This window comes from Sarcophilus harrisii, chromosome 3, assembly GCF_902635505.1.
Source record: "Sarcophilus harrisii chromosome 3, mSarHar1.11, whole genome shotgun sequence".
Taxonomy (NCBI): domain Eukaryota; kingdom Metazoa; phylum Chordata; class Mammalia; order Dasyuromorphia; family Dasyuridae; genus Sarcophilus; species Sarcophilus harrisii.
In genome coordinates, this window is record NC_045428.1 from 200387495 (window position 1) to 200459583 (window position 72089).

Genomic DNA, 72089 nt, shown 5'->3' on the forward strand with positions numbered 1-72089 from the left:
TCGAGTCACCTCTAACCTGCTCTCTATGATTCTTAAATTTTCAGCATTTACACCTCAAAAAGCTACAAATCATGGCTTGATTTGTTTTATTGACTGTCTAAACTTTTTTTTTTCTTTTTGCTGAGGCATTTGGGGTTAAATGACTTCCCCAGGGTCATACAACTGGAAGTATTAAGTGTCTGAGATCAGATGAACTCAGGTCCTCCTGGTTTCAGAGCTGGTGCTCTACCCATTACACCAACTAGCTGCCTCTTGACTGTCTAAACTTAAGTGATAAAGAAAAATCTTAATGTGAATTAAATTTAAAAATGTGTCCTGAGTATGTTTCCCGTCCCCCCTCCCCATGGAAAACTAGTTATTAGACATTTTCCAACATACCATTCTACACTATTAACATGTAGAGAATCAAATTCTGAAACAAAAAATTATGCTTTTACTATGTATGGAGAGTACTCCATTGTATGAATCCAAATTTTAATGAGGTATAGTTATGTAAATCCAAAGTAGTTCCTCTTTCAAAGGCTTGTGTTCTTTAGAGGCCTTGACTGTCACTCCTTCTGAATCTGCTTCTGATGCCTTTCTGAGCCCACGGCTGAATAGCCAACCACCTAATAGAATTCTGCCTTAGCCAAGTGTCTAAGATTCTGAAATAGAATGATGAAAAAAAAAAAAATAATGGTTGCCATCCTCCAAATCTCCTTAGGAGTCTTTCTTCTACTTAAATAGTGACTGAAAACAATTCTGTCTTATCTAAGTGTCTAATAAGTTTCTTGAGAAGAGGTCTTGAAAAAGTTATTTGTTAAATATATAATTATTTTCTATATACTAGCATATACTTGATCATCTATACATATATTTGTTATATCTTTATATATATTTGTTATAATCTATACATATATTTATTTTATAACTTAATGCTCTTTTTTTTTTCATTCCTCTAATAAGACAGAGAAGGAATGTGAATATGTAAAGGTATAAAAGGGGGACCATGAAACTGTGACATGAATCATTGGTCCATTAGGCCCTTCTCTCAGGCCTGCAGCTGAAATATCTTCTATCGGTTGTCTCCCCTTATTAGCATTTGAGATCCTTGATGCCAGAGAACTGTCTATTTTTTCCTAGTCCCAGATCTCTGCACAGTGCTTGGCACATAATAAGTGCTTAATTAGTCCTTTTCTTTCATTCTTCCACACATACGTTTAGAATTAGTCATAGCTATCTATGGTAATGATTTACTTTGCCCTGTCTACAACCCTAGTCTATCTCAGGACATGAAACAAGGACTCCTCTGATTTTTTTTTTTTTTGTACAGTTGTTTCTTGTAAGCTCTTTTATCCAAGAGGTTATTTGAGTAACATCCCAGGATTCAACCAGTGTACCAATAAAGAAAACAAAAAGGGAATAGATAGCACAGCCAATTCCTTTAAGAATTGTGATCTCTTGTTTATGGGAAGGAAGATGGAACCACAAATAGCCACACCTTTGTTGCCTGCATTTGCAAAGCTAAAAGCAGCTCCCTTTTGATTTCTACAAGTTTAGTTTTTAATCAGACTTTCTGGAAAAGTCAGGCCCAAAGGCTGAATCCAAGAAAAAGAAATAATGAGGAATGAGAAGAGATTAATCTAATGTCCTTTTGCTTGTTAAGCCATGTTCTTTTTAAAGATTCCTAATGAAATATTTGAACACATAGGATGAAGATGTCCGGTAACAAAAGTGGAAAGAGACTGAACCGTGAGAATCCAGAGAACTGATTGTCATTTGAGCCCCATACTAGCAGTGTGACATGGCTTTAGACGGTTGCCTTCATTTCTGATCCTTAATTTCCTCCTTTGTAAAATGAGGTAATGACACATTTCTGCTTTGGATATTACAAGGGTGGTTATAAGGATCAAATAAATTAATACATGTAAAACTGTAAACTAAGGCTGCCTATGTGAAAAGTCAGTTATTATTATTATTATTATTATTAATTGTAATTAATTGTACAATTAATTAATTGTAGATTAATTGCCAATTTACTTGCTAATGCGGGAATTGTATCATGGCACACATACATACACACACAGAGTAAAAATAAGGACAGAATTAGAACAGAAATTGTTCTAAAAATTAGAACAGAATTTGCTATTTCATCTGAGACAAAAAAAAAGTAAAGGATAGCAATCATGATCTCAGATAAAGCAAAAATAAAAATAGACCTAATTAAAAGAGATAATCAAAGAAACTACATTTTGCTAAAACATACCATAGACAAATAATATCAATATAAAACATATATGTACCCAAAAATATAACATACAAATACTTAAGGGAAGACTTAAATGTGTTACAAGAGGAAATAGACAGTAAAACTATACTTGGAGAACCTCAACTTTTTTCCCCTCAAAACTAGACAAATCTAACCATAACATAAACAAGAAAGGAGTTAAATATATGAATAGAATTATAGAAGTTAAATATAACAGAAATCTGGAAAAAGCTGAGTGGAAATAGAAAGGAATAGACCGTTTTCTCAGCTATAAATGGCACCTTCATAAAAGTTGACAATATATTAGAACATAAAAACCTCACAACCTAATGAAGAAAAGCATATATATTACATGCATTCTTTTCAGACCATAATGCAATAAAAATGACATTTAATAAAGGATCATGAAAAACAAAGATTAAAAATTAATTGGGAACTAATCCAATCCTATAGAATGCATGGGTCAAAGAATGAATCATAGAAACAATAATTTCATTAAAAAGAATAACAATGAGATAACATATCAAAATTTATAAGATAGAACCAAAGTAATACTTAAGAGGAATTTTAAGTCTCTAAATGCTTATATCAATGAAACAAAGAAAAGATCAATGAATTGGGCATGTAACTTTAAAAAGTAGAAAAAAATTAAAAATCTCCAATTAAACACCAAATTGGAAGTCCTAAAAAAATTAAAGGAGAGATGAATTAAATCCAAAATAAGAAAACCATTGAACTAATGCAAAACTACTTGCTGGTTTTATGAAAATAAAGAAAAAGCAACAATAAAATACATAAAGCATGGATTGATTTGATTTTTAAAAAAAGAAAGAAAACCAAATTACAAGTATCAAAAATAAAAAAGGCAAATTTACCAGTGAAGATGAAATTAAAACAATTATTAGGAACTATTTAACCCAATTATGTCCCAATAAACAAATTTAAGCGAAATGGATGAATATTTATTAAAAATTAGCCAGATTAACAGAAGAGAAAATAGTTATTGAAGCTCTTTATGTCTCAGTTTCTTCTTATATAAAATGGGAAAACTAATATCACTAACCTCAGGATACTTTGGAGAATACAATTTGATATTTTGAAAGAGTTTGCAAAGTTTAAATAACCCTGCCTTAGTAAAAAAAAATTGAATAAGCCATAAATGATCACCTTAGGACAAAATCTCCAGGATCAGATGAATTCACAAGTTGTTCTAAATCACTATTGATCAGAGAAATGCAAATTAAGACAACTCTGAGGTACCACCATACTTCTCAAATTGGCTAAGATGACAGGGAAAGATAATGACTAATGTTGAAGGGGATGTGGGAAAACTGGGACACTGATACATTGTTCATGGAATTGTGAATACATCCAGCCATTCTGAAGAGCAATTTGGAACTATACTCAAAAAGTTACCAAACTGGGCTTATATTCCAAAGAGATCTTAAAGAAGGGAAAGAGACCTGTATGTGCAAGAATATTTGTGGCAGCCATGGAAACTGAGTAGATGCCCATCAATTGGAGAATGGTTGGGTAAATTGTGTTATATGAATGTTATGGAATATTATTGCTCTGTAAGAAATGACCAGCAGGATGAATACAGAGAGGCTTGGAGAGACTTACATGAACTGATGCTAAGTGAAATGAGCAGAACCAGGAGATCATTATACATGGCAACAAAACTATACGACGATCAATTCTGATGGACATGGCTCTCTCCATCATTGAGATGATTCAAACCAGTTCCACTTGTTCAGTATAAAGAGAGCCATCTTCACCCAGAGAGAGAACTGTGGGAACTGAGTATGGAACACAACATAGTATTCTCACTCTCTCTGTTATTTGCTTGCATTTTGTTTTCTTTCCTAGGTTTTCTTTTTCTTCCTTCTTGATCTGATTTTTCTTGTGCAGCAAGATAACTGTATAAATATGTATAGATATATTGGATTTGATATGTATTTTAACATAGTTAACATATATTGGACTACTTGCCCGTTAGGGAAGAGTTGAGGGGGAGAAATTTGGAACAAAAGGTTTTGCAAGGGTCAATATTGGAAAAATTACCCATGCATATGCTTTGTAAATAAAAAGCTCTAATAAAAAAAAAAAAGCATATTTGACCATAATGATAACAAAAACAAGAATCAAAATATTCTTGTTCCACTCAGGGGCAGGCACATGGGCATTAATAAGAGAAAGGGTATTAAAATCAAGAAAGAGCTATCAATCTGTCAATCCTTTCCGTGTCCGGGCCGGGGGAGGTTTCCCATGTTGAGAAGGTAATCTGGAGAAGGAGTCTGTTCTGTCTGCTCTAAAGATATCATGAATCCCAAAAGACTGACCATTATATGTACTATAGCCTGAACTTAAAGATGAAAGAAAATGTGTTCAAGAATACTCAAAGAGAACATTCATAAATTGAAGGCAGACTAGGCTAGAAGAATCTCCTGATTGCTTGCTGGTCTAAGACTAAGGAAGCATGAAAGTATTGGCAAGAATTGATAAATGGTCAGAAGATATGAACAGACAATTTTCAGATGAAGAAATTAGAACCATTTCTAATCATACGAGAAGGTGCTCTAAATCACTATTGATCAGAGAAATGCAAATCAAGTCAATTCTGAGGTACCATCTCATACTTCTCAAATTGGCTAAGATGACAGGAAAAGATAATGATGAATATTGGAAGGGATGTGGGAAAACTGGGTCACTAATACATTGTTGGTGGAGTTGTGAACTGATCTAATTATTTTGGAGAGCAATATAGAACTGACATATACTCTGTGTTTCAGATAAATTTGTCTACTTGTAGTTTGTGTTTGTCTCCCAATACTATGCCTTTGCCCAAGCTGTCACTTTTGCCTGGAATATACTATGTCCTCACTTTTATATTCAAGAATCCTTGTCTTTCTTCAAGATTCAGTTCACCACTCTGCCTCAATATCTAATTCATTTGCAAGTCAAGACTGTTGATGTCATTTATCCCCAACAGCAGCTACCATTTCCTAAGAGACTTTTCTCTATCTCCTCCCTCACTTCTTCCACATCCAGATTACTTTATAGACGCTTTATTTGCATGTCTGTGTGCATATTACATTTCTGTTGAGAGTACTGATTGTTTCCTCTTTTATTAACAGTATTCAGTAAGTACTGTGCTTTTTACATCATTAATAATATTAATTATTGCCATCATTTTTATAACACTTCAAGATTTGCAAGTACTTTGTATGCTCTTTTTTTAAAGTTTATTACAATCCTGCTTTTAATCAGCCCCAACCATATGATTATCTTTACTATGATTGCAATCATTGTTTGAGCTGAACTTGATTTCATTCCCAAATGGGAATTTCCCAGTAGAAAAGCCATTTACAAATGCAGAGCATCTCAAAGTCTTAATGCAGTTTTAGATTTTAATGGTTGAAAACTACACTAAAGCATGCATAGAAGAAATGCAATAAACTTTTATTAAATATAATTTTATCATACTCATCATCAGGATTATTCTTCCCAATTCTGTTGGGTTCATAGGTTCTATTAACATACTTTCATTTGTGGAGAAGTGCCATTACCTGGCTTTGGTTAATGGTGGTTTCTAGGCATATCACCCAACCCTAGGGAGAAACCATCAGCCCTTTAGAAATCATCCCTGGAGGTTACAGTGCTCTCCAATCAACACATTTTTGGACAACGTGGGTGTGGTGACCTTGAAAAGTTCCTTCTCATACAATATCTCGTCATCATTGGAATATTGTTAGGAGCATTGATGTAATCCCTATGAAGAGAAGGAGTGTGGAGTGGAAGTGAAATCACAAAAAGATTTGCATGCTGGAAAACCTTGATTAAAAGTGAAAGACTTTCAGAGCAGATGGTTGGGGGACACAGCTGTTCACACACTGGGGGAGCTAATGCTTGGCCAGAGAAAGGAACTCACAGAATATGGACACATGGCTGGATGCTCCTTCAGCTGGTCTTACAAGATGGGGAAAGGATCCAGAGTGAGAAAGAAACAAAACCAGATTCACAGCAACTTTATAAGAAATTCAAGACCTAAGAAACTAGGAAAGGAAGAGATTACTCTTAATTCTTCTTCTCACTAGTATTTGAATGGTGGGGAGCTTCTCCATTTATTATAAACTCACAGACTATAGAATCAGAATTACTTATAGAATAGAATCACTTAGCATCAGAAGGTGTCTTTGGGATCAATTGTACCCTCCACCTCCATTTTACAAATGGATTTCAGAGAGGGTAAAAACCTCAAAACCATATAGATTACAGATACATGAAATCCTGGTCATTTGATTCAATGACAACCAGTCTTCTTTCCACTAAATTATATTTCCTTTTGAGAGATTTACAATAAGTTGAATAGCCCCTTTATTGAGAATTTGTGAGAGAAAATGCACAAAGTTTACACAGGTTGAAATATATTAATATTATCCTATAACACTGGAGGTAGTACCTTTCAATTAGATTGTGATGACATTTGATTTTTAGGGGTTATCCTAGAGAATGGCAAATCAGAGAGAATTTGGAAAAAAACAGAAGAATATTGATTTCTGATCCTTTTGCTCCCATACTGTATGATGGGAATAATGAGGATGTGACAACAGCCCTTCCCTTACCAACCTGGTTCCTTTCCATTTGGTCTGACTTTGGTCGCTTTGTAGCCTTCCATATGGATAAAGGCAAATGAAACTGGACAAATGGGGGTGGGGGAAAGAGGAGCAGTGGGGTAGGAAATCTAAAGACTGGGCAAGTAGGGATTTAAATGACTTCCTACCATCTCTTCATCTCTTATCTTCTAGGTATAACCACCCCTCCCTCCAAAGAAAATTAATTTTTTTTTGCCTTTAAAAAGAAAGGGACTCACTTTCATGATTATTATGTCAGTGGGCTTCTCATGAGGAGATGGATTATTGAAAAATTGTGTGCCATATTTGTGTGTGCCCCCTTTCTAGATGTTTTATCCTTTCTCCATCCTGACTACAAAGTCAATATATTTTTATTTTTCTTTTGTTTTTATTAAAGCTTTTTATTTTTAAAACATATGTATAGATAACTTTCAACATTCAGCCCTGCAAAATTTTGTGTTCCAAATTTTTCCCTCCCTTTCCCTTACCCTCTCCCCTAGATGGCAAGCAATCAATATATGTTAAACATTTGCAGTTCTTCTATATATATTTCCAGAGTTATCATGCTGCAAAGAAAAATCAGATCAAAAAGGGAAAAAAATGAGGAAGAAAACAAAATACAAACAAACAATAGCAAAAAAATGAAAATACTATGTTGCCATGCACATTGTCTCCATAATCCTTATTCTGGGTACAGATGGCACTTTCCCTCACATGATCATTGGAATTGGCCTGAATCACCTCATTGTTGAAGAGAGCCACATAGGTCAGAATTGATCATCATATAATCTTGCTGTTGCTATATACAATGATCTACTGACTCTGCTCATTTCACTTAACATCAGTTCATATAAGTCTCCCCAGGCCTCTCTACTGATCGTTTCCAGCCATTCCCCAACTAATGGACATCCACTCAATTTCCAGTTCTTTGCCACTATAAAAAAGGCTGCCATAAACATTTTTTGCACATGTGTGTCCTTTTCCCTTTAGTCAATCTATTTTTAGTCAATATACTTTTTGAGGTATCCACTATGGGGAAAAAATATTATTCAAGGCCTTGGAGGCAGGAGGAGGAGAGGGGAATTTAACTATTCTTGTAACTTTCCCTATCTGGTCTCATACCCAGGATCCTAACTACAGTTATGTGGAACTCCTCCCCCACCTCTTTTCCTGCATCCTTGAGACAGTGTTTCCAAAGTATTGTTAAAATAGCAAAAAGAATGGTTTTTGTGAGGCCATGGAGAACAAGTTAGAAGGGAGAATTTGGGAGGATTCTTGTATTCTTTACTGGGCAACTCAGATAAGCACCTTATTATCTGTAAATATAACCAAAGGAATAAAAATTTAAAGAAAATATGTTTCCAGGAAAATAATAAACCAGATGAAGAAATATTTTTTGCTTTTAGTCAGCATCAACCATGGGATTATCATTTCTATGATTGCTATCATTGTTTGAGCTGACCCCGATTTCATTCTCATATGGGAACTTCTATTGTAGAAATCCCATCCACAAATACTGAGTGTTTCATTCATTCATTAATGCCATTTTAAGTTTTGATAGTTGAAAACTACATTTAAGACTTTGGGGACATCTTGGAGAGATGGGGACTTGTAGGGTTAAGTGACTTGCCCATGATGACAGAGCTGCATGAGTCAGGAGCAGGATTTGAATTAAAGTCGTAGAATCATAGATTTGAATCTGAAAGGGACTTCTCAGAAGCTAAGGAAACTGGGGTCAAAGTGATTTGTTCATGGTCACTTCACTAATTGAAACCCAAATCTGGTCTTTGGGGACAAATCATATTACCTCTCTGACCCTAAGATTCTCTTCCTATAAAATGGGGACAGCCTGGAGTCAAGATTTCTTCCTGAGTTCAAATCTGGCTTCAGACACTTACTAACTGAGTAACCATGAGCAAGCCATTTAACCTTGTTTGTCATAGTTTCCTCATCTATCAAATGAGCTGGAGAAGGAAAAGGCTAATCACTGCAGTGTCTTTGCTAGGAAAATCCTGTGGGATCATGAAAAATCAAAACAACAATAACAAAAATAAGGCTAATAATACATATACTACCACCTCTTGGGATGGTGGGGCAAGTACAAATATGAAGCCAGATGCTGCCATCACGATCCCTTGCCTATGCAGATAGGCAATCTTTCCTTTCTTAAGGCCTACTTTTTCTATGACTCCCAGACACTCCCTCTGATAGAATAGATTAACCCTGAGCCACATCCAGTCCTGAACTGCTCTAATTACCAGTCTCTTAAATCCTCTTCATCCAGTCCATCTAATGGACTAAGAGCCTTCCTCTAAATCAGGGATTCTTACAGTGCTTTCTCTAGATGCTTCCAGGGGTTTTGACACAGTGTCAAAATCATTTCCATAATAAAACTAAGAAATTATTTGCTCATTAAATTTTGCCTTTTCCAACTACATATTTGTATGAGACTGTGTTTTCTTCATAGACTTCAACCCAAATCCACATTTTAATGGATTGAATGCAGAAACAGATAGGAGAATCCAGCTGTCATTTGTGAAGCCAGGTATTAAAAACATTTGCAAAAATATGTAAAACAGTCAGGAGAACCTGAGTGCAAATCTGCCCTTAGACACTTAACACTTCCTAATTGTGTGACCCTGGGGAGGGAGGGTTGAAGTAAAACAATCCCATTCTCGATAATCTTATTATTACTTTGGGGTTTTTTTTGTTTTTTTTTTTTCTTTTGGGGGCTTGTGGTTACTCTTTGGAGTAGGCGTACTTTTCTTACCGAACAATAATATTCCATAATATTCATATACCACAATTATTCAGCCATTTCTCCAATTGATGGGCATCCACTCAGTTTCCAGTTTCTGGCCACTACAAAGAGACCTGCCACAAACATTCTTGCACATACAGGTCCCTTTCCCTTCTTTCGTATCTCTTTGGGGTATAAGCCCAGTAGTAACACTGCTGTATCAAAGGGTATGCCCAGTTTGATAACTTTTTGAGCATAGTTCCAAATTGCTCTCTAGAATGGCTGGATGTATTCACAATTCCACCAACAATGTATTAGTGTCCCAGTTTTCCCACATCCCCTTCAACATTCTGCATTATCTTTCCCTGTCATTCTGGCCAATCTAACAGGTGTGTAGTGGTATCTCAGAGTTGTCTTAATTTGCATTTCTCTGATTAATAATGACTTGGAGCATCTTTTCATATGGCTAGAGCATATTGATATTTAAAGGTGAACCATTATTTTAGGGGAAAACATAACAGTCTTTAAAATTCCTGGACAAAACTTTCCAAATGAATTCTAGATTGCTTGTCTCCTCATATCCAAATTGATGCCAAAATTCACTGTCCGTTCTCTGTGTGGTGTCTCACTCATATCCTAATGGATATGGAGTAAGGAATTTATTTAACCATAAAAATTCATAAAGACCACTAGTTAAGGACAAGAGAATTGTAATTTGTTCAGATCATAGGTCCTTGAAATATTGAAATAAATATGGGTAGTGAGACTTTATTCCTACCCTCAAGGGGTTTATAATCTAACATTATTTTAGTATAAGCAGGAAAAGTCCCTGAGTGTAAAATTCTTTACATGTAAAAATCGGATTTAAGTGGCACAGTGGAGTGTGTCAGGTAGAATCAAATCTGGCCTCAGACACTTACTGTGTGACCTTGAGCAGATTATTGTTTACTTCACTAATTTTTTTTTGTTTTTACTGCCAAACCTAACTAGTGATTTAGTGATAGGCTACTTACTTTTTTAAAAGTTTGAAAAAAGACAAGTAAAGATTAGAAAGATTAAAACAAAAGTTATTTGTTCCCTTTTTTTTTTGGAAAGAAGGGAAGTTGATCAAGTTTTGATTTTGCTTTTCGTTAAATACTAATCCATCCATTTTCAGTATCTGTAATGTGGATGCTAAAAGGTCATTTTAAAAGTTTCAGTTCTAGTTTTTAAAAATAATCAAGGCTGTACAGAAGGTTTTAAAAAGCAATGAAGTAATAGCTGACAAAACATTTTTGGTGGATGTCTATCTGTGATTAACATAAGGGACACATGTCATATATAAATATATTTTTTATCATGTTTGTAAATTTCCATCTAGCTTTACTATTGCTCAGACTTGCAGTGGGATATATTCATGGAACAAGGAGATAATAGCTTACTTCTATGAGATCGAGTTTTCCATAAAGGTTACTAAAAGTTGAAACAACATGGTAAACAGGCAAGCCTCAACATATATCCTGAAAGGCCTTGCAATCCATTTAAGATATTGTCATAAGATTAGCCTGTTGAGCACAGAAGGCCATTACAAAAAGTCAATGAGGAGCAATTGGGGTTAAGTGACTTGCTCAAGGGCACATAGCTAGGAAGTGTCAAGTGTCTGGGATCAAATTTGAACTTAGGTCCGCCTGACTTCAGGGATGGTGCTCTATCCACTGGCCCCACCTAGCTGCCCCCTGTGCAAGCCTTTTAACCTAGCAAAAAAAAAAAGAAAGAAAAAAAAAATCAAAACAAAACAAAAAAACCCAACCCTACAAAAAAAAAGTCAGTGGGAAATTCCAATTTTGATTTGCCGTTCACACTCAGACAGAATTTCTTCAATTAGAAGAACACTTTTTACTCATTTTATTCTAAATAAGAAACCATAGTTCATGAAGTTTGAAATGGGGGAGTTTTCCACCCAAAGATTATTTTATTTATGATATTTATAATCCCAATGTCTAGGACAGTGACTGGCACGTAGTAGGTAGCTTTAAAAATGTTTGTTGATAAATTACACTTGGTTTTTTTTCCCCTCCATTCATTATGTCCCTTATTGGTAACTCTCAGCTGATAATAGTGTGACTCATAATCATACAAAATAAAACTCTTTAACCACTAGAACAACCTGTCTCTATAGGCGTTACCTTTTACTATTACTAGTTGTTGGAAACACAAGGATGACGTGAGTCAACAGACAGATGAGACTCCAGATTTCCAAATAAACAAATAAATTTCACTTTCAGGATTTTTTTTTTTTTTTTTTTGGTCTAAATACCAAGGCTCGTGGAAGTTGAAGAGCACTGATTGTCCGAGCAGAGAGCTGTTGCTGCCACCTCTAGGCTTATATTGGTAATGGCCAGTGAGTTAGAATCACTGATTTGAGGAGCTGCATCTTGTTAGCCTATAGTTAAAATTTGGAGGACAGAAAGGGTTTTCCTTGTGAATGTAACAGATGGATATAATAAAAGTATTAGGGAAAAAGTCTTCAATATTCCCTTTTATGTATCTGAAATCGACTTTAATTTTAAAATTTGAATTATAAAAAAATTAAATTTCTATTGAATTGAAAGCAATAGTCATGTTCAGGAAAGTATCATAATCTGAAATCACAGATCACATGAAATCCTAGACCTCAGTTTCCAAATATAGTATCTACCTTACAAGGTTGTTATAAGTATCAAACTTATTGAAGAAAAAAAAACATTATTTTTATTTTTAAAAATAAGATAATATTTGTAAGGAGAGTTGAGTTTGTTAGTATATAGTGCATCATGGTCAATATCAATATTATAAGAATGAGCAATTTTGAGAATTTTTATAAATAACAAAGAATGAAATTAAGCAAAATGGTTTTTTTTAAACTATAAAAATAAAGCACTTTGAAAGTTGTAAGAACTATGATCAATATAATGAATATTCATGATTTAAGGAGACTAAATAGGAACTGTGTCATTCATTACAGAGAAGTGATGGATTTAAAGTATAAGATGAGAAATATGTATTTTTATGTATAGTCACTGAAAAATTGTTTTTTTAGTATGTGTATTTGTTACCAAAAAACAGCTATGACAATATGAACATAATCCTATAAGAATATGGTGAAAAATTGGGGCAAAAATGAATTTATCAGCCATGAAGCAGAAAACCATGAGTTGGAAGAAAAAAATAGAATGAATCTGAGGATTCTATATGATATTGCCTGCCAGGCAACCAGGCCAGTAATATGAAACTAACATAAGAATTTCTAAATTTTTTAAAAAGCAAAAACAAAGAAGCCAAATTCCTTCTATTTACTAAGATTAAAAAACTTTTAAAAATCTTTTTAAAAAAAAATCTTTGAGGCTTCTGGAAGGAGACTTTAGCTTTTGGGGGCACTGACATTTGCTTATCAATATTAAAATTTGCTTAACTGTCTGGCGTACTTGTTGATTTTTCAGGAGAAATACAAGCAACTTCAATTTTTTCCCCATTCAACTATAATCACCTCACTTTCAGTGTTCCTGGTACCATCTTTTGTCTATAAGTCAACTTCTCAACTATAAAAGAAAAATTCTCTGAAAAACGCATTCTCAATGGCAGTTGTGTTGATGAGATGTGGGAAAAACCCCCATCAGGGCCAACAGAGTAGCAAAAATGAAGGCCTTCCTTAGCTCAGTGATAAATGGGATAGGGCAAAATAATTAGAGAATGAAGAGAAATGATTTCTCCATCTCCATGCCTTTAGAAAGCCTAGACCCATACTTGCCTCTTCCTCAAAGAATCCCTAGTTTTCTTCAAAGCTCAAATGTCCCCTTTTACAAGAGACCTTTCTTGATCTTACTAGCTGCTAATATCTTTCCTCCAATAAGTGTAAATATAAATAAATAAATAAAATAAATAAAAATAAAATATATTTTGTATATACTTGTATGTTTTTACCCTAACCTTGAGGGCAGAAACTATTTCATTTTTGCCTTTGTGTTCCTATGACCCTAGTACAGTGGCTTGTTGATTGATTGATTAATTGATTATTCTATCCCTAGATCCCTTAGGAGAGAAGCAGTCAGTTACTTTCTTAGAATCCCAACCTACTAGTGTCAGTGTGGGTTGGGTGAGTGAACCCAGAGAGGGAGCTGCACATATACTGCTATTAAATTTAATATTATAAGATTCAGCTTATTAGTCCAGTCTGGTAGGATCTTTTTAGATTCTGTTTGCCCATAGAAGTGCTTAATAAATGATGATTGACAGATTTATTAAGATCTTCCCAACATGTCTTTCACTATGTAAGTTATCCCTCCTAGCTTCATATCTGCAAATTTGATGAGGATGCCTCTGTATTTGAATACAAGTTATTGGTAAGTGTTGAACAGCACATGACCAAGGACAGAACTTTGAACTGTTCTATTATACTCCTCATTTTGAGTGGACACTAACCTATTTACAACTATGCTCTGGATCTGTTCATTTAGCTAGTTTAATATCCAACTAAGATAGCTAACCTTATCTCTCTCTTTTTTTTTTTTGTAAAGATAACATGATTGATTAAGAGTCACATCCAGAAAAGATAGGGTAGATACTAGGTATGGACCATGGATTATCTTTCTGCCCCTTTTATGGCTATATCTTGAATTAGCAAATTCTTTTTAATAGAATCAATATTAGTAAAAGGTTACCTGTATATACATTAATACACTATTGATGCTTATATTTACATTTTTTAAATGAATGTATAGTTTAGTATCTATCCCATCCTCTGACTATTAAAATTTTCCTTAGAAGAGGTGAACATAAATTCTTGATTACTTTTTAGAACTGTGACTGGCTGGATTTGTGTTATACAGATCAAAATATAGATCAGCACATTCTACATGCAAATGGGGAATTGATCTAGGGAGACCTAGACTATGAAGAGTATACTCTATCTACTGTTAGCTTCATAGTATAATCTGGGGAGTCTGGACCTGTAATGGAAGGGCTCTTTCTACTGCCAGATTCAGAATACATTTAGATTATTCTGTTTTCAGTCTGCTTACTTCATGGTCAAAGTGGGATTTTTTGGTTAACTGGTAAATAGACATTTAGTACATCTCTACTGGCCATCTTAAGTCCCTCCTTCAGGCTTAACTGGTTTTCCTGAAGAAGTTCGATGGGGAAGTAAAGAAGAGGGGAAAAAAAAGATTTCAGATCTTACTCTCAGGGGCCAAGATTTGGCCTTCTAATATAGACTTTTGTTCTTTGCCTCAGTGTTTTGTTCTTACTTTTAGGTAGAATGTTGGACTGGATTTTGATTTGACTTGCTTTCAAAAATTGGGAGATTAAGTCTCTAGAGTTGTGGGTGCTGGAATCTGTACCACATTTTATGGACAGCTGAGTCCATTGAGAAGTGAAATCCTTAGTTGGTTGACCCAATATAGCTGTGGATCAAAGGCAGCCAAGCAGGAGTAATGACATATACACTAGCTATGCTACATTTGGAAGTGAACTTCATGAAATAATCTAAAAAACCTAACATATAAGTCCACACCTGGATTTGAGCTCTGCTTTTTTGCAAGAATTATTTATGCCTTCACTTGGATCTTAAATTTAATTCTGACAGTTAGGTCTGTCAGTAGGTGTGCTAATTCTTTCTCTTCTAGCATTTATCCTCTTCACTTTTTAGATTTTGTGATGAACTAGAAAGGAAGTGCCTATGTGGGGATTTTCTAGTCTCCTGATATGATGATAACTTTTTGAGAGTTCTGAAACAGTAGTAACCAGGATTCAAAGTTGTAATTCATGTAGAAAATTGTTCATTGGGTGCATAACATACTTCAAAGAAAATTGTAAAATAGTTTATCTATATTGTACTTCTATTAAAAATTCCCTTAATTATAAATTTGTGGGTTTTTTGGCCATTAACTAGTCAGTCAGCTTAGAGGCTGAGTTAAATACTAGTCACAATAATTCAATCTGCATATAGTAGACTTTTTCTAGTAATAATTTTTAAGTTATAAATACACCATAAATGAACATATTTAGACAAAAACAAAAAAATTTTAGATGAAACTACAAACCTCCATTATTTAGAGTTTATTTTTGTTAGATCCCTATATTTAACAAAACAAGTACAAATATCCCAGTTGTTGCTAGGTTCCTTTCTGAATTTTAAAGTCTTCTCTGTGCAGTTTTCTGAATTGTGTTGCTATTTTAGTATTTGCATATTGATTGTCAGTGAGATATCCAAAGATAGAGATATAGTCATTGATATAAATGGAGATATAGATTGATTCTATTTTATTCACTCTACATCCTTTTATATCTTCCTTTTTATTTGAATTATCATCATTGTTTCTTATAGCACAATAATTATATTAATTCATTAATCAATCATTCAATGTTATAGAATGTTATTGTTCTCTAAGAAATGACTAACAGGATGATTTCAGAGAGGCCTGGAGAGACTTACTTGAACTGATGCTAAGTTAAATGAGCAGAACCAAGAGATCATTATACATGGCAACAACAAGATTATATGATGATCAATTCTGATAGAAGTGGTTCTCTTCAACAATGAGATGATTCAAACCAGTTCCAAATGTTGAGATGAAGAGAGCCATCTACACCCAGAAGGAGGACTGTGAGAACTGAGTGTAGTTCACAATATAGCATTTTTACTCTTTTTGTTGTTGTTTGCTTGCATTTTATTTTGCTTCTCTTTTTTCTTGTGCAGCACAATAGTTGTATAAATATGTATGCATACATTGGATTTATTATATATTTCTATCATGTTTAACATATATTGGACTACTTTCCATCTAGGGGAGGGTGTGGGGGAAAGGGGAGAAAATTAGAACACAGGGTTTTGCGATGGCTGATGCTGAAGAATTGTCCACACATATGTTTTGAAAAATAAAAAGTTTTAATCAATCATTTAATCAACACACTTATTAAATGCTTATATATATATATATATATATATATGAGCATTTTACTAAATGCTACAGATATAAAAACAAAAATAAAAATCTCTATCCCAAAGTAGTTTATGTTTATAAAACACATTTTTTGAGCCACTTATCAATTGTTGGTAATGGATCCACTAGATAAAATAATTTTGTAAATCATTGTATAACAGTAGATATTTTTAAAATAAAGTTTTCCTATTTATGGGTGTATATACCCTTGGTGAAAAATATTGGTGAATTTATGTTTTGCCAATTCACAAATTAAAATTCTTTTAATTTTGGGATCCATGATATAATTTTCCCACTGAATTAATGACTTTGAAGATATAAAGGGAACTAAAATTCCTCCCTCCCAAAAATGTTTCAGGAAACTCCCCATATAACTTAAATTATCCAGCTGTCCCAGAGGAATTATAATGGACTGTGACTATGAGGAAGAAATTGGGGTGCTTTTCTGAGCTTCTAGGCCCATAGGAGACATTAATACATGCGGGCGCTACCTTACTAGGGTGCTAAGAATGAAAGAACATCAGACAGTGCAATATTACCCTAAACCAACATGAAATAGGGAATAGAAATTTATTGTGAGATCCAAAGAGAAGCATATTCCTCATTCCTGTGTACAAGAAGAAACTTCAGAACCATAGCTAGCCAGGGCTCTGATATAGAAGACTAGGGACTCTAGAAGGAGGTGTTTAAAATACACTCAAGATTGAATGTAGTGCATTTAAAACCTAAAGCCCCAGTTCTGGCTTCATTTTGCCCATCAATAGTATGGGACATATGGATAGTGTGAGAACTTAGAATAATACCTAGGTACACCTACTACACACACAAGTTTCCTGAGCCAAAAAATCATACAGGTTCCTGGAAATATATAACAACAAGGATAACTTTATTTAAGGATTCTTTAATTATTTGTATAAAGTGAAGTATCAATCAGAGAAGTCTATGCTTGTCAAAATTGGTTGCCCCCAACAGGGAAAAAATTCAGCAGAACTCAAATTGAAACAAAAGGATGGCAATCCAATCTATGAATGACATTGTACTGATTATATCAAACCTTCGAATTCCTTTAGAAATGAAATCCAATATCAGCCTAATTATCTACCCAGGAAAAATCACCCATAGCATTTGTCTAATATGTATATGCATTTGAGTGTATATGTGTCCATCAGTATATATGTCTGTACACACTTATATGCACATTCATATATATACACATACACAGACATCCGCAAGATAGTTAGGTGATGCAGATGATGCAATGGATACAGTGCTGGGCTTGGAATCAGGAAGATGAGACTTCAAATTTTCAAATCTGGACTCAGACACACAAAGATTAAACTGGAGAACAGGCTGATTGCCTCTGAGAAGTCCTTTTAATAACTTCAGGATCTCCCTGAAACAAAGACCTTTTAAATATCAACCTTCTTCTAGTGAAGTCATAAGTACAGAAAACATGGGAATGGGATAGTGAGATGCTTTCTGTGTATAATCTACATGGTCCAAGAAGAGAATTATTATTTTTTTTCTTTTTTTTTCTTTTTTTATTTAATAGCCTTTTATTTACAGGATATATACATGGGTAACTTTACAGGATTAACAATTGCCAAACCTCTTGTTCCAATTTTTCACCTCTTACCCCCCCCACCCCCTCCCCTAAAATATAACTTAGATACACAATAAGTATACATGACCAAAACATTATTTTGCTGTACAAAAAGAATCAGACTCTGAAATATTGTACAATTAGCTTGTGAAGGAAATCAAAAAATGCATGTGTGCATAAATATAGGGATTGGGAATTCAATGTAATGGTTTTTAGTCATCTCCCAGAGTTCCAAGAAGAGAATTAAAGACCAGCTGATATGACTCAGTTTAAAGAGTATGTTTCTAAGGTAGAGAAAGTGCCTTTTTCAAGTTACCATAATTTTACCCAAAAAAATTCTAACCAGAGGAGTGCTGGAGTGAGTTCTACCAATTCTCAAGAAGATCATTATATTTTCAATGTGCATTTTTTACACTTTGGAAATTGACAGACTTCCTAAACTCAGGTTTGATTTATTTGTTGATTTCTAGAAAGAATTTAGAAAATGTTAATTCACATGAAGTTTAAAAATGTGCCATATAAACATTATTCTTCATCCCTCCCACCCTCTACCAAAAGCTGGTTGTTAAACATTCACTAGTGTACCAGTGCCCAAGACAATAAATTCCTTGGATTCTATATTCACTCAACAATCCCTTGTATCTAGATTCCACAATCCCTTCCAAAACTGACTTAATTTTTGTCATTTTTATCAATTTGCTGAGTATAAGGTAAAATCTTAGATTTTATTATACTTTTGATATAATCTGCATTTCTGTTTACTTTAATGGTTTGGAGCATGTTTGCATGTGGTTGCTTAGTTTTCAATTCTTTTGAAAATTATTTGTTCTTATTTATTGGGAAATGGCCTTTGATATTACATTTTTATGCCAATTTCCTGAATATCTTAGGCAGTAGACTTTTGCTGATGATATTTAGGGGAAATGTTTTGTCTTTTCTACAACTTCTACTTTTATTGATTTTATGCGGATTTTTTTGTTTAGATGTTTTTGTTTTTGTTTTTGTTTTGTCACATCTGACTTGTAATCCCATTTGGGTTTGTTTGTTTGTTTGGCAAAGCTTCTGGAATGATTTGCCATTTCTTTCTCCAGTTCATTTTACAGACAAGGAAACTGAGGCAAACAGAATTAAATGCCCTGAGCAAGTGCTCAGGGTAAGATAACTAGTAAATGTCTAAGGCAAGTTTTGAACTTAGACCACTGCCATTCTGTCCACTATACCACCTAGCTGCCCTATGTAGTGTGTAGGAAACATAAATTATTGAAGCTGCCTCTGCTGCCTATTTTTGTACAGCCCAAGAAATAGGAATGATTTTTACATTTTTTAAGAAAAATGTTTTGGTTTTTAAAATGTTAAGAACATTCTTAATTGCACATATTTAATCTATATTGGATACTTGCTCTCTAGGGGAGGAGCAAAGGAGGGAAGGAGAAAAATTTGGAACACAAGGTTATGCAAGAGTGAATGTTGAAAATTATCTTTGCATGTACTTTGAAAAATAAAAAGTTATTATTATTATTTTTAAAAAGAACATCCTTAGTTCATTCTTACTTTCACAGCTCAGTTACACCCCAGCAGGTGCTCTTAGGGCATTCCTCATCTCCTGACCATCCTCCCTCAATTTTGCCTTCCAGGAGGAGGAGGGGGAAGAGCAGTGATACCATCAGCACCACTTATGCAGCAACTTTGTCAACCCACTATGACAGGATTACAAAAGGCATTAGTTAAAACTAAAGAAGAAGGACAGGATACATCTGATTTGAGAATAGAAGCATACCCTGTGACTGAAGAGTTTGACTCTTCAGGTCAAACCAGGAGAAGATACATTCCTTTTAATCTGGAAATTATCAAGGACCTGAAAAAGGCTTGCACTCTTTATGAGTCTACATTATCTTATGTTAAGATGTTATTAGAGAATTTGGCTTTTGAAATTTTAACCCTTAATGATTGGAAATCGATAGCAAGGACATGTTTAGAACCTGGACAAAACTTGTTGTGGCTTTCTGATTATAGTGAACTCTGTAGAATAATTGTACTACTCAATTAATGGCCTTTAATAAGATTCTAGCCACAAGCACTGGGTAAGGAGTAAGGTTTTGTTCTGATTGTGCTGGGAGGTTCACCAACTCTATCACACTGTGTTCTTGATGAAGGACTGCTGTGGGTGCCTTTTGTGTAGCAAAAACTGATATTTTCAAGGGCTTCTGAGTAACTCTTTCAATCACATTGGAAAAAGCCAGTTCAACTTCTTTCAAAGCCTCTTGAGCTTCTTTTGTAAGCTGGCATGGTGAGTTGAAAGCACTGTCTCCCCTTAAAATGTCATATGATGGTTGTAATTGATAGGTAGTTAAGCCGAATACTGGACACATCCATTGGATATCTCCTATCAATTTCTAAAAGTCATTTAAAGTGTTCAGCTTCTCTGTTCTTAAAGGAAGTTTTTGTACTGTAAGCACCTTAGGATATACTTCATATCCTAAATATTGAAAAGGAGGGTGCCTTGAATTTTTCTGGAGCTATATGCAATTTGTAGTTCCTTAGTGTTTCTATGGTCTTTTGTAGACATGCTTCTAACATTTGCTCCTCAGGTGCACATCCCAATATATCATCCATGTAATATAACAACATAACTTTTAAGAAATGCTTTTTTTTACTGGAGTAAGAGCAGCAGCAACATATATTTGACACATAGTAGGACTATTTTTCATTCCTTGTGGCAAAACTGCCCATTAATATCTTTTATAAGGCTCAGCTAAGTTAAAGTTGGGCATTAAAAAAGCAAATCTTTTCATGTCCTCCTTATTTAGAGGGATAGAATAGGAACAATCCTTAATGTCTATAACCCAAAGAGGCCATTCTCTAGGCAATTGAGTAGGAGATAGAAGTCCAGTCTGAAGAGTTTCCATAGTTTTCCATCTGTTCATTTACTTTTCTTAAATCAGTCAACATCTTCCATTTTCCAGATTTCTTTTTTTTTTTTTTTTTTTTTTTACAATAAATACAGGGGAATTCCAAGGATTTAGAGAAGGTTGTAAGTGTCTTTGGTCAAGTTGCTCCTGTACTATATCTAATAAAACCTGAATTTTATCACTAGCTAAGGGCCACTATTCTACCCACACTGCTGTATCAGTTTTCTATTGAATGGGAACAGGTGAGAGTGTTGGCAGGCCTTCAACAGCAGCCCTGCCTAAAAAGCTGAAGTACTCCATTATAATCCTAACTGTTGTTAAGATGTCTCTTCCACATAGATTGATGGGGATTTTTCAACTACAAAAGGAATAAAAACTCCTGTTTCATCTTCAAATATCCATCTCAAAGGGATAGCACTAACTTCAGCTGCTATTGATCCTCCTGTGCTATACATATAGGTGTCTGCCTTAATCTTTGGCCAATGACTGGGCCAATTAGCATTTTTAATGACTATACTATCTGCACCCATGTCTACTAACCCTTTCAGTGGTATGACATTTACATAGACAGTGACTATAGGTCAGTCAGCTATAACAGCTACAGTCTAGAATATTCCTGGATTCTGTTGGGAGTCAAAATCTGGGTAAATATCACCAAATTGTCTATTAGGAGTATGAATCAGCAAACCTGATGCTACTACTTCTCCTGGGTGATAGATCACACATTGTCTACCTGTGTTAATGCCTGGCATATTAGCTATACATTCCCCAGTTTCCCACATCAGTGTATGGATGAACACTGTTTTGTAACTACTCTCAGGACGTGAAATGGTCAAGTCTACTGTGCCTGGAGGCAAAAGATCTATAGGCTATAAAGAGATTTCACCTCTCTAGGAGATGTCAGTAGTCCCAGCTGCATACAATTCTGTTCTCCCCAATTGTAATCCCTTTCTTCTATCAGGTTGCTTCTCAGCTGATTGATCATGTGAGAGTACTGAACTTCTAGAGACTTTCTGGGCATAACATTGGCTACTATCATGCCCCAAGTGTTTTTTGCCTGGAGCCCAGGAGTTGAACTCTGCTTCCTGTTTCCCTGAGTCAATCTATATTCTGATGCCCAATGGAAGCCTTTGTTGCATTTTGGACATGGAGTTTTGGGTCTTGTTTTCCCACCTGTTTTTTCACTCTATCTTTATGCCAACATTGAGCTTTCAAATGCCTTACTTTACCACATTGAAAGCATTGATGAGTCTCTCTGGAAGTTCCTTGCCAAAAGGGACCCTGTCTTACCATGTTCAGGTCTTGAAAAGTCTGCATCCTAGTATAATTCTTCTAAAACCTCATTAGCATTTTCTTTAGTAAGTTGTCTTATCATAATTTCTGTTGCTGCATTTTCACTAGCAGTTTGTGTGACAGCTGTCTGCAGATGTCCCACGAAATCAGCAAAGGGTTCATTTGGACCTTGTGCTATATTTTTGAAGGCTTCTGCTCTATCTTGTCTTCCTGGGAGGGTGCCCCGTGCTTTGATGCAGCAGAAGCAATTTGCTCAAAGAATAATCAGTCTTCACTAAAGTGTCTGCATAAGGACTTACACCTGTTAGTTGGTCAAAGGTGACTGGTATATTCACTCCAGGTTGCCTTTTTTGTTGATTGTATTCTACAGAGTTCACTATACTCAGAAAGCCACAACAAGTTTTGTCCAGGTTCTAAACATGATTTCCAATCATTAGGGGTTAAAACTTTTTTGCTTTTTAGCTTTAATTAGTACCTTTTGTAATCGTGTCATGGGGGTGGACAAAGCTGCTGCATCAGTGGTGCTGATGGGTGTCATTGCCCTTCCCCCACCTCCTACTTCTTCCACTCAGGAAGGCAAAATTGAGGGAGGATGGTTAGGAGATGGGGAATGCCCTAAGGGCACTTGCTCAGGTGTAACTGAGCTGTGAAAGTGAGAAGCACCACACCCCTTAAATTCATCAGAGCTGTACTTAATTCCTTTCTTGTCCAATTTTCCATGCTTTTCAACTGCTCTGTCAGTACCATTCCCCTCTTGCTCTTTCTCCTCATATTTCCTTTTCTGGCTGTCTACCTTAAAACCTTAGAATTTGTGGGATTCTTTAAAGCCAATTGTATCATATTGTACATAAGGAATGTTTCCTCAGGGATTGAATTAGGACCCATAGCTTCATAATATTCAATTAATTGCTCTCCCACTATTTCCCACATATCTGGCTCTAATTTTTCTTCCTTAGAGATCCAAGGGGATGTGTATTCTAATATATTTAAGAGTCAGTGATCTGCTTCCAAGTTACCAACAAACCTTGCTTCTTTATTAGCTTTACTATGCATTCTACATACTTCCATTGGGGTGGGAGAGACTCTTTTCTTACTATTTACCCCATTTCAAGTGAAAAAAACAAAAGTGACTAGTTTAGTCCTTACCAAAGTTTCCTGCTTGTCTATTTTTATACTCACCTATTTCTGGGTCACCGGGACTTCTCCACTGAACTTATGATTGTGTCAGTCGAACTGATTTGTGCCCTGCTTTACAAGGCCCTGCATTTCTGGGGCCCCACATTTAAGTGCCAAAATATAATATCCAGGCTAGCTTTCTGGAGAATCTCTGGATGAGCCTTGGTCTTTAGGTGGAGAAGTGATGAAAGCAGGAGAGCTACCACGAAGCAGGTCAAAGATGGAGTCAGGAATCTGGAATTTAGATTCTCGAGTCTTCTCTGTGTCTGTGGCTGAGAGACTCCTCTGTGTCTGAGACTCCCTTAAATACCTCAGTATGATTGCATCACTACAGCACACTGTTTAGGAGAGCCATTACATCACCATATCACATTAAATTTTAAATATGTTTAAAGAACCATTATCTCACACTGAGTAGGTGCTTAACTATAAGCACCCTGTTGCCCTGTATTCAAGTATACCTTTTCAGAGTTCTTGCCCTCTATAATTCCTTGTGGTACTAAAATAGATATGAAGTAGGATTTGATCCTTAGTCCAGGTGAATACAACTTACAATTTATACTATAATAACTCAAAATGGAATACAACATGGAATAAAAGGTCACATCATTTAAAAAATTGGAAATGAGGCCAGGTATCTTTTGAATATTAAGAATTGAAATTGAATTGAAAATAGAGGTTCACAAAAGGCACATGGGCAATTTAATTACATAAAAGATATATTTGTATATAGAGGCAGCTCTTATGTTCCAGTCATTTTGCTAAACATTGGGAATACAGATATTAGCAAATTAGTCAGTTGCTGCTCTCAAACAGCTTATATCCTATTAGAAAATGAAAATACAGAGAGGGAAATGGTATCACTTTGGACAAGCAAGTTGAAAATGTGGTGATTAGCTATTGAGCAACTGATGTATCATTTCCAGAAATAGTTGTTTTGTTATTATTGTTGTTCTCAGAATTAAAATTGGAATTAAAAAAGTTCTCAGAATTCCCGCGCCCCACCCCCCCCCAGAATGGGACGGGAAGGGGCACATGAGCAGTAACATTCCATAGGGCACGAAGATAGCTGAGAAATGTCATGGAGGGCCTGATTCTGGCAAGATAAAGTGATTGATCAGAAGTCCAGAATCCCAGATTAAAACTTGAGTGCTAAGTTAAACGTGAGGGCTGGAACACAGGAGCCTTGAAAGGATCAGATGGTCTTGAAATAGTGATTGGTCCATCATGGGGATCTTTTCGATTTAATTCCAAATATGCCATCTGTTTGTCTATCTCCTACTTAATAAGTGACCTCTTAATGGAAAAACCAATAGGTAAAATTAATTAGCAAGTGAATGCATCTAGAAGTATTTGCAACATTCTGCCCCAGGAGTACCTACTCTTTCTGTTGAATGGAGAAAGGTGCTTTCTCAACTCTTCTCCATCCTGAACACTTTAAAACACAATTTGGAACATAACACTATGCCTTTTATTTTTTTGGCTGAGGCAATTGGGATTAAGTGATTTGCCCAGGGTCACACAGCCAGAAAGTATTTAAGTGTCTGAGGTCATATATGAACTCAGGTCCATCTGACTTCAGGGTTGGTGCTCTATCCACTACCAGGGGTCCTCAAACTATGGCTCTCGAGCCAGATTTGGCAGCTGAGGACATTTATCCCCCTCACCCAGGGCTATGAAGTTTCTGTATTTAAAGGCCCACAAAACAAAGTTTTTGTTTTTAATATAGTCTGGCCCCATGAACTGGCCCCCTATTTAAAAAGTTTGAGGACCACCAACTAGCTGCCCCAACAATATACTTTTAAACAAATAGAGAAAGTTCATAAAATACAGTTCTCTGTGCTTGAAATAGTTTTATGGATAGCTTATGAAAAGCCCACATTGTAAAATGCAATAATTCATTCTAAAAGAATAAGGATAGATTAAATAACTTTAATATGAGTAATCCTCCCTACCACTTTAATAAATGTACCTCAAAGATTATAGCATATATCAATAAATCTAATACTGTGGCTGATAATAAGAATAATTTTCTTTGTCAGAAGGCTCATTGGTTTTATATATATATATATATATATATATATATATATATATATATATATATATATATATTTAAGAATTAGAAATTGTGACTTTCTTTCCTAGCTTCATTTTCTATCTGCGTATATGTTTATATTTTGCTTTCAAAGATATTAATTTCAACAAATTTGGTGATCTCTTGGCTTTTCTACTGCCTATCAAAGATTTACCACTGTGACTCGATTTCCCTCTGGGATCTTTTCACTGTGAAACATCCCTTACTTTTTCTTGCCCCCTTCTACCTTTGGAAACTTTTTCTTAGAACCTCCATTTTGGAGACAGGACCAGGGCTTCCATGCTTCCTTTCTCTCTGGATTCTGCTCCTAATTCAAGACTTCACCAACCTGCCTCAGTTTCCCTCTCACCCTGGAACTTCCCTAAACTCTTGGCGCTTTCTCATCCTGGACCATCCCTCCTTCACCCTTCAACTTTTGTATGTTGTTTTCCCTGTTAGATTATAGATTTTCTGATGATAGGGACTTTCTTTTTTGTTTGTATTTTTATACTTAGCTCTTGGCTCCATGCCTAACATATAGCAAGTGCTTAATAATAAGTACTTATTGCCTTGCTTTGCTTCTATAGAAGATCAGCCTACTATGTTTCATGTCCAGCTAGAGCATTATAAAAAATGAATGAAACAAATCCCTGTAGGGGAGGTAACCCAAATAATGCTAATACAAGAGAGAATATAATAATTTCTTGTGCTTGGAGAATATGCAACATAAGCACAAGAGAAAGAATAGTGGATCTGGGGGTCAAAGGCCCTTGGTTTGAATCTGCCTTTGTCACTTACAATTTATAAGACTTGGATGAATTACTTAACTTTCTTGACCTTCAGTCTTTTCCTCTGTGAAATAAAGAAATTGGACTAGGTACTGGACTAAAGCTTTAGATTCTTAGCCAGTTTATTTGCTTGAAGGAATTATAAATTAATAGAAGATCTCTGACTGATATTACTTTCTGAGGGAATATATTTTATAATCAGGTCATAGACAAATGTTAGAATTCAAACCAAAGGATTTTCAGAACCGTTTCCAGGATAAGAGTATAATAATTTGTGTAGAGTGCTAATTGTGTTGTAGGTTATATTTGTGTGGAAATACTGCACCCTAGTGGTAAAATCTATTTCCTTACTCCTTTGCAAAAAGTCATCTATTGATTTACAATCTCTCACTCTTTAAAAAGTCACCTCTTACTTTTAGTTGGTGGTCAAAAGTTAGGTGGGTGATCCCATTGATACAAAGATCCTAGCGGGGTAGGAATAGCTACCTCGTCCTTAGGGGATTATATAGACTTATACCTAGAACAATATGGCATTACCACCAGATTGGTGATAGATTTACTCCACCAATTCTGCTGTTCTTGTAACAGCTCCAACCTGGTTATTTAACATATGATGTCTGGTGGATACTGATCAACCCACAAAAAATTTGGATTGTGGGAGGCAATGGCAAAATTATTTCATTACTTCTGACTCCAAAGAGGAATTTCCAATTCTCAGCTATCTAGTCTTGGGCTCTCCAGAATACTTGGTCAAATCTATGTCCTTTGCCCAGAAATTAGCATAGATGAAGATTTTTTCCTGTTACCTAACATGTTAAACATGCAAACTGGAACTTGTCAGGATTCCTTATCTTTAGGGTTTATCCTGTTACCAGATTAGGACCTAGTGAAGTGCAGCTATGTGTGCTTTTTTCATATGGACAGAGCAATTAGTAAATCAGACAAAAAGTCATTTCTCAGGACCCACGTCCTTACAGATTGGAATTCATTGGGTCAATAGAACTGACAGGTTTCCAGGATCTGGACTGGAGACTGGTCTTTGGTACAATTTTTACCCATTTGTGTGTACTTTTTAATGTGATTTTGGTTTCTATTTGCAGAAAGGTGGACAGAGCACTGGGCCTAGAGTCAGTGGCAGCAAAAGAGACAGCCCGAGTGGTCACTGAATTCCTCACACAAGCATTTGCCATTATGGGTGTGCCACAAGCAATAAAAACAGACAATGGTTCTGCTTATACTTCAAAACATTTTGCACCCTTTTTGTCACAGATAAGATTTTACACCCACGGGATACCTTTTAATCCTCAAGGACAGGCAATAGTGGAAGGAGAAACAGATATTAAACGCTCCTCCAAAACAAAAGAAAGGGGAACAGGCCCCTAGAAACTTTAAATCTAACCCTTTATACTATTAACTTTTGATTTTTGACAAAGATGCACTGGTCCGGCAGTAGATTTTATAACCCACCAGAAGGTCAGTGTCCCTGAGCAGCTCCACTATCTTTGATAATCCCGGTGTGGGGGCCCAGAAAGTGGTGAATGGAAAGGACCAGATAGGCTAACTGTTTGGGAGAGGGTTTGCTTGATCTCTAAGGTGGAAAAGGAATGATGGTGCCAACGAGCCCTTTTGATTGTCCATGGAGAGAACAGACATACCCTTGAAACAAAGGGAACAACCAAGAAATATCAGGTGGTTCTGTTGCATTGTGCCACCATTGAAAAGCTGGGGTTATGGCATTTGACCATGGACACAAAGATTGTTGGTTTGAAAACCCTCGGAATCTTGGATTTCTGAGACATAAAGATTGTTGTGGACTTCCAAAACCCTGGAATCATTGGATTCTCTGAGACATGATAAGATTGTTGTAGGACATGAAAACCCCAGGAATCATTGGTTCTTGAGACGGGGATTGAAAACTAGGAATCATTGGATTTCTGAGGTAATAAGACTTTACGGACTTCAAAATCTGCTGGAACATTGGATTCCCTAACACATAAAAGACTTTTGGGACTTAAAAACTAGGGGATCATTGGATTCCCTGACATGTGAACAATGGACAATAGATTGGTTTGGACTATCTCTTGGTGCTGAAAATATGTGTACCTTGTTTAATACCCTCCTTCTAGGACTTCTGACAATCTTTTACAATACCATGTTGATTTATATTGTTTGTTATACCACTACTTGCATGTACAATTCATGTTTGTTACACCACATTGAGCCTGCACTGACTGAGAGGAGGGTCATCACTAATAGCCTCTATGTTATTGCTATGTGCTTGAATAATACCTCCCATGCTGATGGGTTTGTGCATAATAAGACCCTTCAGCCAAGAAACCCGTTAGCAACCCTCACTTCCCTTTAGTGCTTTTCATCTCCCTTCCTGAGATGTCAGGGAGGGCGTGATCATCTCCTTTTTAGTGCTTTCACCTCCCTTCTTGAGAAGTCAAGGAGGGTGTGATCACCTCCCCTTGGGGTCTCTGATCTCCCTGAGGAGTCAGGGATGGCACCTGTGTTCTAAAACAAAAGAAAACGGGAGATGTAATGGGCTGAAGCTTGAGTTGATGCACTGAGGTCCCAAGTACGTGAGGCTAAATAGTAATTGGACTATACTCTATTAATATATATGTTTGGAGAAAGAATGGCCCCCACCCACTCTCTGTGCAAGTCCTGATGTGTTGTATAGGAAATGACTGATTTTGGTGGGTGGAGGCAGAGAGAGGAAGAGGAAGAGAAGCTGGGAGAGATTGGGCCTGGGTTCCATACTCCTAGCTGCTGGTCGTGTGGCTGGTGATCTAGCTAGCTTCTTGACTCAGCTGCACACATTTCTATTGCCCATTCTCTTCCACCTCTGATCTTTCTTCACTGAGAGTAAAGATTGACAATTTTACCCTAACCTGAATTCCTGACTCTGGCTGATTTTAAAATACGCGGTCATCACAAGTGACTTCAGTAACACTGGGCAAATCATCTAACCTTTGCTTGTCTTAATCTACTGGAGAAGGGAATGGCAAATCATAAATCCCAAATGGGGTCACAAAGAGCCAGATACTACTGAAAATAACTGAACAACAAAATTTCCTTTTTTTTTTTTTTTTTTTTTTTTTTTGCTAGAGAGGGTGTCTTGCATTATTCAACCCATAATAGGTAATTCTAGACAAAGAAAAATAACATAACCCTAAATCATCTGCTTAATAGAAGATAGGCTTTGATAACAGGCAAGTAACTGCTTTTCAAAAGTAGCATAGTGAGTAGCTGCTAGAAAACTTGGGGACTCCATAAGTCTAATTTTTTTTATTCTAGCTCCCTCAATCCTGGAGAGACTTCTTGAAAACAGGATTTTCAGGGTCATAGAAACAGCTCAACAGCCTAGTGTAGAGCTTCCAAAGTGTAGCCTGTTCTGGGATTAATTGAAAGGGGGTAGACTTTCAGGTAATTTAGTAAATGGGGATGACTCAGGCAACAAGAGACCTGAGTGGGGAATATTAGGGTTATTCAAACCTAATAAATCTTCTGGCTTGCTTATTAGATCATGGAGAATCAAGTATCAATTCTCATTCCAGACTGTGCCTGTGCTTAGAATCCTTTGGGTTTTCCCAAAGTCATAGTATTCCTTAAAACTTGACTTAAGTAGATTGGACCTTAGATTTTCTTGGGATTGATTTCCCACCTTGTCCCTCATTTGGGTTACCATCTGATCTAATGCCTCTTGAGTTTGTGGTGCCCCATGGAAGGATGGTAAAGATGCATTGAACTTTTCCTCAGATACTAGTTGCCTTTTTCACAGGAAACATAGGGTTGTTGTAAGATGATCTGTTTTAATAAAATATTATTCCAGTTTCTTTCATATTCATCATTAAAGAAGAAATATTTTTCACCGCCTTGAAGACCCAATATGGTGTGGTGTAAATTACATGGAGTTCAGATAATTCTATGGTTTTCCATTTGGCCCTATTCATAGTAAAATGCACAAAGGTTTTTGAAAGAGCCCAAGATGTCTCTTTTCCTTCATGATCTTCCTTTTGTAGCATCCTCCAAATAAATCATATTGACTTTAGACTTTAGAGGTTGTCTCATAGTTTTCAAGTTCCCTGCATAGTTTTATTAGCACTCCCATTGATTGCTTTCTTAGCAATTGCATAGTTGAGAAATCACACACACAGCTCTCTTAGGGTCATTACCTTCTACTCACCTAACAGGGTACCATTTCTATAATTTGAAAAAAAATCATATACCTAATATTTGTCTAAGTCACAACTGTGTTAACTGTTGTAGATTGATTAGTCATTTCAGTTGTATGTCTTCATGACTCCATTTGAAATTTTCTTGGTAAAGACACTGGAATAGTTTGCCATTTTATTCTCCAGTTGATTTTACAGAGAAATAAGATTTAATGCCTTGGCCAAAGTTGCACAACTAGTGAGTGTTCTAGGCTGGCTTTGAACTCAGGAGGGTAACTCTTCCTGACTCTAAACCTGACACTATATTCATTGTACTACCTAACTCTCCCACACAAATATCACCAATTTGTCAACCGGCACTTATTTAGATTTGTGGTGGAGAAAACTATCAGCTAAAATCTGAAGCTTTCTGGAGAATTTCTACTCAGAAAGAAGATTCTAGTTGAGCTTGAATCAGACTGGTCAAAAAGTTATGTTATACCTAAATATAACCTTTCCAACCCCTTTTCTTTAAGAACTTCATCCCTTCCTTTGCAGATCCCCATCTTGTAACAGGCTTCAATGGGAATTCACCATTATGATAGCAGGTTAAGAGTATGATATCAGTCTCAACCTCCTGAGAAAGAGACAAAAGTCTAAATTTAGTTGATTCTATAAAAGTAAATTCTTAGAACATTCTTTCCTCTTCCAGTCCCAGTCACAGAAATCTGACAAGGAAGCATCAACATTGACTCCATTAGATCATGTCCCTAAGAGCCATTGTTCCATTCTCATGCAACCATCCTAGCTCCTTGTTGGAGAAGACCTAGACATTCCCTCTTCTCTCAGAAAAGCGAAACATCCTCTTCTTGAGAACATTAACAAAATTGTCCTAGGGAGATTTTTTTTTTTTTAACATTGATGAAAGTTCCCAAATTTTATCCTCACTTTTACTCTCATTCCCTATCTAATGGCTTTGTTCCCCATAATAACTGGAACCTCTTCTTCAGAGACCTATTTTCTATCGGTAGCCCCTTTACCTCTGTGACTTTTGTGACTTGGTTGCACACATCTGTATCCTACATCTCATCATCCCATCCTTCTTCCAACTTAACCATGACATGAGACAAGAGACTATATCAATATATTATTGCAATTATTGACTTTGCTAAATGCTAGGTACAGGTGTGATGCCAGAATTCTGCTAACTCAAATTCAGTGTTGAGAAGGAATGAGACACTTGTAAATCATTGCATAATTAACAAAAGGAGGTTTACTTTGCCCTAATATACAGCAAGGATATACAACAAATATGGCATTTAATTTATATAGATTTATATAGATATATAGAATTTATATAGATGTCTTTGTCTCCTTATGAAAAAGTATTTGATCATCAGATTACAAATATGAATCATGTGGTCTTCATACAAATAATAAATTGGAAGGCTCCCAACTCATGTAGGTGGGATTTTTTTTTTTATGTCTTTAATGTGTCCAAAAGAGGCAAGGATCAAACAGACTCTAAAGACAGATTTGTTGCTTCTGTGGTAACAAAACTAATGCTTCTTGTAGGGAAATAAGAGAATCCCAGTCCTATCATATCATTTGTTCATTGATAAACTATAAATAACAATGGTGATTTTGCAGTCCATGTAGCAGAAAATGCATGAAACACTCCTTTCTAAAACAAATGTGGTAAACTATGTCGTAAAGCCATACCAGGAAGTTGTACAACTATTTCTCTGCCTCCCATTCGGAATAGATCCATTTTTTATTGTTACTTAATGAATTTAACATACAAATTGTTGTATCTTGTATCATTGTCTGTTAAGACCACATTTTTAAGACTTTGCCAAAACAACTCTTCAGCCTTTGGATTATCAGGCCACTTGAGAACAGAGCTTTTACAAATCCGCCTCCTCAGTCTCAGATACTGGGAATGCTGCAACACTGGCTCCAGGAGGATGAAAATGATCACATCCATATTGTCATCCATAAGCCTCTGTAAGGCTAAGTAAAAAGCAGTTTTAAAATTCCAATTTTTTGCATATTTTTTGGTCAAAACAAATATTGTCTTTTTGCTTTGATTAATGCTCTGCATGAGATTATCAATAATAGCTATTCCAGGATCCCAATCTCTTTCTTCTAGACAAAGAAGAACCTTTTTTTCTTCATTTTCCTCTAACTGAAATCGAAGCTCATTTATTACCCAATCAGTAACACAAGTATCTTTGGTATCATAAGCAATAAAAGCATCATAAAATGTTTTAGATGTGGAAACAGACTTATAACCTTTTATTTTTGCTGAGCACAAGTGATAAATATACCATATGTCCCAATAGAACAAATGATGAAAAGTAGCTATTACCATAGAGCTCACTGTAATAATGAATGAAAAGAAAAAAAAGATGGCAGCAATAACATCTGAAATACAGGTATTTAACTCCAATTCCATAATACTTTTACCCATTTGATCTCCAGGGGTGGAACAAGTGACCTCTACCAATTTAGGAATTGTGACATTAAGATTTTCATCCATCCATTTACGAAAATCCCTAATTTCACAAGTACAATCAAAAGGATTTCCTCTTAACTCTAAAATCTTAAGATGATTTGAGGCCTTCATTTGAAATGTGGACTTGTTGATCATTTTTATGTGGTTATAACTTAAATCAAGTTGGTAAAGTCCCTTAGCCTTAGAAAGTAAGTCATCAGGGAGATGTGAAATTCTGTTTTTCCCCAGCAATAGTATCTTCAGTGAAGAATTAGACAGATCAAAATTTATAGTAGATAGTGAATTCGATTGTAGATCAAGCACTCTAAGGGAGTGAAAATATTGGAGTGATGTCCAATTAAAGATACTCAGGTGGTTATTGTTTAGTCTCAGTTCTTCAAGGCTATGGGGTAGGTTGAGAAATGCCTCATTTGGAATCCTGTGGAGCCTGTTGATAGATAGGTCAAGCAAAGTCAAGTTGGAGAGTTCTTTAAAAATTGCAAGGTAGCGTTTATCTTCTTTCTTCCACAAGATGTCTAGGCGGTTGCCTTTGAAAACTAATTCCTTCAGGGATTTACTTATCAGCTGATTCTCAGTTAAAGTGAAAATACCATTCTGGCTTAAATTTAAAACTTTTAATTGGGGTAAATTTTGAATAAACCCTAGGCGGTGGGTTACCCCTGCTATTCGGAAGTAATGTTCATTATTACTGAGGTCCAATACCTCTAACTCCCGTAATTCCTGAAAAGCACCATCATCATCAAAGTCCAGCCTATTGTGAGATAAGTCCAAATATTTGGTGCGGTTTATAGATGAAAATTCACTTCCATTTAAAACTTGTGCATTACCATTGGAAGACAAATTCAGACAGACTATGTCATGAAGACCTTCAAATAGGTTGTGATTAACAAAAAAAATACTATTTAAGCTAAGATCTAAGGCTTTACCATAAGATGTACACTCTGGCTTCATTAAAGGGTAAGTATGATGGTAAAAGTTTCTATGTGGATCTATCTCATAATGACCTAATGGCTCATTATCAGAATCTATTGAACGTTGATGAATTACATGATTAGTGAATGACAGAGAATTACTCTTTTCACCCAAGCTATTTGTTACCTGGGGTGATATTCTGTTTTCTGACAAATAAATCAGACTTAAATTATTAAACTCTTCAAATAATGTAAAATCAATGTGATTGATAAAGTTAATACCCAAGTTTATAGATTGTAGGTTTTGAAGCTTTGTTAGGGGTTGAAAATCTTCTTTCCTGAGTTCTTGGAACACATAACCTTTGAGGTGTAATGTCTTGAGAGAGACTAATTTAGAGAAATTACCAGAAATAACAATATATTGTGGATAACTATTTTTGAGATAGTTGTAAGAGAAGTCAAGAATTTCTAATTTGGGCAATTTTGTAAAAAAGTCCCCAGTGGCTATTTCTTTTACTAAGTAATTAAATTCAAGAAGCAACACCTCTAGATTTGTCATATTGCTGAACCAGGAAGCAGGTAGGCTTTTGAGAGAAGTGCTGGAGAGATTCAAATGAGTAAGTTGGCCCAGATTCTGAAAAGCATCAGGGTGTATCTGAATTGAAGCACTATTTTCACAGGGTGTACAGGGGTATGGATTATTGAAACACCGTGGACAGTTCCCACTAAGATCCAGAACTCTTAAATTTCCCAGATTTTTAAAATCATCTTGACTGATATTTTTGATCTTGTTATTGCTGAGGTAAAGTTCATTGAGAGATGGTGGAAGCTTGGTGGGCACATGAGAAAGGTTATTGAAAGATAATGATAACACAGTCAAATTGGCAAGATCTTCAAAGGCACCATCATCTATCAAAACATTTTTTTTACATTCATTACCATAGAAACAGTTCCAACCTAAATAGAGACTTTTCAACTGAATAAGTCCAGAAGTACAGTTTTTGGTGATGTGGTAGATATTATTCAGTACAAGGCTAATTGTTGTTAAGGAAGGTGGCAAATGAATAGGTATTTTCTGTAAATGATTGTCTTCTAGTAGTAGCTCCTTTAAATTTGTCAAGTTAAAGAAGGCCCCATCTGAAATTTTCATAAAATTCCTATCTTCCACTTGAGAATTTGTATTGCTGTTTAAGTTGATTTTAGTAAGATTGTTCAATCCCACAAATGATTCACTTGTTATATTCTTGATGAAATTGAAAGAAAGATCAATTTCTGTCACATTATGGTCCAGACTTTTAGGAACACTATGAAGTCGACAAGCTAGGCAGTTAGCAATAACAGAAGAATTCTGCCTTTTGATGCTGCAGGGATAATCCCTTAAATTAACTTTCTGATCTAGGAGTTCTGGACTGCAAATAACCAGAAAGCATAAACAGATGAAGTTTAAGGATTGGAGAATCATGGTTACCTGAGGGAAAAAGGAAAATGGAAAGGGTTTTAAAATAAGGGCTTTTCTTTTCTTTTCTTTTTTTTTAAATTGGGAGTATATGTGCATATATGTGTGAGGAAAGTAAGAGAGAGACCAGGTAGATTTTTATTAATTAAAAAAATTATATTAAGTTTAAAAATGAAAAGAATTTTCTTTCTTTCTTTCTTTCTTTTTTTAAAGTACCAGACTAGTGAAGTAATTGATAGTCTTTAATAGGTTTAATAACCATGTAGGTTAATCTCAGGTACCTCTCTTAAAGTAAATCTGTTTTTCAAGTTCAGTTAATTATGTCAAATTAGGTCTATAATGTTTCCCCTTAATTTTTACTTCACAGAACTCCTACATGTGAAAAATAGACTAAGATGAAAACTTATATGATACTGAAGTAATGGTAGTTTTCATTCACTCTGGAGTGACTACCAAAGCAATATGGTCTTTTCACACTCATTACTGACATAGCTGTATTGCTTTAGTGGTAAACTTTGTAATATCATTCATTCATTCATTCATTCATTTTTTAAAGAGAAAATATATGTAGAAAGGCAGTATTAGTGCATTGGAAAAGAATGCTAGCAACAAAGTCACAAACCTGGTTTCAAATTCTGTCTCTAATACTGAAAGTCTTATGTAAATTTAAGAAAATCACTTAGTCTTTGGGATTTACTTTCCTTATATTTAAAATGATAGTTTGGTTTAATTGACCTCTGGTCTACAATTTTCAATCTATGATCCTATATAAAATAAATTATTCAAGATTCTAAGGCTGAGAGAAGAAATAAAGATAAAAACAATTAATTTAGCTCTTTACATACATTATATCATTTGATAGTAAAAATAATACTATATTGGGGCAGTTAGATGGTACAGTGGATAGAAAACAGGCTTTGAAGTCAGGAAGTTTAGTGATATGGGAAGGGATAATTGTGGGGTCAAAAGACAAACTGAGTTTCTTGAGAAAAAAGTGGGAGATGATGTGAGATGTTAAATGCAAACAACTTTTTCTGAGAATTTTCTGAGAAAGAATGATCCAGGACAACAATAACAATAATAGATTTAGTGTTGAACAGGACCTCAAAGGCCACCTTATGCAACTTCTTATTTAACAAAACAAAGGCCACACAAGTAGAAAATGGCAAAGCTAAGATTTGAACTCTGGACATATAATGATAATATTAATATCAACATTAATTAATAATATTAATCAACAATATTATTAATAGCTAACATTTATATGGCACTTACTACCTCATTTGATTCTCACAACTACCTTGGAAGGTGAGTGCTATTGTTATCCCCATTTCACAAATGAGGAAACTGAGGCAAAAAGAAATTAATTATTTTACCAAGGATCACATAACTAGTAAGAGTCTGAAGTAGATTTGAACTCAGATTTTTCTTGGATTCAGGTTTGACATTCTATACACTGTGCCACCCCAAATACATTTATATAGGATAATGTAACATTTGTATATTATATAATGTATAATATAATTCATCATATATATATTACATATTATTTTATTTGTATATATATATATTTACATAGCACTTACTATGTGCCAGGCATTGTTAAGTCTTTTAGTTTCAGTTTCCAGTATAGATTCTTTCCTGAGAAAAGAAGCTTAAGAACAAAATAAAACAAGGGACAGCTAGGTGGTGCAGTAGATAAAATACCAGCCCTGGAATCAGGAGAACTTGTTCAAATGTGACCTCAAGCATTGTTGTGACCTCAGGCTAGCTGTTTGATCCTTAACTCCAATTGCCTTGCAAAAAAACAAAAAACAAACAAACAAAACATTTTCAACAAAACAAAAAAGTTAACCAGTTCTTTGATTTCCTAGTAGAGCTCTCTTTCCAATCAGCATGGAATTATAGATTATTAGAAGGTTCCCTCTAGTACCCAAAGCCATTAAATCTAGGTTTGATGGTGATGACATTTTGGAATCTGGAAAAACTGAAATAACTTGAAAATTCATTGATAAGCTCTAAGAACTTCCCAATTTGAAACCCCATGATTTGTAAGTATGTGGTATTTTTCTCTTAAAGAAATACCTTAAGGCAATGAGAGTAATAATTAGTTTGATTTAGCAGCCACTTGCTTCAGAGTAGGGTTTTTTTTTTTTCCAGAACGCAAAACAAAAATATAATAATAAAAAATAGTATTTATATTGTTCTGTAGGATTAATCTAGTTTCAGAATTCACATTCAACAGACATAGTCTTAAAGAAGATGGGTATAAGATTGTTACTACTCAGGACCTTGATTTAAACAAGATATAAGAAAAAAGAGGAAATAAAAAATGAAAGTAGTGTGCAATTAACAGACACGGTGATCTCCAAAACAATATAAGAAATAAACAGACAACATACATCTTCACTTTGAAGATGCTCCAACATCTAGATTTCAATAGCTGGGAGAACCCGAGTAACAGCTATCTGGAGTTTTGTTTTTTTTTTTTTTGCTGAGGCAATTGGGATTAAGTGATTTGCTGAGAGTCACACAGCCAGGAAGTGTTAAGTGTCTGAGGTCAAATTTGCACTACGGTCCTCCTGACTTCAGGGTTAGTGCTCTACCCTCTTTGCCACCTAACTGTCCCCCTATCCAATCTTGAATGGGAAATGGTATTAGGCAAGTGCTACCAATCCTCCTAACTGAATTCTCAAAGTCTTTTTCCACTGAGGGATTTTTATAGGCTGAGAACAAAGAAGGCACTTTGCTAAATAGTCTCATATTCTGTCCCTTGGGACAGAACAGCTCCCCCACTTTTCCTCCCCCTTAGGTACAGGGATGCTCCATTGCAAGAAGTCCATCAAAGGAAATATTTATTTATTCCATTAAGAGACATCCTTAATGTCCATTCCAGGAATTGGACAAGTTTCTGGATTAAGATTCAGCAGGCCTGCTATAAAGGATATCATTAATAAAAACTACAGGAAAATGGCCAATCCTCCTGATGCTTCCTAAGATTTATCAGATAGTTAGGAGTGTATTTCAAAGTTCTCAGCAAACAAATTTACACAAAGGCATGCTTGGGACTCCAGACTCTATGTGAAGTGCACTACAAATATCTTATTTTATCCTCAAAAAATCTCTGGGAGTTAAATGTGTTATTATTTTCTTCCTTTTACTATTGAGGAAACAAGGTAGAATAGAGAAGAAAAAAGGATCATTTCTTGACTACCTGTGTTAGTATCTTCCTGGGCTAATAAAAGGACAGTTCAATTTTCATGACTTACTTTTTCTTTAAAAAAAAAAAAAAGACTCAAAACAGATCTGTATATAACCATATTTTTAGAAAATAATTTAAATACAGAGAATTTAGTTAATCCAAGGAAAGATATAGTTTCTAGAATATAGACATATTCTATGGATATAGATATATAAACATTATATATATATATATATATATATATATATATCACATTCAAAAGACATGTTCCAGAAAGCTGTGAAAATTAAATTTTAAGTTGTTTTCTGTTAAAAGAAAATTTTATTTTAAAAAATTTACATAAGTAAGCTGAATGTGCCTATTGAACCTAGTGCCTATAATAATGTTGTGCATAGAGTAGGTGCCTAATAAGTGTTTGTTAAAATGAGCAATTAAACCTCCTTATAACTAATTCAAATATTAAATTTATATAACAAATATAATATATATTATATATTTATCATATAATTGTCATTCTATATATAGAACTCTTAGTAGTAATTTTTAAAAAATTTACAAATGGATTTTTAAATAAAATTGCATTGGGGAGTATTTTATCATGCATCTAAAATGGAGGGGTTTGAATTTCTGCCATAGTCAAGTGACTGCATTTTGTCCTTGAAGGGCAAGTTAATCTGCCTCCTAGAAAAGAAGAGTAAAGGGCTCTCCAGCCTCATTCCACCTCCTAGTTTACAGGGCTTTTTTCAGGTCCCAGCTAAAAGTCAGCCTTCCACAGGATGCCTTTCCTAATACTTCTTAATTCTAGTGACTTCCCTTTGTTGATTATTTCCAATTTATCCAATTTAGCTTGTTATTACACATTTGTTTGCATGTTGTCTCTCTTTTGAGACCATTAGTTCCTTAAGAACTATCTTTTTTGTATTCCCAAACCTTGCCTGGTTTATTAAATGACTGCCCCAGATGTGACAAGGGGGCAGTTGAGAAAGCTGATCAAGAAATTCACTGGTATATAATAGGCCTCTTACCTTCTAGTTGTTGGAATGCATTAGGGATTCTCAACTATTTTCTCTCTCTCATTTCTCACATTCATTCAGTGGCCAAACCTTTTCTTTATTTCCTCCTTAAATTAAAAAAAAAAAAAAAAAAAAAAAAAAAAACCTTTATTTAAAAAAAATTACTTTTTAATCTGTTCTATGCTTACTTTTATACAAGGTCAGAAAAGAAAATACTAACTACTTTTATGGCTTTAAAGCAGATTCCAGAAATATCATCAACATGACCCTTACTATCAAATATAGCCACCAAAACTGCATTCTTTTGCCCTCTATTTAAGTTGAAATAACTATCATTGAAAACTATGGAATCCAAAACTAACTTCATTTTGCTTGATTCTTTCCATTTTCTTGCTTTATTGTAAAATCATAATGTTTATAGGAATTTAAGATGTTGAGAGACTTCTGGAAAACCGGAATAATGGGGACTGACCATAACATGTTTTATATATGTTGTATTATATTTTTGTAATAACCATATAATATTTTAGGATATTCTAGAAATAATCACAAAATTTGTACAACTCTGGCCAATCATACAGAGAGAATGCCCACATTACCCAAGATTATGTAGTTGATTGCTTCCTTTTTTATCTATAAGAAAGCTTTATTAATTGCTAAATAGTATCCTCATGCCTATTGAGGGGCCTCGGATCCAATTTTTTGTGCAATTGCTCACTTTGCTATTAAAATCTGTATGCTCAGATTTTATTGTCTCAGTCCTAATCAATTTTATTTGTTACAAATGGCATGCAATAGGTCAAGAGAGGGGCCTTGGCCCTCAAGATAGCCTCTTAGAAGAACTCCCTAGAATGCTCTAATTCTCCATGACCCAGAGATCAGACTCTCTCTCAATCTCAATCTGAATTTTTCAAGCTAAGGTAAACTTGGGAAGGGGAATTTCTGATACTGTTAGGAGAGTCCTTTATGTAGAGATAGATAGATAGATAGAAGAATTCCTTCTTTCTATAAATAGAGGAATCCCTTCATTGTAAAGGTTTACAATGTAAGAATCCCTTAAGGGAATAAAACCAAGGGAAGGTGTTTAAAAGAATAAGATTCATTAGTAGCATACTTCAGGAACTCCCTTAGAGAAATTTCTCATGTCTTGGAATCAAGAAAACTTCTGGTTCAAATGGAAATGGCAAAAAAGTGTATCATTAAATTGAATGAATTTTTTTTTTTCTGAAATTGCAAGAGATTTATTTAATCAAATCATGTTGGCCAAAATTTGGCAATTTGATGATTGTTTATAAATAAATTGAGATTGGTTATTAAACAACCCCTATTAAAACTATTGGTTTGTTGGGATACCTTATCTGAGGGGCCATGCCTTCTGCTCCTTAAAAGGGCCCATTCTTATTTATCAAATTAAAGGTTTTGAGACTGTTTTGAGGAAAATGTGCTCACTTATTTTCCCATTAAACTTTCAACCGAAAATAAGAAGGAAAAATTTTGCAGCAAAAACAATTTTGTCTGTCCTCACATTTTTTGTGTAACTTCTTTCTATGGCCAAAAGAAAAAGAATGGTTTTTGGTTTTCCTGGGGAACTTTTAAGTCCTCCAAAAAGGAAAACCACCCCTCCTACCCCAACCAGCTCTCTCTCTTTGTTTTTCTTACTCTGATCTAGCCGGAAGGATAGAAAAAAGACTTAGATAAGAAGCAAGAGAATCTTTGTTCCCAGTCTGCAGGAATTTGTGCCATTGTAATCAAATTAAAAACTAAATTTGTGATTGTAATGAAAATTCTCTACTGTAAATTTATACATTTTATAAATGCTGAAATATCTTAATAATGTCTTTAAAGAATAAAACTCTGTGAAAGTGTTAGTAAAAGATGAGCAAAGTGATTTTACTGGTAAGAAACTGAAGTTCTAAAGTGAATGAGTTTACACTTTATTTTAGGAGAAATCAAAAAATGAGAAGTTAACGTACTTTGTTAATTCTTCTCTCAACCATAAAAAGAGATGCTTGATTAAAGCAGTGGGCGACTTGAAAAGTAATTAAAATGTAATGGTTTTTTCTTCTGTGAATGTTGGTATATAAGCTAAAGTCACCTAAAGAAATTGGAACGATGCATTTCTTGGAAACTAGGTGGCACCATTAGTGCATAGCCTGGAGGATAGTGCTAGGTCTGGAGTCAGGAAGGCTCATTTTCTTGTATTCAAATCTGACCTCAGACACTCGCTATGTGAGTCTGGCCAAATAACTTAATTTTGTTTGCTTGTTTCCTCATCTGTAGCATGAGCTGCCGAAGGAAATGGCAAACCACTGCAGTATCTTTGCCAAGAAACTCCCAAATGGAGTCATGAAGAATTAGATATGATTGAAAAATGACTGGACTACAAGAAGAAAGGCTCACAGCGAAAGATGGGATTTTAGTTGTGTGGTCTGAAGTGCTTTGAATTTGATATCCAGGCTATCCTCTATATATATTTTTATTCCTTCTCATCTCTGCCTGTTAGAATCCCTAGTTAAGAATTCAGCTCAGAAGTCACTCCTGCATGAATCCTTTCTTGATTCCTTGTAGTCTATTTTCTTTCCTCCTTCTCTTCACTTATGTTCATGCTTTAATATCATTAATAGAATGTAACTGCCTTGAAGGCAGATACTACTTAGTTTTTGTCTCTGTATCCCTGGTGCCTTAGTATGTGTGATGCTTTTGTTGTTGTTCAGCTATTTCAGTCTTATCCAATTCTTTCTGACCTGATTTGGGTTTTTTTGGTCATTATATTAGAATGGTTTGCCATTTCCTCCTCCAAAGAGAAGTATATTCTACAAATATTTTTTTACAAATGAGGAAATTAAGGAAAACAGAGTTAAGTGACTTATTCAGGTTCACATTTCACATTGCTAGCAAATGTTTGAGGTAGTATTTGAACTCAAGAAGAGATTTCTTCCTTGACTCTAGCCTAGCACTCTATTCACTGTGCCCAGCAGATGTAATAATTATCTATTTAATGGAGGTTGAATTGAATTGTGTATGAGGTAAAAGGAAGATGGGAGAGGAAGGACACAGAACACATGTAGACTTGTTCTAAAGTTTAATGGTTTCTAGGAGAGGGCATAAGGGAAGGGGAGGGAGGAAATTGGAACACGAGGTTTTACAAGGGCAAAAGAAGAAGGGTTGAAGAATTATCCACACATATATTTTGAAAAATAAAAAGCTTTAATAAAAAATTAATTAATTAATTAAAGAAAAAGTTTAATAGCTTTTCTTGGGACATTGTGGGATTTCCTGTCCTGAATATCTTCAAGCAGAAGTGGGATCATCATTCAAGCATGGATTAAATTGGATACTTCTAAGATATCTAAGTGCTGGACTTAGAGTCAGGAAGATCTGTGTTAAAATCTGACTTCAGATGCTTACTAGTTATATGACACTTTGCAAATCATTTAATGGCTGCCTGCCTCAGTTTACTCAACTGTAAACTGCAAAATGCTATTGTTATAATAGCATCTTCTTCCAAGACTTATTATGAGGATCAAATGAGATATTTATAATTTTTTTATCCCAGTGCCTGATATATAGTAGGCACTTAATAAAAGCTTATTTCCTTTTTTCCTTCCCTCCTTCCCTCCCTTCCCTTCCTCCCTCCTTCCTTCCTTTCTTCCTTTCCTCCCTCCTCTCCCTCCCTCTTTCCCTCCTTCCTTCCCTCTTTCCCTCCCTCCCTCTTTCTCTCCTTTCCTCCCTCCTTCCTTCCTTCTCTCCTTCCTTTTTCCCCCCTTTCTTCCTTCCCTTTTCCCCTCCTTCCTTCCTTCCCTCCTTCTTTGCTCCTCTCCCTCCTTCCTTCTTTCCTTCCTTCCTTCCTTCCTTCCTTCCTTCCTTCCTTCCTTCCTTCCTTCCTTCCTTCCTTCCTTCCTTTCTGCTCTAAGATTTGTGATTCTGAATGGCTCATTGGGATTCTTTTAGTTCTAATACAGAATAATTTATAAAGACTGTTTAGAGAAGGAGCCAGAACCACCAGGGAATCCTCTTTATGTTAATATACTCCAGAAGAAAACCTACTACTTCACTAGTGATCTAATATATCAGCTGGAAAATCAAAATTTTTATTGATCAGGCCTATCAAAGATTTGTTTTAATACATTAGGAACTATGAACTGAACCAGCTACACTCAGCAAAAGAACTCTGGGAGATGATTAAGAACCATTACATAGAATTCCCAATCTTTATATTTTTGACTGCCTGCATTTTTGATTTCCTTCACAGGCTAATTGTACAATATTTCAGAGTCTGATTCTTTTTGTACAGCAAAATAATGGTTTGGACATGTATACTTATTTTGTATTTAATTTATACTTAAACATTTAACATGTATTGGACCTTCTTTCCTTCCTTCCGTCCTTCTTTCCTCCTCTCCCTCCTTCCTTCCTTCCTTTCTCCCCTCCTTCCTTACTTCCCTTCTGGGGGGGGGGGGAAGAGGGGAAAAATTGGAACAAAAGGTTTGGCAATTGTCAATGCTGTAAAATTACCCATGCATATAACTTGTAAATAAAAAGCTATTTTAAAAAAATACATTAGGAACTGTCTTAGCATACACAGGAAAACATTTTTTTCCCCCAGAAATGATAATGTATACAAATATAACTTCTTTTAAAAACAGCTGTGCAGAACTACTACTAGTTACAAAAATAATTATTTCCCCATTTGAATTGCTTTATTTTTTCTCTTTCTTTTTCTTCTTTTTCTTTCTTTTTTCCTTCAATAATTTTCTTTAACTTTTCGTCAACATAAACAATTCTTTAAGAAACACTCTGACTTTGAAGTTAGGAAGACCCAGTTCGCTTCTAACTCCTCAACAAATACTCTCCAGCACCTCTATGTTATATAAGAGCAGCCAGTCTGTATTGGGAGCTATGGTAGATCCAATTGGTACAGAAGTAGCACACATTCCTCAGCACTGTTAGAGTTTACCTCTAACCCTGTGTTAGGACTTTTTATAGAGGAAAAAATAAGTCTGAAAGAAATCAAGTACCTTGTCCAAGATGATACAATTAGCCTACGTCTAAAGTAGTATTGGAACTCAGTCTTCCTGATTCCACATCCAGATTTCTATCTACAGTGTCATATGTCTCAATAGGATGCTAAATAAAAGTTTAACTCCTTCTCCTCCTCCCTGCTATTCCCCTTTTTGCTGTTGCCCAGTTGAATGTTAGGTATAATCTAGATAGCCACAAATTAATTACTGCTATTTGGCCTGTTACCCTAATCTATCAAACATGCAACTGATTCTCATGGGACATTTGATATATTATACAGATCACTGGAGATTCTAGGGAACATGCAGATCAGTTTAGCCATTTGGATGCTGGCATTTATCAGCGGGCATTTAAGAAGATATATATATCAAAGTTGGGGTATGATTAGAGTCCACTGGCAATACTGACATAAAAGTCGAACTACCTTTATATGGTGCTAAATTATTTAAATAGAGATTCATTAGTTGCCAGATTATTTGATCAATAAGAGGTAATGTGGAGTAATAGAAAAATTTCTGGATTTGGAATTAAGAAGGCCTAAATTCACATTTGCTTCTGCTATATATTCTCTCAATCTCTCAGTTCAATGCTAAATAATTATCTAAGACAATTAAGTTGTGGAAAAGTTCCTAATTTGCATAGCAGAAGGATTATTCAAACCAAGGGTTCCTTATACTGATGAAACAATAAGCTTAAAATACACTGTTTTTAAAGTTCATGGATAAAATAATGATTGTTTAAATAAAACAACCTGCAGTCTAGCATATGCAATCTAACAATCACAATCACTGATTCAGAATCATGGTACTCATCCATTTATATCCAGCATATTTAAAAATATATTTTATTTTCTTTAAATTCACAGATTTGTTTCACTACAAAATATATCTCTCAATTTGGTTTAAGAAATACTTGTAGTTTAATGTGTTTCTTTTAACATTAAATAGACCTTACTATGGAGAAAATTAGCCAGATAGCATTTAAGTAACTTACCCAAGATCATGTAGATAAAACATGTCTGAGGCTAGATTTGAATTCAGGTCTTTCTGAGACCAGGTTCTCTCTTCCCTCCCCCTACTTTCCTAAAGTGGTCTTTAAAACCCCTCATTTATGATGAAATCCCTATTTACTATGCATTTTAATGATCCAAAGAAAAGAAATATTTCATAAAACTCTTCTCTTTCATTGCTACTCTGTGGACTCCTTGTAATGCGTGTTAAGAAGCAATGGATAGAGTGTTGAATAGTGAGAATATTTTCTTTAGTGTTAGTTTAGTGATTGGAGGTAAAAGGCCAGGAAGGAAGGAAGGGAGGGAGGGAGGAATGAAGGAAAGAAAGGAGGAAGGAAGGAAAGGAGGAAAGGAAGGCTTAAATTCAAATCTAGCTTCAGACACATACTTACTATTTGTCTTGGACAGACCACTTAATCTCTATCTTCTTCAGTTTCTCCATCTATGAAATGAATATATTAATAGTTCCTATCTCCCAAAGATATTTTGAGGATTAAATGAGATGTTTTAAAAGCACCATATAAATGCATATCATTATTATGATGAAAAGAAGAGAGAAAATAGGGTACTTTTTTAAGTAAGAGAAAAACAGTAGATAATTAGTATGCAAGAGAAATCTATATAAATGAAGGCAATATGGGAAACAGATGTTGCTTGAACCTCATTCATCTAAACTGATCATAGAAGGGTAGAACAGACTCAAACATACATTCAATTAATCATAGAAATAACAGGGAAAAGGGAAAGGGAGGAATAAAAGGGAAGGAAGATTTATGGAAGAATTAGTTACAAAACAAATGAAAACCTAAACTCAGAAGGGAAATTAAAAAGAAGATCCTTAAGGGAAAGAAAGGGCAAATATCTATGATAAAAAGAGAGATGGAGAGCAAAGAGGAAAAAAATGTAAGAGATTAAATAAGATGGAGGAAAATAAAAAATTCATGATCATAACTGATTGTGAGTGGGATGAAAATACCAAAGGAAAGCAAAATGAATTAAAAAATAACATCAAGGAGCATATTATTTACAAGAAACATATTTAAAAATTAAAGACTCACACAGAGTTGAAATTAGGAGCTTGAGAAAACTCTATTATGCCTCAGATGAATTTTAAAAAGAGAGAGATAGTAATCATTACCTCCTCAGACCAAACAAAAGTAAAAATAAACTTGACTAAAAGTTATGAGGAAACTATATTTTATTTAAAGGTAACAGAAATGATGAATAATATCAAGATTTAACATATATGCATCAAATGAATAGTTTATAAATGGTGAATATTATCTCTAAATATTGACTTTTCTCCCTAGTTTCTAGCTACATGATCAGTCAAGGTTCCTCGATGTACTATTTGAGTCTCTGTAAGAGTAGAGAAAATTTTTCTTCTGTCATAAGGGCAACAACATCTCACCAGCTTGGTTCTGGAAGGGGTATTGTTATACTTTGTGAAACAAAAATAGGAGAAACAAGCTGAATTTCTTTACTGTAATTTTGAAAAAATCATAAAATCTCAGATTTTATGCTTTCCATTCTACTTTTGACTAGTTCTAACATCAGGAAAATTTTCCTTATATCAATTCTAAATCTACTTCTTCATAATTTCTCCTCACTTTTGTTTTTAGTTTTTGCCTTCTAGGATCAAAAACAAATGAAATCCATCTTTTAAGAGATAATTTCTTCAACACTTGATGACAGCTATCATCACATTCTCTCCTGTAGCCCCTTCCCCAGTTAGTCTCCTTTTATCTAGGCTGAACATCCTAGTTCATTCACACAGAGTTATTGAGAATTTTACTTTCTTCCTGATTTAAATAAACACTGTCATCAGCATTTCAAATTTCAAAATTTAGTCTCAGGATTATGTTACCTGATATAAATAAAGAGAATTTGTAGAAAGATCTTATGATAAGAGCAGAATTTGAACTGAAATCTTCTTAACTTTTCCTTACACCATTATTACAGATTGTTGCATTATGAAAGAAACATATTTTTGTTAAAAAAAATTACAATATGTATATTGTTAATGTTGAAATAAAGGAGGAGACTTACCATGTTGGGGTTTTTTTTCCCATTAATGTCCTTTACATGTTTTTATGTCTATGGAGCTTGTCTGATACTTGATGAAGGCTGCAGAAACACCAAGAGAAAGTAAACCAACTAACTTCCAGAAATTAGTTCCTTTGCAAGCAGCAGAATCAGTCTTGTTATTTGCAGAAGTTTACAAGGGAAGAAGGAAGTGGAAATTACTTAATTGTCACACACACAAAAAAAATCTTTATTGGCTGAACCAGTTTAAAAATAAATTTGAAAACTGGAATTATAAAAAAGACTGGGTTTAAAGTCATTTAAAATATACTCTTCCTCAGAATTTACTCTGAGTCAAAACTAAAATAATAATAATTTTTTAAAAGATTATGAATGTAATTTTAAAATAGAGGTGAGATTAAAAATGTGATCTACATAGTTTCTTTAAGAGGAAACATAGGTCTTTAGATGGCTTGTGGTCTAAGTGGTCTAAAAAGCCAACAAATTTTTAATACTTCTAGCCACTGGCTTGCAGAATGAGCATGAGGAGGTCATATTGTTTATATCTGGTTTTCTCAACTATAAAGTGAAGAAAACAAATAACCTTGACTTCCCAATAGTATGCTAAGAAATGAGTCATAAAAAAGCAATTGCCAAATTCCCTGCAGCTGGAGTATTTATGAATAACTGTCAGCACAGCAAGAAAGGTAGAACCTAGCTGGCTCCATCCCTAGTTTAAACAACAACCATAGTCTGTTCATCTTAGTATCATAAATTGTGGTTGAATAACAGCTCAGGTTGTAAATGTCTGCTTTTAACTCATTTTTTCAACCATGGGAAAGCTGTAAAAGTTTAATATTTGTTTCCCTTCATTACAATCAAATAAAATAAATATCTGATGATAATGTGAGTTCATTAATGTAAGATACTCCCAATGTGGGAACGGTCTCCAGCGTAGAGGCACAATGGAAAGAATACTAGCTGTAGAGTGAGTTAAGGCCAGGTTTCAAATCTCCTACTAAGGTACATATAAAGGAGGTCATTTAACTGCTTTGAGCCTCTGTTCCCTCATCTGTAAAATTAGAGAATTGGATTTAGAGGCTAGTCTCTGTGACTTAAAGTCTTAGACACTGAGAAAGGCACTGAAAAAGTCTAGATACTGAGAAGTTGGTGACTTGTGTGCCAGGTCATATAGATAGTTAATATGTATGTAAAATAACAAATGCTTTGGAACCAACTGCATGATTCCCTGCTAAATAATTATGTTGGAACCAAAGCTGATTTTCAGACATCATAAATGTAAACACCAGCTAAATATTTGCTAGATCTGTGCCTTCTGAGATGAATTAGTCTTTATTTATCCTTCTCTTTGCCAATCGAATTATGTTTTGTAAGACAATGTGGGTAGAGCTCTGAAGTCAGGAACATTCAGCCTCAAATACTTACTAATTGTTTGACTCTAGGTAAATCACTCAAATTTTTTCAGCCTTTTGCTCATCTGTAAAATGAGAGAGTTGGACATGATGACCACAAGAGTTTAGGGTGGAGAACAAGGTTAGACTTACCAGGAAGGAAGGATAGTGGTCTATAGACCTAGAGATGACCACAGAAAAGATCTGGACAGGATGCAATAAATTTTGAGTGAGGCAGAGATAGTTTCTGAGTCATGTTGAGAAAGGGAAGATCTAAAAGTGCCAGTGGACTTGGCCTGGAGTACTAGGGGCATGTAAAAGAAGGAGCAGCCAGCCTTGGAAAGACCTCCAAGAGATGTTGTTATTTTCAATAAAGCTAGGTTTTGGGGAGCACCAGAAGAAAGAATGTGAGAGGAATCTGGAGAAGGAAAGCATAACGAAGGAGTAATAATGGAGTGCAAAGGAGAGTAAGATGAAAGCAGCCAAATGTCTTCATTATTTATCCCCATGTTGATTATATATTGATTTCCAGGGTCACCAGACTAGTTATGTGACCCATTAATAAAGGTGTGTCCTAGGAGAAAGGTATAAATAGCCACCACACCCTGGAGCTGAGCTTTCTTGTGATCTGATGTGATCCAGCCTGCAGTTGGGCTGGTCAGGCAGCAAGTACTACTTGAGGTGGGGGTAGGAGATAGAGGAAGGATGTTGTCCTTCTCCCTTCCCCCAGCTCTTGGGAAAAAACCTCAGCTTCCCCAACCTAAGTTTTGATTGCTCTACTCTTACCACAGTGAGGTCCCTGTTTTTCCTTTTTAATTTATTTTTCTTCTCTTTATCATTGTAGTTGGGCACTTCTAATTTAATCCATGCTCTACAAATCAATTTTCATCAGGAATATAGAGTTCCTATATGCTTCCAGGCACATAGTGACATAATAAGGAATTTTCTAGGGGAACATGGAATTAAATAAGTTGGGAAGTGATACTCTGAATATATTACATTTCCTTCAGGACCTGGGAAAGCATTTGAGGATATATTCACCCCTCTTTGGAGATTGTAACTCTTTTTAGGTAGAGGACTTCTCTATTCCCTTAGAGAATAGATGGAAAAAAGATAGGAAGAAAGCCTTATTCATTCTTGCTCCATTCCCTGAGAAACCAACATAGGGCTTTTTTTTCATAGATTTATAACAGTTTAATCATATTTAATATCTACAAAGCTTTGGAAAGAGATGAAAAAAAATTGAGGGTATGTGTAATTAAATATATTATATGTGTGTGTGTGTGTGTGTGTGTGTGTGTGTGGTGTAGAGATAGATAGACAGATAGACAGATAGATATAGATATATATATGGGAAACTGTGCTGAACATCACGTGAGCTTGGGGGAATTCCCTGCTTGGAAATCTGGTTATTTTTCCTTACTGCTTAGCCAGGACTAGGAGGACCAGTCTATTTCTGTAAGAAAGAATCCTTTTCCCTTTCTTTTCTCCATTCCTACTTGCTGGTGTGAAGGGAGCAGAGGATGCATATTAAATGCACCTAAAAAGTGCTAGGAACCAGAGATGGTGACCATCTAGACAAGAGTTCAGTGCTGAATGCAATATAGCTATGGAACTATTGTCTCAGATGATGAGCAGAAGTTGTCTTGGCAAACTAGATGCTGACTCAGTAATGATTTTGTTGTGAGAGGAGAAATAAATGAACTCCTTGTTGGCCCCCACTGAAAACAGTAATGGCTGAGAATTGGACTTTTTTTTTTTTGGTCAAGGATGGGGGTGGGGGGGAACTGTTGATCTACTCATATAGGAGGGAGCTCCTGATTAGTCTAAGGAGTGGATATTGAAAGTGAGAAAGAGAGAGATTCATGCAACATCAGATACATTTGGATGGATGTTATTTGCTTTTCTATTCAAAGACACAAATGATTTGTGACCTCATCAATCAGTCAATTTCTAGTGATACAGGTCAAGCACAACCATTTTGAGCAGAACACAAATAAGAGCTGCATAAAATGGGTATCTTATGCAGCTTTTATTTGTGTTCTGCCAAAAATGCACATGGAGGGTCTATTCATCATTCTGGACATCTTCCATCAATTAGGTGGTCCAGTGTATAGCTTCTTAAGCTTGGAATTAGGAAAACGAGTTCAAATGTAGCCTCAAATACTTACTATGTGACCTTAGCAAGTCACCTTCTGTTTCAGTTTCTACCTGTAAAATGGGGATAGAAACATCACTTATCTTGCAAAGTTGGTGTATTACACAGATACTTTTCCTCTCCCTTTATTAAAAAAATAAAATTCTCAAGGAGTACCAATGGAGCACTCTGCATTATTGTTATTCTTCAGTCTTGCCATGTGACCAGGTCATACAGTTCTTTGATGATGTCCTTTAATTTTGTTATTTTCTTTAAAAGCTCCTCAATGATTATGAACCTGCTCACACCTATCATGTGTCTTTCTATTGACCTCTGCATGATACTAATCTTTAGGTCTTAGAAAGTAGTAACCATACAATGATGCTGGCAAATATTTGCATTGTAGAGAAGGATCTTTGCTTTCAAATAAAATTTTGGATCAGTAGAAGTGTTAATAATTTTCTGAAAATAATCCAGTACACTCCCATCTTTTTCAGCTCTTGGCCAAGCTTGTAATTCGTTTGTCATTCACACTTGGACCAAAGCTAACAAGGTGTATGTGCAATAGGCATTCTTCATCCACTTGGACTTTCTTGTGTGGATGGACAGAACAAAGTTCTTTGAGTGATTACAGTCTCTGCAGTGTCTTGGGTTTGCTACAATTAATAGAAAGCCATCTGTGGGTAGGAGCCTCTAGAGTTCTTCACCATTCATAGGAAATCCTTCCTTGACCTGGATTCTGAAGTGAATCTCCCTCCTCAAAAAGATAACCCATAAAGAATATACCTTCCTATTTTAAGCTTCACCTGATATATAGATAAGGTTGTTTCTTTATTCTAGGAATCCTGATTTATTTCTATATATGGATGGAAAGTACTTTTCAGTTAAAAAAAAACAGAAAAAAAGAATCTGTAAAGTAGTGCTTTATTCACTTGAATCAAATGCTTTTTTTCTTTTTTTAAATTCAATTTTATTCTGTTCAAAAATTTTTTTTCTAGCTTTTACCGTAAATTGAGATATAAGTGATTTTAATAACTGGATCTCAACAGTTGTAGTCTCTAGGGTGTGGAAGCTAAACAAAAATGGTGTTAAAGTCAAATATCATCACATAATATTTAAATTAGCAGGAAAGTAGACCTGGAAAGGCAAGTCAGTGGATAAAGTGCTGAGACTGGAGTCAGGGAGACCAGAATTCAAATCATCAGATATTTAACTAACTGTCTGATATTGGGTAAATCACTATCTCTGTTTGCCTTAATCCAGTGAAGAAGGAAATAATAAATCGTGCAAGTATCTTTATTAAGAAAACCTTGTGAACAGTATTGGTGTGATAAGATCACTGAGGTCACAAAAAGTTGGACATAACTGAATGACTGAAGAAACTGTTCACAGAAGCCCATTACAATTGACATTTATAAAGTGATCATAAGGTTGCCAAAAAACTTCATATTCATTACCTTGTTTGATTTTTACAACAACCTTATAAAGTGATGAATTAGTCTAGTTTTAGACCCAAGAAATAGAAATTCAGAACTCTATAAAGTTTATAGTCAATATGCAAGCCACTGATGGTACACAGAAAAAAAGATTCATAGGCTTAGAGCTAGAAGAGATCTTAAAAGATATTGCTTCTATTTTATAGATAGGGAAAGTGAGGTTATGAGAAGTTTAATCCAAAACCCTGCATTATTGATGCAAGGATGGACATTCCAAGCAACTCTTCCAGCCAATCAATTTCTCAGTTGTCTATTTTGGTTTTGGATTTTGTTCTTTATTTAACTAAAACAATAACAACAACAACAAAAACCTTAACTTCCCAAATGACATTTATATTAAGTTCCTTCTGTTTTTAGGTTTAGGCTTCTTAAAATTCATTTCAACTCAATGCAATAAACACTGAGTGTCTACTAGGTACAAAGACCAATACTGGCCTAGACACGGGGAATATGAAGACAAAACAAATGAAATGATTACCACTCTCAAGGAGTTTGCATTCTATTGGAGGAAACAAATGATATTCAGAAAAAGAAATAAAAGATAATTTGACTCAGGAAAGAATCCCAACAACTAGAGTATGCTTTGAAGTTTCCTTGCCTAAAAATCTCCAAAGTATAACATTCATATTAACTGTTTACTTTGGAAAGATATTATGAAGAAATCATAATTGTAAAGTGATATAATATAAATTGTAAAATTTAAAATGCTATAATGTAGGAGTAATTATTCTAGGCATAAACCATTTCACATCATTAATTGGTCAGTGCAAACATCATTTTGGAGATGGTTAGCTTCAGGAGATGTTATAAATGGGCATTGGGCCAAAATAGTTGTAGCTGGGCATTTATAGTGGAGTTTGGTTAGAAGTATTAATAATATTATCATGAAATGAGATTGAGCAGAGCAACTTTATTTAGGAAATTCAGGAAATGTCTGTTCTGTTTTTAGGAGCATGGAGACTCTCTAATCTTAGCTCTGACATTAATCTATTTGACCTTTTTCAAATCTCTTTATTTTTCACATTTTTGAGGCTCAGATGCCTCCTTTTAAAGCTAAAAAATTTTTATATCTTCTTCCACCTTTAAAACTTATGATTTTTATTTTGTTCTGTGGAGTATTTCCTTACACTTAAAGCAATACCATCTCCTGCCTTTGTAGAAAATGTTTGTCATTTTAGGAATGTATTCCTTTCTCATATCTTTCTGCTAAAATCCTTCTCTTCCTTCAAGATTCGGTTCATGTGATATCTTTTAAAAATTTAATTTCTATAGAGCAGTTAGGTGGCACAGTGGATAAAGCACCAGCTCTGAAGTCAGGAGTTCCTGAGTTCAAATCTGATCTCAGACACTTAAGACTTCCTACCTGTGTGACCCTGGGCAAGTCAGTTAACCTCAACTGCCTCAGAAAAAAAAGAAAAAAAAGTTAATTTCTAAAAGTTAAACACAAAAAAGAGAGCATCTTCATGTACATTGCAGAACACAGAAAGAGAATTATATTCCATTGTATATAAAACTGTGAATCTCCATTTCATACTGTTTTAAAAAATAGTATATAATAAATTCCATACATTATTTTCAAAACTGTTCTGTTTAGGCTTTCTTCTGAACTTCGTCCTGTTTTCTTATGTGCATTTTATTTTATTTTTATTTTAGGGATCCAAAGGCTTTAATTTAGAACCAGGATTGATAATCTTCTATTCCCCACTCAAAAAAAAAAAAAAAAAAGTTAAGAAAAAAAAAACACTTTTTTAAACAAATAAACCTAATCAAGCAAAATAAATCCATTGAGTGGCCATGTTGTTGTTAAGTTGTTTTCCAGTCATACCCAATTCTTTGTGACCTCATTTGGGATTTTCTTGGCAAAGACACTGGAGTACTTTGCTGTTTCCTTCTTCAGTTCATTTTACAGATCAGGAAACTGAGGCAAATGGTGTTAAGTGACTTGCTCAGAGTCACATAGCTAGTTAAGTGTCTGAGACTGGATTTGAATTCAGGTCTCTGGGTTTGGCATTCTATCTACTGTACCACCATTCTATCTGCCTCAATGGCATGTAAACAACATCACCTCTTTATCAGGAACATACTCTTATCATAGAACTTACGAAATCATGGTTGGTCCTTGCATTGATCAGAGTTCTTAAGTTTTTCAGAGTTGTTTTTCTTTATATTATTATTATCCCTGTATAAATTATTTTTACTGGTTCTGTTTTCTTTACTCTGATTCAGTTCATATCACTCAAGAGTCTTTGAAATAATCTTTTTTTGGGTCATTTGTTATAGTATAATATTATATTACATTCATATGCCACAATTTGTTGGGTATCCCATTAAATTATAATTCTTTCTCTTTATATCTTTCCTTTAAATTTCCTCTTCAAGATCAGGACATTTATTTTCCTTGTGACTATTCCTTCCCTGGCAATATCCTTCCTCTTACCTATTCCCCATTCCTCTTGGTTTATCTGTTGAATTTGACCTATTTCTACACCAAAGTATTTCTTTGTATGTATTTGTGTGCATGTATATGTGTGTATGTGTTCAATCTTTACTTGTCCATTTCTGATAAGTGAGGTTCATCTTATGCTTACTTTCCTTACCCCTTCCTCTATTTTTGTATATTCTTTTCATGAGACCTAATAGCAAGCTCTCTTTTCTTCTTCTTCCTTTCTATATTTGTAGATTTTTCTTAACTTTTCCAACTCTTTCCCTTTTAAAAAGCCTCTTGTCACCTCAGAAACAATTCAGCTGCAGATCCTTTGTTTTTCTTGTTCATATCTCTCAATACCCTTTGAGGATGTTAGAGTTCAAAGAGATAATTCTTTCTCCCTCTTCTATTAGAATGTTAGTACTACATCATCATACAGTGCCTTCCAGTTCTGTCAAATTTAGCTTTCTAGCTTCTCTTGACTATTGTGTTTGTCTATCAAATTCCCACTCAGATATGGTCTTTTACTAGGAATACTTGGAAGTTATCCTCTGTTCCATTAAAAAATCAATTTTCCCCCTATATATTTATACTCAGATTTTCTGTGTAAGTTATTTTTTTGCTTATAAATCTCTCTTTTTCCCTTTGCAATATTTTATTTGAAAATCTCCCCTCATTTATAGTTGAAGCTAATAGATCTTATGTGATCCTGACTATGGATCTTTAACATTTCAACTGTTTCTTTTGGGACGTTTGAAGTATTTTTAATTTCATGTGAAAGTTATATATTTTGGCTATGATATTCCTGGAATTTTTGCTTTTGGAGTTTCTTTCATAAGTTGATAGGTGGATTCCTTTTATATTCACTTTACTCTCTGGTTCTAACAGACCTAGGCATTTTTATTTATGAGTTCTTGAAATAGAGTCCTGGTTTTGAAAAATGATGGTCTTCAAAGAGTTTAAGAATTCTTAAATGATTGTTTTTTCTAGGTCAGATAGCATCAGATAGATGCTAGCAGATATCTTGACATTTTTGTCTGGTTCTTCAATCTTTTGAATTTGTTCTAATATTTATTGTTGCTGTATAGTTATTGATTTTTATTGATCTATGCAAGTTTTCAGGGAGTCCAATACCTGAGTAAAGTTTATCTCTTTCTCTTCTAATCTATTAATTTTCTTTCTAGTTCTTCCCTCCAGAGATAAATTTTATTTGTTATGTCATACTGAATTTCTTCTAGGTATTCATGGAGTTCTTGTGGAACATTTTTTTCCTTTATGTCTCTGCTTAAAATTGCTAAGAGAGTTGTTCTTTTCCTTTGGGAGCTCTCTAGATTTGCAACCACTTTTTATTAGGCTGATGTTTTCTTTGATTTATTTGTGTCTCCAATATTAGTTTCTGAATTAGAGCTTTGTGCCAGCGCCAAGCTCCATCTCCCCGTGTCCTGTAGGTAAGATGGTTTTTTCCTGCTTGATATAGCACCGGGCCTCCTAGATTCCTGTGTTTACCTTTACCTTCTGGCTTTAGATCCCCTGGATCTCTGAAGTTTATGGTTTGGCATTTTCATAGCCCTCTCTAGTATCTCATATCAGAATGCTAGGGATCTTGGAGATCTAGCTCCCAGGCATTAGGAAGCATCTCTGGTCAGTACCATGATATACTGATTGTTGCTGCTCTTCCAGGACCATCTTTGGTCCATCTTTGGTACCTTGGTGCATTTGTGTAATGCTCAATTTTTGATATTTCTGAACAGAGAGAAGTACTTCTAAACTAAAAGGGACTGGAGAAGGTTTCCTCCAGAGGGAGGGGTTGTAGTTGGGACTTAAGGGAAACTAGAGAAGTCAGTAATTGGAGTAAAAGAGACATGAAGGACAGCCAGAGAATGCTTGGAGCTGAGAGACAGCGTCTTATTTGAGAACAGTCAAGAGGCCAGTATCATTGATTTAGAGTGTGTCTTGGGAAGTAAAATGTAAAAAAAACTTGAAAGGTAGGAGAAGGCTAATTTATGAAGGGCTTTGAATGCCAATAAGAATTTTTTTGAGTGGATATTTACATAAATACATGAGTATATGTACATACACATACATATATCTCTCTATAAATATATATCATGGATACACACATATACATATGTATACATGTATATATGTGTGTATGTATATTTATATATGTATATATGCTATAACTACTATTCAGTGGCTCCTCCTTTATTTAAAAAAATTACTTCTTAAATTTCTTCTAACAAATCATATCTCCTTTTAAAACATATCTCTGCCTTTAAATATTTATATTACCTCTCTCTCAGCTTTTTTTATTTTTTACTTTCCTCAACAGTATTTAATTTTTTCCAAACACATGCAAAGATAGTTTTTAACATTCATTTTTATGAGTTTTTTCCTCTTAAAATTTTTTTCTCCCTCTTTTCCTTATCTCCTCTCTCCCCAAGATAGCAAGCAATCTAATATAGGTTAAACATGTAAAAATCCTTTTAAATGCATTTATTTATTATTAGTTATATATTATATAATTAATTTTATCATATTAATAAATATATAAAAATATTCAATATATTGAAATATAGTATCATATTTGTCATGTTGGGCAAGAAAAATCAGCCCCTCCCCCAAAAATATGAGAAAGAAAAAACAAAGAATAGCAACAACAAAAGTGAAAATGCTATGCTTCAATCCACATTCAGTCTCCATAGTTCTCTCTTTGGATGCAAATGGAATTTTTTTGTCCCAAATCTATTGGAATTGTTTTGAATCACCATATTGCTGAAAAGAGTTAAGTCTGCCATAATTGATCATCACATAATCTTGCTGTTCTGTGTATGATGTTCCACTCTGCATCAGTTCATATGTCATTCCAGATTTTTCTGAAATCAGATTGCTCATCATTGTTAATAGAACAATAACATTCTATTACATACCATAACTTATTCAATCATTCCCCAACTGATGAGCATCCATTCAATTTCCAATTCAAGTCCCTACAAAAAGATCAGCTTTACTTTCTTTAATCATAAAACATGTATATGAAAGTGAGCTGGGGTACACATCATGCTTGCAACTCTGAGTGCTTCCATAGGTACCTCTATCAGCTATTTTTATGGTCCAACTCTCACAGCTATACATCACTACTAGAAAAACCATGGCTTTGCTACTGGAAAAACTATAGTTTTGCCTATATTTGTTGGCAAGGTGACTTTTCTGCTTTTTAGTATGCTGTCCAAATTTGCAATAGCTTTTCTTCCAAGGAACAAGTGTCTTTTAATTTCATGGCTGTAGTCAACTTCTGCAGTGATCTTTTAAGACCAAGAATATCGAACCTGACACTGTCTCCATTTTTTCTCCCTCTGTTTGCCAGAAAGTAATGGGACCAAATGCCAAGATCTTAGTTTGTCGTTTCATATTAAGATTAAGGCTAACTTCTATACTTTTCTCTTTCATACTTTCCAAGAGGCTTCTTAATTTCTCAGTTTCTGTCATCAGAGTGATAGTGTCTACATATCTGAGAATGTTGGTATTTTTTCCCAGTAACCTTAATTCTGGCTTTTGATTTGTCCAGCCTGGTATCTTGCATGATGTACTCTGCTTATAAGTTAAATCAATAAGATTTATTAATTATAAAGAAGGCATAATATACATAAAACCTTGTTGTACTCCTTTCTCAATCTTGAACCAATCTATTCTTCCATATTCAATTCTGTTGCTTTTTGATCTATATATAGGCGACAAAAAAGAAGATCTGGTACTCCTATCTCTTTGAGGATTTGCCACATTTTGTTGTGAGCTACACACTCAAAGACTTTATTTAGTATAGTCAATGAAGCAGAAGTGAATATTTTTCTGGAACTCCTTTGCTTTCTTCATAATCCAGTGAATGTTGGCAATTTGTTCTTTAGTTTCTCAGCTTCTTCAAAAAACCAGTCTGTTCTGGTAATTCTTGGTTCACATAATAATAAATCCTAGCTTTTAGAATTTTAATCATAACCTTCTAACATGTGAAATGAGGACGATTGTTTGGCTTCGTTCTTTGAAATGAAAAGAACATTTTTGGCTTTACCTTTTTTTAGGACTGTGACATAAACTGTCTTATTCCAATACAGTGATCACTGATGAGTTTTCCAAATTTGCTGGCATATTGAATGCAATACTTTAACAGCACCATCTTTTAAGATTTTAAATATTTCAGTAGGAATTCTGTCATACTTGTATTTTACATCTAATCTACTATATATCTATGTATATGTATAAATGAATATATTCAATTGATACAAGTTTGATATAAAGTTACCAAGGTGGGGAATTGGAAAAGACACTAGTAGTATGGGAGATTAGGAAAGGCTTTGAGTAGAAAGTAGCCCCTGAGCTGAGCCTTGAGTAAATCAGGGCTTCTAAGAGGTGGATACAAGGATATGCATACTTGTATTTTACATCTAATCTACTATATATCTATGTATATGTATAAATGAATATATTCAATTGATACATTTGATATAAAGTTACCAAGGTGGGGATTGGAAAAGACACTACTGGTATAGGAGATTAGGAAAGGCTTTGAGTAGAAAGTAGCCCCTGAGCTGAGCCTTGAGTGAAATCAGGGCTTCCAAGAGGTGGATATGAGGATATGCAATCCAAGTGTAGGGAACAGAGATAGGAGATTGAGTTCTGTGCTTGAAAAACAGTAAGATGGACAGTTTGGCTAAAGTGAAATGTACATGAAGGGAAGACTAAAAAATTAGATAGGAGCTGGGTTATGAATTGTTTCCTCATTAAACATTTTTTAAGTGTCTACCATGTATCAGGAATTATTCTGGGCACTGGAGATAAAAGGATAAAAATGAAATACTTCTTTCCATGACAGAACTTACAAATACTTATTAGGAAAGCTTATATTTGACCCTAGGCAATGGTATACTGGAGATGACTCTTTCTGTGGAATGTACATTGATACATTAGAAATTGGCAAATGCTAAAAAATCATGGCTAGATTAATGAAAGTAATGGAGAAAACGGTAATGATGAAAATTAAACTAAAAACTGTACTGCATACATTCTTTTCTCCTGAGAATTAGTTGTTAAGTACTTACAGTTATACCCCTGCCCTACCAGTAACAGTGAGTACCAAAGTGCTCTAGAAAGATTTTGGCTCTAAGCAAACCCCTTTGGTAGCTTCAAGGAAGATGGATTAGGTTGATGGTTGAGGGAGAGATGGTAATTAGGAAGAAATGTCAGTAGTTGAGGAAAAGGTTGATGAAAGCTTGGTGTGGTGGCAGTGTCAGAGAAAACAAGCACATATATAAATGCTGTAAAGGTTAGCAATAACAAGATTTGGTAATTAATTAGATAAATGTATGGAGTGGCAGTGAGGAGACAATACCAAGTTTAGAGTTGGAAGGATAATGGTATTTTAGATGGTAATTAAGAAAGTTCATAAGAGGGGTAGGTTTGTCAGAAAATATTATAATGAATTCTGTTTTAGAGCATAGAGAAGACGTCTCTGAAGTTAAAATTAAGTCAATAAGAGTACCTGAACCAAACAAGTGTGTACAAAAGAAACGTGCTAGAGTAACACAATTTTAAAGGCACCAATTTTTGACACATCTCAAGCTGAGCAAAGCTTAAAAACGTTTGAAATAATTGTATATGTAGATGACATTCAATTTTAAAAAGTCATCACTTCTCATTTGGACTAACATTAACCTCCTAAATGGTCTTCCTGATATGATCTCTTTGCTTCCAGTCTTCCCCTCTTTCCAGTCCATCCACTATTTAGCTGCCATAATAATCTTCCTAAGGCTCAGGGCCATTGCCCCTTCCCTGATTAAAAAAATTTCCAGTGACTTCCTATTGCCTATAAGATAAAATACAATTTCTTCCTCTGTTTGGCATTTATGGTCCTGTACAATCTGACCCCGATCAACCTTTCTAGACTTATTTCACATTTGAGACTTAATTCAAATGATTTTCCTTCGAAAACTCTTATGTTCCAGATAAACTGACCTAGTGACTGTTCCCTAACATCTCACTGGTGGAAAAAAACATGCTCAGATAAGTGAAGTTAAAATAATTTTAGACATAAGAAAACACAAACAATTAAGGAATAAGTCAAGATTTTAGAAGTGAATTTTCATTTAGGCTTTAGAGAAAGCTAGAGATTCTAAGAGCTTGAAGGAAGAGGAAGAACATTCTATAAATAGAAGATAACTTATACAAAATATAAGAAGTTGGGAGACAGTATGTTTAGTTTAGGGAACAGCTAGTTGGAGACATGGTGGTCTACATTTGAATCTCAGATCTCTTACTTTAAGTAAATAAATCACTTAACCTTTTGGTGAATCAGTTTCCTTATCTGCAAAATGATAAGAGTTAGACTAACCCTCCAATATCTCTTTCACTGAATGTAAATCATCACATGCTATGTTCACATTTTTTTTCTTCTTTTTCTTCTTTTATTTTTTTTTCTCTCATGGCTTTTCCCTTTTGTTCTGATTTTTCTCTCCTAACATGATTCATAAAGAAATGTGTGTGTGTGTGTTTTAATGTATACCCAGAAAAAACAAAAAAAACAAAAAATTTTTTTTAAAATAATGAAATTAAAAATTAAAAATATATATATCTTTTCCATCCCTAGATGAATGATCCTATGATCCTTCCAGCTCTAAAGCTGTGATTCTAAGTAATAAAAATAGTCATTATAAGTAACAGAAATGAGAGAACTCAAGTATTGTGCTTAGCCATTGGTATGACTGACTTTATTCTCCACTAGATGGCACTATCGTCATCTTAAGCAGTGAAGGTTTAGCTTATAGGTAAAGTACTGTAAATTTTTTAGGATTCCCTACAAGGTGCACAACCTGAAAGACACATAACTTTAATTGCAAATTTAACAGAAGAAAGCAGCCCCATTTTTCAGGATTTACAGGACTGAAATTCAATTAGTCTCTTGTCTCTGCTCTAAATCATCTGCAGAGTTCTTGTCCAAATTCCCTTCACACTCTAACTGAACTCCCTATCCTGAGGAAGGGACTGGGGCCACAACTAAATTAATTCCTTCAAATAAATCATTTTGCTTAAATCGCCTCGATTCCATCCAGAAAGGTATTATTAATACCTGCCAGATGAAGGAACATAATATTGAGACTCATACAAAGGAAGGAAAAAGACCTGGAAGAGCAAAGATAACTTGGGTAGTCACTGAGATGAACTTGAGATGACTTTGATGTTTCATTTTTTTGTTTTTGAAGAGGATCAAGGATGATATGAGATAGATAACATCAAAAGCCTTCTATTCCTATGGTCCTCTTTAATAGAGGGAGCTTGGAGTTTCTGTGAAGGGCATACTAGACAGAGCTAGGGTCAGTTCATTTGACCTCAGTCATTACTGGGTAAGTCATTTAACCTTTATCTACCTCAGTTTCCTTATTTGTTAAAGTGAAGTTAATAACAGCACCTGCCTTCCAAAGTGGTTCTGAGGGTCGAATGAGAAAATATTTTTAAAGAATCTTGCAAAGTGTAAAGGGCTGTGTGAACGCTGTTAATATTGTTGTTGTTACAGATTAGGAAATGAAGCCCAGAAAGATAATGATTTGTCCAAGATACTATCAGCATCTCACATACAAGATTTAAAACCAAGTCTTCTGATCCCAGAATCTCTAGTCTTTCCATTATACTTTATTGCAAAGTTATTCAACACCTTGCCTGTAACACTCCCAAGTGAACCCTGAACAGAGTAAAATATTGGGGAAAATTGAATAAAATACATAAAAAACAATAAAACATAATGTTAATATGTCATTTTCTAAGTCTATATGCTTCCCATAAGGATCCTTATGTAAAGTTGAATGGCTGTCGTTTCTAAATGAGTTTAGCATTAATACTCTAGTAAATTCGTTCATTCATTCAAGCAAGGACCTTACTTTAAAGTAAGTCAGTAACACATTTATAAATATGCTATTTTTATTACAACTAATAATAATTAATATGATTAATAATAATAATATCTAATTGTAGATACGTACTGGTCTGGTTCTGCCAATCTTATTTCAAATCACTACATGTACAATAATAGGTCTTTATTTCTTGTTAATCATAATTCATATCTACCTAGGATAGGGCTTATGAAGTATTTTTCCCCACAACAATCCTGTGAAGTAGTACAAAGACACTCTGTATTATCCCCCTGTTTTAGTCACCACACCCCTTTTACAGATGTGAAAACTGAGGTTCGAGGGTGTTAAGTGGCCTGCCTAAATGGCATGCTTAGTAAATGTCAGAACTGGCATTTGAAGACAGTTATTTAATATATATATATATATATATATATATATATATATATATATGTATATATATATATATTGTCCTTGGATCCTTTTGACAATTGGTGAAACCTGTGGACCTCTTTTCAAAAGAATGGTTTTAAATGCACAAAATAAAATACATAGTATTACAAAGAAAATCAATAACATAAAAACACAGTTATTAAACATTTTAAAAAATAAGTTTATGGAATCCAGTTTGAGCACCCATGCTCTATAGACAGAAATTGTTAGTTATTTTAGTAATTGGCAATTATGTTTAACTCCTGCGCCCCCCCCCCCCCCCCAGGCAATTGGGGTTAAGTGACTTGCCCAGGGTCACACAGCTAGGAAAGAAGTGTTAAATGTCTGAGTCTAAATTTGAACTCAGGTCCTTCTGACTTCAGGGCTTGTGTTCTATCCATTGTGTCATCTAATATTCAATTCTTTGCTAAAAACAAAAACAAAAACAAAATTGGGTTACAAAGATAATGGAATCGTTTGCCCATTTCCTTCTTCAGCTCATTTTACAGTTGAGAAATTGAGACAAACAGGTTGTGACTTGCTCATGGTCACATTAAGTGCTAGAAGCCAGATTTGAACTCAGTTTTTCCTGATTGCAGGCCGGTTACTCTAGCCACTGAGCCACATGTACCTTTCCATCATCACAGTCATATTCTATGATATAAAACTTCCTAGACAATTCTTATAGAAGTGATTCAGTTTCCTGGCCTGATAGCCTGTCAGGCTATCACAAGAATACAACAATAAGGTCAGAACAACAGCCCTGTAGACCCTCAGTTTGGTAATCAGTCTAATACCTCTCCTCTCCCACACTTTCCTTTGGAGATTCCCAAACCCTGAGCTAGCTTTGGCAATGCATGTGTCAAACTCATTATCAATGTGGACATTCCTGGAAAGTATCCTGCCAAGCAGGAACTAGAACTAGAACTGCACTAAAACTATAAGAATTGTTTTTTGTTGAGTGAAGAAGTGAGTTGAATGAGTATCAGTCACAAAATAGGGAGAGGGGGAAAAATCCCTGAGGAATATATCATATAAGTGAAGTTCTCTTTGGGTAAGTGTTTCAAATGATTTAGAGATCCAGATTAAGACCACCTTAAATGCCAAGCAACAAGTCAGATCCAGTTTCTTTCATAACAATCCTGCATATTTGAGATAAGGAGAAAAATTCAAATGAGGCCAATGTCACATGCAGACAAATTCAAAAAGACCTTCACCTGATTAATTAACCCAAAAAAGCTGTTGGTCAGATGGAAGAGTTTGCAACATGAGATGTGGAAGTGAAAGTAAAAATCACAAGGTTAAACTAACCTCCTTTCATAAAATATCACAGGCAAGTAACAAATACTTTATTTTCTTTTCATCTTTGTGGATTACAGAAAATTTTTCTTAGGCACAGATAGCACACATGCAGCTATAATTCCTTAATGGGGGGAAGGGAAGTGGAAGAAGGAAGAATGTGGGAAGAATAAGCCCTTAAAAAAAAAAATGACCTGAAATAATCTGGCTGTATCATCATTCTGCCATGTTCACTCAGTCTGGGTCTCTCCCCCTGTCCTTTGGATCTCAGCATTTCCTTCTCTTTGTCTCACTTCCCTTTGCTAGTATTAACTTTATATAAGAGCTTTTTCTCAGTATAATGGGCCATAGTTTCTTTTTTTAAATTTTTAAAAAATTATAAGTTTAATATATATAACACCACTAAATAAAACTCTCACATAAACATGCAAAATAAGGAATAAAATCATACATAAAACTCCTAACTTGCAAAACAGCATTTTAGTAAAATTTGTTGTTATTCAATTCTTTGTGATCCCATTTGGGATTTTCTTGGAGTAGTTTGCCATTTCCTTCTCCAGCTCCGTTTATAGATGAGAGGGTTAAGTGACTTGCCAATGTAACAGCTAGTAAGTATCTGAGGTCATATTTGAATTCAGGTCTTTCTGATTCCAGGCCTGGCATTCTATCCATTGCATCTCTTAGCTGCCCCTTTAGCAAAATAGAACCAACAAATTTAAAAAAAAAAAAAAAAAGGATTTTTGCAACAGTGCTTATAGTACAATCACAGCTTTATACCTACCATTTTCAGGTCACTTAACCTTCCTTAGATTCAGTTTCCTCCTATGTAAAATGAAGATAAGGATACCTGTGATAATCTATTTAACAGGATTGTTCTGAGAAACAAATATAAAAATGGATTATGTAGAGGATGATGGTAACACAAGTCAAGACAACTGGTGATGGTAAATCTTAGTTACACACATACATATGTGTATATAAATATATTATTATGTATGTGTATGTGTATATATACATACATATAGTTATCAATATACATGCATCAGTTACACATTTATAATTATGCTATTTTTATTACAACTAATAATAATTAATATAATTAATAATAACATCTAGTTGTAAACAAGTACTGATCTGGTTCTGCCAATCTTACTTCGATTTCTTTACATTCTTTTTCTTTTTAAAAAGTTTTCATTATACTATATTCCATTACATTAACATGTCATGATTTGGTCACTCTTTTCACTCTTTTTGATACCTAGATTGTTACAATTTTTCTGCTTTTATTAGTAAATAAAGCACCAGTGAATATTTTGGTGCAGATAGATTTTTTTTTTTTTTTACTTTTCCTTGCACTAAGGGATATGGTCAGTTTTGTTATTTTTATTTTATATTACCATATTATTCTCCAAAAAATTTACATCATTCTACAATACAACCAACATGTAGTTTATCTTTTTTTTTTTTTCATATATTTCCATTTATTTTGTTTGAGGTTTCTCTAATGTGCTTCTGAGTTCTTCTAAATAATGGCTTCTTTGCAGAAATTCTGAAAGCATAAAGGACTCTGAAAATTTCCATGGGTTAGAGCATTCAAACCTGTAAATAGCCTGAACTGTCAGCTGTGTCAGATAATTCACTGCTGTTGAGGCCTGCTTTTTCAGCCTCCAAACGTGGGGCAAGTTACCTATGATACTGGCAATAAATCTATTCTGTGACCCACGATCCCGGTTGAGTTTAACACCTGCAATAATGCCAGAGGGAAAATAGAAAGCCACAGTTCCAAATGTGATCGTAAGTACATAAAAGTCAGAGTAACATATGCAGGGTTGCTTGTCTGTCCATCTCTCTCTGGGTAACTTTCAATGACCTATGCACATGGGTGTAGAAAGCAATTGAAATATATATGATTAGGAAATTGGGTAGACTTGGCTGTTTTCTTCCCCTTCAAAATTCCAAAGGGGTTGGTGGGGCAGGGATGGGAGAGAACAAATAGAAAAGCTGCACCTGTTTATTGACCCACTGCTCTATATACACACCTCTGTCCAGATGGCTATTCATATAGGTTCCCATCCCTGAGCTTGCAAAGTGACACTTTGGAAAGAGAACAGAATTATGAGTCCAAAGTCTGGCATCTGAGGTTTTGTTTTGCCACTGAACAGCTATGTGACTTAGAACAAATCAGCTTCAGCTCTCTCTTCTACTACTTCTCAGGGCTGTTAAATATAACAAATGAGATCATCATTATAAAAGCAGTTTATAAATAAAAAAAGTACTAAAAAGGCATACCTTATTTTATTGCACTTTGCTTTATTGTGCTTCATAGATACTGTATTTTTTACTAATTGAAGGTTTGTGGCAATCCAGCATCAAGCAAGTGTATCAGTATCATTTTTCTAACAGAATATACTCACATTGTGTCTTTATATCACAATTTGGAAATTCTCTCAACATTTTCTTTTTTTTTTTTCATTATTATTGTATCTGTATGGTGATCTGTAATCTGAAATCTTTGATGTTAGTATTGTAATTGTTTTGGGGGTACCATGATGTATGTCCATATAAGGTGACAAACTTAATTGATAAATGTGTGTTCTGACTCTCCTCTTTCCTTTCTCCTCTGGTCTCCCTACTCTCTGAGAAATAATATTATTGAAATTAGGTAAATTACATGGCCTCTAAGTGTTCACGTGAAAGGAAGAGTTAATCCATGTGGCAAACTTCATTTTTGTTTTAGTTTAAGAAATTGTCACAGCCATTCCAACCTTCAGCGACCATCAACCTGAACAGTCAGTAACTATCAACATCAAAACAAAACTTTTCAGTAAAAATTATCACTATTCATTGTAGACTCCGACGATTAGTATTAAACTATTTTAATTAACGTATGTAAATTTACAAAACAACATACTATTAATTAATAGAATACAATATAGCATAAACACATCTTTTGTATGCATTAGTAAACAAAAAAATTCATGATTCATTTTATTGCAATATTCTTTTTTTTTTTTTTTTTTTTTTTTTTTTTTTGCTGAGGTGATTGGGGTTAAGTGACTTGCCCAGGGTCACACAGCTAGGATGTGTTAAATGTCTGAGGCCAGATTTGAGAACTTAATTCTTCCTGACTTCAGGGCTGATGCTCTATCCACTGTGCCATCTATGCTGCACTATTCTTTTTATTGAGGTAATCTGCATTAACTCTGAGGTATGCCTGTACAAGTAGAAGGCATTACTTTTAAATAGAAGAAAGATGGTTTAAAATATAACATTAAAAAAAAAACTGAACTTTACAAATGCAAAAAGAATATTTCTATGTGCAAATAGAGCATAAAAGAGCACAGTATAAAACTGAATTACTGCTTTTTTTAAAAAAAGTATGCTCAACCCATTATTTTCAAATATTTGTGCTTTCTTTTAAACTTCTGTGACTTTTTGCACATTTTTAAATAGAATATTCAAAAAAAAAAATCCAATAGCTGAGACATTGTACTTATATTTTGTTGCTGTGTGATTAAAACACATGAGTTTGAGGATCCAGGAAACAATGGGATGAAAAGTCAGACTGAGACTAGCAACTGAAATATGAGTGTGTTTTTTTTTTTTTTAATAGAAAATTGGAGTTTTCTTGTACTTATTTGTTCTCCCAAATTGTGCCTTTCCAAATCCTTACTCTAGCTAGACTCTGCAAATGCCTGGAACAATAAAAGGTCCTAGTACTCTTTTTATGTCATGGTGCTGAGGGAGGTATGTTAGAGGATAGTAGTAAAAAAGTTGTTAAGTTCAGGAACTAGGACTATAATAAATAATAGTATAGTAAAGCCAAATGATTTTAAGGGGAGATTGAGTATGATCCAGGAGTAGTGTTGAATAGATAATGGTTGACAGTGTAATGTCAGAGAAACTGAGCAAGACAGAGGTTAGAGACAGATTTAATAGTTTATTAAATGGAGAGATACTGGGACCAAATGGGTCTTGGTCCCAGGGCTGCACGAAACTATCATTTCAAAGAATCCAGCCCTTAAGTATCAGACTGCAAGATTCTTTTATAGGATAACAAGAACAATGACATAATGGGGGAAGTACCTGGAGGGGGGTAACCTAATGGGGGTAGGATGACACAATGGAGGGAGGTACTGGAGAGGTTTCTGATATTCTAATGATGTCTAAAATGGATAGACCTTTATCCTGTCAAACACTAAGAAGGAATGATTATAGCCTAAAGATATAAAACCTTCATCTCATCAACCACTTAATCAAGGCCAAGCCAAATGGTGTCCTTAAAAGACACCCAGATTTATACTCTGGAATTCCCAGAGTTGTGCCAGCTGACACATAGAACCAGACATGTCTTAAAAGACACTCAGGTAGTGCCAATCACATCCAGTTCGACACTATCTCTCAGAATTTTAACACCTGTCAGTGTCCTATTATTCTGAGAACCCAGATGTTAGCACAAGCAAGTATCAGACCAGGTGTCTAGGAGACACAAAACCAGAGGGTATTATCCAGCCTCCTGAATAAGAGAATCCAAGTGCTAACACAGACAGACAAAAAAACAACAAATCAGATTGGACTTACTCCCTCCTGGCCTAATCGAAAGTATCCACCGTCAGGTGTGGCCCCAGCTGGTGAACTGCTCTCTTCCTGGAGCCTCTGGAGGAATCCAGAGGACTAGCCTTTTCCAAGAAAGAGACACCCAACTGGTTCCAGGCCCAAAGTGGAGACTTGAAATGTCTCTGAGGCCTAGTCCCATTCTTGCTTTCTAAAATCTCGCTGGGGAACTTCCAAAATGTAATGCTGGAGAAACTGAGCAAGATAGAGGTTAGAGACCAATTCAATAGTTTATTAAATGGAGAGAAATACTGGGACCAAATGGGTCTTGGTCCCAGGGCTTGACGAAACTATCGTCTCAAAGAGTCCAGCACTTAAGTGTCAGAGGGCAAGCTTTTTATAGGATAACAAGAACAATGACATAATGGGGGAGGTACCTGGATGGGGGTAATCTATTAGGGGGAGGCCCTTAGGATGACACAATGGAGGGAGGTTACTGATATTCTAATGACATCTAAAATGGATAAATTTTTTTGCTGTCAAACACTAAGAAGGAATGATTATAGCCTAAAGATATAAAACCTTTATCTCATCAACCATTTAAGAGAGAATGATTATAGCCTGGGGTTTTGGGGCAGAGCAATTGAGGTAGACCTTTATCTCATCAAACATTAAGAGGGAAAGGTTATAACCTGAGGCAGAGGAACTAAATAGGACAATTAGGGAAACTAGGTCAGGACATCAAAAGGGAATTGTGGCACAACAACAAAAGATCATTGGAAATATATAATGTTCATCTGTGTCAGGTTATTTTTGAAAAAAATATGATTACTATTAAAACTTTTATTCAGCTTACTCTGCTAAACATTAGCATAACTGAATGAAATATGGGATTGCTTAGAAACAATTTTTGTTTCTGTCATAGTAGAAGTGGATGGAGGAGTCACTTAAAGTACAGTTGAGGGGAAGAAAAAGGAAGCACAACTTTGGACATCCTGGGGCTGCTATTGAAGGATTGTAAATACTGCCGTTTTAAATTTCAGTGTCCAGTGGCAAAGGACCATTTTCCCATTCTTGTTATGGCTCTGAGATACCTACAATCACAAACAACTTCCAGGAAAGTTAATTAACCTTTTAATAAATGGCCTGTAGAAATTAGAAGATATAAACTCTTTTTAGTATCAGTTGCTGACAGATTTTAAGATTTCTTTTCCTTACCACTAACCACTGTACTGAACTTTCTGTTGAAATATGCCTTGGTTTTTGTGTTATGAAATTTTTAGTTTCTCTTCCTCTTAGACCATTTTGACAAATGTTAAATTTTGTCTTCCACTGTTTGATGATCATAAATTATATTTCCCTCTGAAATAACTAAAGTTTTATGTATTTTATGTATTTTAATAGAAGAAAGTTTTGCGGGATTCATCTTATTCTTAATGAAGTTAATATTCATTGAATCAAAGGCATTTTATAGGCTTCCAAAAGTTGATTTAATGTGTGAGAAATGACTATTTGCCTCTTTTAATAATTAATTATTTTATTAGGACCAAGATTTTTTTCCCCTTTTCTACTTCCTCATTTAGAAACCAAACAGTGTGGGAAATGTCCTTTAGAGATTTACTGAGGCTTGGGTGCATTCCTACTCTTTGTGTTAGCTCCCTAAAGATCTGGAAAAATGTGGATCCTCCTTTATGTCAAACAGGAGATATGGAAATTGATGTCTCTTTGTCCAAGACTTGGGTGACATGGGTCACCTACTCTAAGACTCTCATTTTAATTTAATATAATAATCCACTTCTCATTGTGTTAGCCAATCAGAGGTGATTGCTACTCCCAAAGAGAAAAGGTAATTAAATGTATTTTAGCAGCAAATGCCTGAAGCACTGATAGGGTTATAATAGAGCAAGGTTGGAAAGGGCAATGATGGGATCTATTCAGATTTAAGTGAGTCTTTTGTTTTTAAGTAAGCCTTTTGTTCATGTGAACTTTCGATTATGGTCTCCCCCCCCCAAATGGGAGTCTCTAACAGGGAACCTCAAACTTTTTAAATAGGGGGCCAGTTCACTGTCCCTCAGACTGCTGGAGGGCCGGACTATAGTAAAAACAAAAATTTTGTTTTGTGGGCCTTTAAATAAAGAAACTTCATAGCCCTGAGTGAGGGGGATAATCATCCTGAGCTGCCACATCTGGCCCGTGGGCTGTAGTTTGAGGACCCCTGCAAATTCCACTTTTACTTATCCAATCAGAAAGCCAAGTTATGACATCAAGGTTATTTTTATAAGGTTATTTATCTTTTTTAGGGTTTACCTGCTATAACGTTCTGCCTCTTAGTGTCTTTCTCCTTGTTATAGCTAACTCTTTTAGGTGCTAAATCCCTTTCAGGTTTGGGCTGCCAGTAAATGTTGTAAACACCTTCTCCTACCATGAGAATTGGATGGGGATTTAGTTTCCACAGTTATGAAAATTAAATTGGAGAAATGAAACAAGTTAGAAATTTGAAACCCTAAGAACTGGATGGCAAGAACTCAGGAACATAAAGAATGTAATCAGGGGTGGATTTGGTCTTCCCTCATAAAAGAATGTAAACTCCTTGGGGGCAGGGATTAGCTTTTGTAATCAGTGTAGGTGGTCCTAGATTTGTCCCTTTGGACTGTGCCTCCTTACTCTTCTCTCTTCTCCCAAGACAATGTAAGCTACTTGAATCA

At 34.9% G+C, this 72089-nt stretch overlaps 1 protein-coding gene across 7 annotated transcripts; it reads right to left on the reverse strand.

Moving 5' to 3' along the window:
- Positions 1-31831: 31831 nt before the first annotated feature.
- On the reverse strand, positions 31832-47940 carry TLR8 (toll like receptor 8). 7 transcript variants are annotated; one of them, XM_012546083.3, is made up of 5 exons: positions 47762-47904; positions 46105-46154; positions 39694-39788; positions 37053-37262; positions 31832-35478 (listed from the first exon to the last, which is right to left on the reverse strand). In XM_012546083.3, the coding sequence occupies exon 5, from the start codon at positions 35470-35472 to the stop codon at positions 32362-32364; it is 3111 nt and encodes a 1036-aa protein (XP_012401537.1). In that variant the 5' UTR covers positions 35473-35478; positions 37053-37262; positions 39694-39788; positions 46105-46154; positions 47762-47904; the 3' UTR covers positions 31832-32361. The 7 variants fall into 7 exon arrangements, with proteins under 7 accessions (XP_012401537.1, XP_023356104.1, XP_012401536.1 ...); XM_023500336.2 differs by lacking the exon at positions 39694-39788; XM_012546082.3 differs by lacking the exon at positions 37053-37262.
- Positions 47941-72089: the final 24149 nt, after the last annotated feature.